The 72,089-nt window shown below is 36.9% G+C and overlaps 1 protein-coding gene across 12 annotated transcripts; it reads right to left on the bottom strand.

Moving 5' to 3' along the window:
* Window positions 1–33,168: 33,168 nt before the first annotated feature.
* Window positions 33,169–54,276, bottom strand: LOC122051930 (protein STRUBBELIG-RECEPTOR FAMILY 3-like). Of its 12 annotated transcripts, none has more exons than XM_042613272.1 (18): window positions 54,124–54,276; window positions 53,777–53,867; window positions 53,503–53,622; window positions 53,245–53,374; window positions 53,098–53,169; window positions 52,882–52,947; window positions 52,737–52,808; window positions 52,578–52,649; window positions 52,434–52,505; window positions 52,288–52,353; window positions 50,832–50,897; window positions 50,239–50,603; window positions 49,876–50,150; window positions 48,030–48,298; window positions 47,807–47,945; window positions 45,708–45,847; window positions 45,472–45,628; window positions 33,169–33,451 (listed from the first exon to the last, which is right to left on the bottom strand). In XM_042613272.1, the coding sequence occupies exons 3-18, from the start codon at window positions 53,597–53,599 to the stop codon at window positions 33,389–33,391; spliced, it is 2,121 nt and encodes a 706-aa protein (XP_042469206.1). In that variant the 5' UTR covers window positions 53,600–53,622; window positions 53,777–53,867; window positions 54,124–54,276; the 3' UTR covers window positions 33,169–33,388. The 12 variants fall into 12 exon arrangements, with proteins under 12 accessions (XP_042469206.1, XP_042469213.1, XP_042469208.1 ...); XM_042613279.1 differs by having other exon boundaries at window positions 53,503–53,617; window positions 53,782–53,867; XM_042613274.1 differs by having other exon boundaries at window positions 53,777–53,863.
* Between the last annotated feature and the right edge of the window lie 17,813 nt (window positions 54,277–72,089).

The raw sequence follows: 72,089 nt of genomic DNA, 5'->3' as shown, positions 1-72,089 counted from the left end.
TTGAAGTCAAAAGAAGGTTTTTGAGAATTATTTTAAGTCAAAAGAAAGTTTTCAAAAACTATTTTTGTTTTCAAAAGATATTTAAACATTTAAGTCTATAGAAAACGAAAAAAATCAAGAAATTACAGGAATTAACTTTTTAAAAGAATATAATATAGTGTGAAATTTTAAAAAGATAAAAAAAATTAATGCTTGTAATAATTTGATAGAAATAATGGGAAATCTATTTAGCCTCATTGATTAATTTTGGGAGTGATCAATTTAGTTCTATAAAAATTTTCTATCAGTTATCAAGGTAAATCGAGAAACGCATATGGTGAGCAGCCCAGAAATACAGTATCTTTTGGTTACATTCCTCATTTGGAGAATTTTTTTTATAAATACATCATTACTAGAGATTAAATTATAAATATCTATATAATAATTTAGATATCCTATTGTGTCATCATTACTAGAGAATTTTCCTCCTCTCTTTACAACATAGTAATTGTAATTTATATATTATGTTTTCTTTCCTTTATTTGAGTTTTATATATGGAGTCTATATAAATATGTATTTAGCAAGATGATCCTCGAATATTAAATAAATTTTCATTGTTTCAGAAAAGTATGGAGGATATATAGTAGTTATCTCTTCTTACCTTCTCCTCAAATCCTTTTTTCGTCAACTCACAAAATAATCGTTATCCTGTTCGTGTGGATTGACCCGTGATGGGCCGATCATTTGGTGGGACGGGTCGGGTTGACCCGTCAATTTGACGGGTTGAGAAATTTCTAACCCAATCCAATATAAGGCGAGTTACGGGTTTGGCGGGCCAACTCGGGGGCCTATCATTTTTTTAAAAAAAAATTAAAAAAATATTTTATATTTTCAATATTTTACTTTGAAAATATTTCATCAACCAAATGTATCCATAAACATGTATTTTACATATAAATGAATACAAATGAGTAATTATGTGGGATAAAAAGTATTATTTTTATTTCAAAATTATAAAAAGAAAGATAATAAATGGGTAAAAAAAACTTAATTTACATGTATTTCTCAATCCGAAGGTCAATCCAAGCCCATCGCGGCCCGACCCGCGCGGGTCGCGAGCCTAAGCGGATCGGCCCGTAACGGACTTGGGTTAATAAAATTCTAACGCAACCCATTTAAATTATTTGAAGGGACAAGTCAATCCGACGAACCAAATCCAAATTGACGGCTCTACTTCCCGGACATTCCCCCCTGAAGAGGATGCCCCTTGGGGAGTACCTCCGTTATGGCATCCTCAACCTGGACATGGCCTCCAACCCCTTCTCTCACGAGGTCGTTGATTGTGTCAAGCGCGGGCTCCGCATCAGGACTATCTACGGTAGCTCGAAGTATGATCTCGAGCGCCACCTTGTCGACTTCTGGATCTCATCTCAGGCTGGCACCTACATCCGTACCTTCTGCGTCCATCTTGGGTTGATTCTTGGCGTCCGAGAGCATATGCAAGAGCTGCGGCGTGCCCGCTCAGGGATCCTCCACGAGAAGGACAACATGGTGACCATGCATAATAGTGGTAATGCAGCAACTGTCTCTAGGACTGCAAAAAGCTGAATTACATTACATTTCTGATTGTTGTCAGAGTAATGAGCTTTCAGATTCAGATAAAGATGGTAAATGCTCGATTATGAAGTCCAATAGTGGTAAACAATTGGTCGACATCATGGGTTTACCTTGTGATGTGGATTCTGAAGAGACATGCCACCATTCCAACTATAATCTTGATTCCAAGAAGATTGATGATCAGGAAAGAGAGGGGGAAAGTTGTTCAGAAAAGGTAATTTTTGATGTTTCATCGACTAATGAGAATTACCCTGATTGCACTGATCAATCTGATAGTGCAGTGACTTTTGGTGTCAAAGAACCTTCTGTTGAAAATTTGGATGGGTCAAGTCCTGAAAATTTTAATATTAGGCGGATTGCATCTTGGATTAGTCAACTTAATGTTCAGAATTGTAACTATTTCAAAGAATTAGACCAAAAGAAAACCTCATCCAATTCCTGACAACAAGCTGAGTAAGAAAGCTAGCAAAGTGGGAAGCAAAAAGCTTGATGCTAAAAGTAGTCTCGAAATAGCAGCTTACAATTACATTTCATGCCTTGATCCTGCTTCATCGAGTGTGATATATGATTGTTGATCATGTTTAGAATTTGAGTCATACGAAGGTTGGCTGAGATGGTACTGGTAATAGCGGAGATACGACTTTGACCCAACTAGTGTTGGATATTGGGGCCTTAAATGGACCAAAAACGATTTTGAGAAAGGAAACCATCAATTGTTGAAAGTCGTAATTGACTTCAAAATTGAAATATACGATTCGCGTAGGTAGATTTAGACTATTAATTTGCTCAAAACCGATTAAGGGTGAATGAGAAATTAATGTTTAAAGTCGGCCCAAAATAACATTTATTATTCATTAATAAAGTGCATGGGAGAATAGTCTCACATCGAAAATTCTCGATGTGTATTCTCTACTTATTAATGAAGATGTGTTAATGGAGTTAACACAAAAATAAAAGGACAGGTACTCCCTTAGCCCAGGGCGAGCAGGTGCTCGCACCTGTGAGCCCGCCACCCGCAATGGGCGCTTTGTAGGCGCACTTTGCACGTACGCATCGTCGCGAGGAGCTTAAATTTATGCTCCAGGTGACATTGCAGTGCCTACATGGCACTCGGGTGACGTGTCAGGCTCGTACCTGACGTGGCAGTACCTATGCGGCATCCTCGTGGGCAAAGGGAGATGACTGGACAGTTGACTTAGGGAATGGATGGCTACCATTGATCAACGTTGATCAAATAGGTATGATGGATCGCTTGTGATGCGATCTAGAGCGTTGGATTGCAAAGAGTAATGATCTGACGGCTTGGGATGAGACTTGATCTGAAGCATCGAATCAATGAATCCAGATCCGATGGCCGATGACAATAGGCGGGATCTGAGGGTCACAACTCCTCAGATCTGATGGATGAGATTGAAGTAGGCTTGGTGAAGGGTTACAACCCTTCAGAATGGATAATCTAGATCGATCCAGCCCAAGGAACACATCCACTCACCCAAAGGACATTCAACCTCTTCTTTCAGTATAAATAGAACCCTCCAGATGATGGAATATTCACTCAATCCTCTCTTCTCTTCCTCAAGCATTCATCTCATCTTGTGCATTCAAGAGTCCAAGAAGTCTACTAGAAGGTTCGATGGTCTCGGAAGTCGGAGTGCTACGATTCCGAGACGTTTGTCGTCGTTGTATCTTGGGAACGAATTGCAACAATCCGTTAAGCACCGTAGCGGAGCAATATCGTTTACGGAGATAGTGTCGAACACTAGCCTCGACGATCAGTTTGCATACTCCAGAAGCTACCCGGGAATAACAACTAGCATATGTGCACCGGAAAAATGAACCCCCATGTGGTACTCGGGGACGATGGTAACGAGACCGGTGGTACTTAGGCTCTGCGCACACTCAGACAAGCACACAGAGCGTTAAACACCAGAAATAAAGGGAAAAGTCCCCGACGCAGACCCTTCGATACTCAAGTCAGGTATTTTTTTTCCCAGAAGAACGGTGTACGAAGGAAAAAAAATTGTAGAAGACGAGTGTGAATGTGCGTGGGTGTACCTAGATAAGGGAGAGAACCTCCCTTTTTATATGACGCTGCGTACCTTCAGAGCATGTATGTTGTCAGAGAATGTCGGGTGTCAGGGCATGTCGGGTGAGAGAAGATGTACGGTGGCCTTCTATTGGTGGAAGGAATGCTCCATTCGCAGGTGATAGCAGACCACTGGAATATTCTCTAATGCATGGTAGTTATTCTCTAACAGGATGTTACGATTCCTTGACATTGTTTGTCGCTTAGCGCTTTCCATCCCACCCGGGTTTAGCTACAGACAACTCGAGATGATCGTTCAGAGGTACTACCTAACTTGAGTCTTGCTGAGGAGGTTGAGCCGTGGTGATTTGCCTAGGCTTTATCTATTATCTATATCTGAGACTATGGCGAGGAACCCATCCTTCACACCTTAATGGTTGCAGGGCTAGCCGAAAGTTGTTTTAGTGAAAGTACTCGACCTACTCACACGGCCCGAGTTGGAAAAGTTCGATCAGTCGAGGGGCGGTCAAGAACTAATCCAGGGTGCCTCTTACGTCTCAGATCTAAGGACTTGCCCTGCTTGTGCCAGACCAGAAATTATGCGACTGATGACATGAGGCGGTCTAACTCCCTCGTTTTCCTAACCGTTGACTGTCATATACTCTTGACTTTTGGCTGCCCTTGATTGTCACTTCTCCTGGACTTTTAAATGTCTAGCCTTATCGGGCCCCACCTTTATGCACCGTATCATAAGCTTCCCCTCCAAGTCTAGTCAAAGGAGGCTCAAGTCTGACTGACTAGACCCAAACTCGAGTTTTATTTACTTCACCTTTATGACTATAAATGTTGATTCTTTTCCCAAACTGTCAGTATAGTAACCTGTTTAATTGCTCAATCAACCTCGGGTGAAGGGCCACTTTAATCTCTACAAAAGTCAACTTTTCCCATCCTCCTCTTTAAAAGAGGTTGACCCCACCCACAGATACATACTTTCCTTTAACAGACGTTCACTAATCATGGTGTTGAACTCCGAGTTTGATGAACTGCAGCACCTTCACCAGCAACTGGCTCATATGACCCAACTACTTACCCAGAAAGACACGTCTTTAGCCGAGATGACGCAGGAGATGAATCTTCAGTCTTCTCTTCACAGGGAAATTGAAGAACTCTGGCTAGTCGCTAAATCGTGGGCACGTGATGAGGTAGCACTGAAACAAAAATCCTATTCAGATTTGGAGGGTTAAGCTCAATTCATGATCTATTTGAAAGAGAAACATGTCTCTTCCGTGTCTCTTATGCATGAAGAAGCAAAGATTAAATATGAAACAATCGTTCAACAACGGTGCACTCTTCAGTCGACTCAAGCTGAGCTAGAACATGCTCGAATCCGTCTCAAAAAAGCAGGTCAAGCAACATGCTTTTGCCTGGAGGCCAACTCACAGCTGCCACCGAAAGAGAATCTTAAGCACTTAGATGACCTTTATGTTTTTACTGATTTAAGAATGAGATTTTGAGGGGTGCTCCCCTATAATTTATCAATTAAATGCAAAGCTGATCATGTTTCAGTCTTTATTCCACCCTTTTACCTTTTTCCCACTAAAACTCTCTTGCATCATGCAGACACCTTTAACAAAAAGGCATTTTAGAATAGAAGATACTCCACGAATTACGTGACGGTAGTGACATTAATCACCCTCGGTTTAAAAACGAACACATGATGTGTTGACAAAAGAGGTGGGTGCTGAGCAAGACCATGATTGAGGAAGCTATCTCATCAGAGAAACTACTTTTCTAAGCCATAGCGAGGGCCCTTCTCATCTATCACCCATGCTATGGTGAGTTTAAAACACTGACCGAGAGATAGTTGGTCATGAAGGCCTTGCTCGTTTATAATTCGCATTGGGGTGAGAGTGTGGAATACCGACCAAGAGATCATTGGTTGTGAGAGCATGCTCACTTATAACTCGCACTGGGGCGAGAGTCTGGAATGCCGACCGAGAGGTCATTGGTCGTGAGAGCATACTCACTTATAACTCGTGCTAGGGTGAGAGTTTGGAACACCGATAGAGAGATCATTGGTTGTGAGAGCATACTCACTTATAACTCGCGCTGGGGCGAGAGTCTGGAACACCGACCAAGAGGTCGTTGGTCATGAGAGCATGCTCACTTATAACTCGCGCTGGGACGAGAGTCTGGAATGCCGACCGAGAGGTCGTTGGTCATGAAAGCCTGCTCACTTATAACTCGTGCTGGGGCGAGAGTCTGAAACGTCGACCAAGAGGTCGTTGGTCGTGAGAGCATGCTCACTTATAACTCGGGATGGGGCGAGAGTCTGGAATGTCGAGCGAGAGTCATTGGTCATGAGAGCATGCTCACTTATAACTCGAGCTGGGGTGAGAGTTTGAAGCGCCGACCGAGAGATCGTTTGTCATGAGAGCATGATCACTCGCGCTAGGGCGAGAGTCTGGAACGCCGACCGAGAGGTCGTTGGTCGTGAGAACATGCTTACTTATAACTCGCACTGGGGCAAGAGTCTGGAACGCCGATCGAGAGGTCGTTGGTCGTGAGAACATGCTCACTTATAACTCACGCTAGGGTGAGAGTCAATAATGCCGACCGAGAGGTCGTTGGTCGTGAGAGCATCCTCACTTATAAGTCGTGCTAGGGCTAGAGTCTGGAATGCCGACCGAGAGGACGTTGGTCACGAGAGCATGCTCACTTATAACTCGCGCTGGGGCGAGAGTCTAGAATGCCGACCGAGAGGTCGTTGGTCATGAAAGCACGCACACTTATAAATCGCGCTAGGGCAACATCTGGAATGCCGACAGAGAGGTCGTTGGTCGTGAGAGCATGCTCATTATAATTCGTGCTAGGGCGAGAGTATGGAATGTCGACCGAGAGGTCGTTGGTCACGAGAGAATGCTCACTTATAACTCGCACTGGGGCGAGAGTCTGGAATGTCGACCGAGAGGTCGTTGGTCATGAGAACATGCTCACTTATAACTCACATTGGGGCGAGAGTCTGGAACACCGACCGAGAGATCCTTGGTCGTGAGAGCATGCTCATTTATAACTCGCGCTGGGGTGAGAGTCTGGAATGTCGATCGAAAGGTCGTTGGTCATGAAGGTCTTGCTCATTTATAACCCGCATAGGAGCGAGAGTGTGGAATACCGACCGAGAAGTCGTTGATTGTGAAAGCATGCTCACTTATAACTCACACTGGGGCGAGAGTCTGGAATGTCGACCGAGAGGTCGTTTGTTGTGAGATCATACTCATTTATAACTCGCACTGGGGCGAGAGTTTGGAACACCGATAGAGAGATCGTTGGACGTGAGAGTATAATCACTTATAACTCACTTTAGGGCGAGAGTCTGGAACACCGACCGAGAGGTCGTTGGTCATGAGAGCATGCTCACTTATAACTCACGCTGGGAAGAGAGTTTGAAATGTCAACCGAGAGGTCGTTGGTCGTGAGAGCATGCTCACTTATAACTCGCGCTGAGGTAAGAGTCTGAAACGCTAACCAAGAGGTCGTTGGTCATGAGAGCATGCTCACTTATAACTCGCGCTGGGGCGAGAGTCTAGAATGTCAAGCGAGAGTCATTGGTCATGAGAGCATGCTCACTTATAACTCGCGATGGGGTGAGAGTCTGAAATGTCGACAGAGAGGTCATTAGTCGTGAGAGCATGCTCACTCGTGCTAGGGCGAGAGTCTGGAACACTGACTGAGAGGTCGTTGGTCGTGAGAACATGCTCACTTATAACTCGCGCTGGGGCGAGAGTCAGGAACGCCGACTGAGAGGTCGTTGGTCATGAGAGCATGCTCACTTATAACTCACGCTGGGGCGAGAGTCTAGAATGTTGACCGAGAGGTCGTTGGTCGTGAAAACATGCTCACTTATAACTCACGCTGGGGCAAGAGTTTGGAACACCGACCGAGAGATCGTTGGTCATGAGAGTATGCTACCTTATAATTCGCGCTGGGGCGAGAGTCTGGAACACCGATCGAGAGGTCATTGGTCATGAGAACATGCTCACTTATAACTCGCGCTTGGGAAAGAGTCTGGAATGCCGACCAAGAGGTCGTTGGTCGTGAGAGTCTGCTCACTTATAACTCACGCTGGGGCGAGAGTCTGAAACGCCGACGGACAGGTCGTTGGTCGTGAGAGCATGCTCACTTATAACTCAGGCTGGGGTGAGAGTCTGGAATTCCGAGTGAGAGTCATTGGTCATGAGAGCATGCTCACTTATAACTCGTGCTGGGGTGAGAATCTGAAATGCCGACCGAGAGATCGTTGGTCGTGAGAGCATGCTCACTCGCGCTAGGGCAAGAGTCTGGAACGCCGACCGAGAGGTCGTTGGTCGTGAGAACTTGCTCACTTATAACTCGCGCTGGGACGAGAATCTAGAATGCCGACTGAGAGGTCGTTGGTCGTGAGAGCATGCTCACTTATAACTCACGCTAGGACGAGAGTCAATAACGTCGACCGAGAGGTTGTTAGCCGTGAGATCATGCTCACTTATAACTCGCATTGGGGCTAGAGTTTAGAATGCCGACCGAGAGGTCGTTGGTCGTGAGAGCATGCTCACTTATAACTCACGCTGGGGCGAGAGTCTAGAATATCGACCGAGAGGTCGTTGGTCATGAAAGCATGCTCACTTATAACTCGCGCTGGAGTGAGATCTGGAATGCCGACAGTGTTGGTTGCTACACCTGGATTTTGTTTTGTTCCCCTGTATAAAAATTTTGTACAAACAAAAACTTTTCCTAGCTACCCATGTGCTCTACTGAAGTTAAACTTGGATTGCAAACGATGTTTAACATTATTAATCCAAGTTGCTCTTCGAAGTTAAACTTGGATTAGAAATGAAGCTTAACATTTTTTACTCCAAGTTTAACCGATGTGTTCTTCATAAGTTAAACCATATTACAGAAGATAATTAAACATTTATTTCAAAGATTGACTTCCAGGTTAAACATGGCGAGACACTAGGCCTTCTTGGGTATAGGACCATCCACCAATTCCTAGACAAAGTCTTTCAAAGAAATTCAATGTTTAAACTTCTTACAATAACCCTCGGTTTAACTAAAGAGACCCCAATTGAAGCACAAGATCGAAACATGAAATCGAAACACAAAATCAATAACACAAAACCGATAGCTTAAAATCTATAGCCTCTTGTGTTAGTATTTCAGGATTCATTCAAAGAATATGAACTAATTATGAAGCAGAAACTAACAATTAGTTATACCTTTCTTTGAAGATTTAATAACCTCTTGATCTTCTATTGTATTCCTCTCCTCCTCTTGGACGTCGTGTGGGCGGCAATCTATTAAGATGAAATCCACCCAAACCTTCTTCTTCCTTCCAAGCTTTTTGCCACCAAAGGTATATCACAACTAGAGAACCTCCTTTCTCTTCTTCTTCACCTCCAAGTATTCGGCCACCAATGGAACTCCAAGCTTGATGTCGATGGCTACAAAGAAGAAGAAGAAAAGAAGAAGATGAAGGGTCGGCCACCAAGCAAAGGAAGAGGAAATAGAAGATGTGTTAAACCATGAGGCACCACCTCCTCTTTTTTTATAATCCTTGATGAATGCAAAAAAGGAAAGTTTTAAAACAAAATTAAAACTTTCTTTTAATCCTCTATCATGGCCGGCCACACCCTTTTCATCAAACAAGAAAATATTTTAAACAAAAATTAAAATATCTCTTTTTAAATCCCTTTTGTGGATAGCTATAAAAGGAATATTTTATAAAATTAAAATATCTCTTTTAAATCCTTTTGTGGATGTCTATAAAAGGAAATATTTCAATAAATAAAATCTCTCTTTTAAATCTCTTTTATGGATCTCTATAAAAGGAAAGATTTTAACAAGATAAAAACTCCTTTTATTTCCTTTTGTGACCGATCTAAAAAAAGAAAGTTTTATAATTAAAATTATTCTTTTAAATCCTTTTTTATAGATCTCTATAAAGGAAAGATTTAACAAAAAATAAAACTTCCTTTTCTAATTTATGTGTGGCCGACCCTTTGCTTGGACACCAAGCAAGGCTTGGCCAACCCTAGCTTGGACTCTAAGTTTGGCTTGGTCGGCCCCTTGCTTGGACACCAAGCAAGGCTTGGTCGGCCCTAACTTAGGCTAAGAAGCTGGGCTTTGGGTTGATATAAGGTTTTATATAAGAGGCTACAATAGGGATCTAGAGGAGAAATTGGCTTTGGTCTCCCGATGAGCTTGAGCTTCCCGTGTTCGCCCCGAACATCCAACTCAAGTTCATCAATAATAACTCATACCACTAAAGAGTTATTATTGAACTACCGCACCAATCCCAAATTATATTATGGCTCCTTCTTATCATGAATGTGTTAATCTCCCTGTATTTAAGATATCGAATGTCCATTAATTAACTGAGTTACTGACACTCACTTAATTAACAACTTGCTCCAAGAGTAGTACCACTCAACTTTATTGTCATGTCGGACTAAGTCCACCTGCAAGGTTTACATGATAATCCTTATGAGCTCCTCAAGGGAACATCATCAACCTAGATAACTAGGACACAGTTTCCTTCTATAATCAACAACACATCATATAAATAATATTATTTCTCAACTTATCGCGCATATTGATTTAATGAACTAAATCTCACCCATTGATAAATTAAAGAAATAAATATTAAATATATATATTTATCATTATATCAGGATTAAGAGTACGCACTTCCATAATAACAGAGGTCCTAGTCTTTTATGCAATCAGTATAAAAAGAACAACCTTAAATGGTCCTGCTTAATACACTCAGAGTGTACTAGTATAATTTTATAGTCAAGATAAACTAATACTAAATCACACTACGACCCTTCCAATGGTTTGTCTCTATCCATTTTGGTTATGAGCTACTATTTATAATTTATAAGGAACTGATAATATGATCTTCTGTGTAATACCACACACTATATTATCAACAATATAAATTAAATGAACAACTACATTTAACATAAATGAAGATATTTAACCAACGTGATTCTTATTTCAAAGTAAATGTTTATACAAAAAACTAGGCTTTTAGTATACATTCTAATAGACAGAGAGGTCGTTCGTCATGAGAGCATGCTCATTATAATTCGTGCTAGGGCGAGAGCCTGGAACGTCGACCGAGAGGTCGTTGGTCATGTGAGAATGCTCACTTATAACTCGTGTCGGGGCGAGAGTCTGGAATGTCGACCGAGAGGTCGTTGGTCGTGAGAGCATGCTCACTTATAACTCACGTTGGGGCGAGAGTCTGGAACACCGACCAAGAGGTCCTTGGTCGTGAGAGCATGCTCACTTATAACTTGCGCTGGGGCAAGAGTCTAGAATTCCGACCGAGAGGTCGTTGGTCATGAGAGCATGCCCACTTATAACTCGCGCTGGGGCGAGAGCCTGGAGTACCGACCGAGAGGTCGTTGGTCGTGAGAGCATGCCCACTTGTAACTCGCGCTGGGGCGAGAGTCTAGAATGTCTACCGAGAGGTCGTTGGTCGTGAGAGCATGCTCACTTATAACTCGTGATGGGGAGAGAGTCTGGAACATCAACCGAGAGGTCGTTGGTCGTGAGAGTATGCTCACTTATATCTCGCTCTAGGGAAATAGTCTGGAATGCCGACCAAGAGGTCGTTGGTCATGAGAGCATGCTCCCTTATAACTCGCACTAAGGCTAGAGTCTGGAATACCAACCGAGATGTCATTGGTCGTGAGAGCATGCTCACTTATAACTCGCGCTGGAGCAAGAGTCTGGAATGTCGATCGAGAGGTCATTTGTCGTGAGAGCATGCTCATTTATAACTCGCGCTGAGGCGAGAGTTTAGAATGCTGACCGAGTGGTCGTTAGTCGTGAGAGCATGCTCATTATAACTCGTGCTAGGGAGAGAGTCTGGAATGCCGACCGAGAGGTCGTTGGTCATGAGAGAATGCTCACTTATAACTCGCGCTGGGGCGAGAGGGTGGAATGCCGACCGAGAGGTCGTTGGTCGTAAGAACATGCTCACTTATAACTCGCGCTAGGGCGAGAGTCTGGAACACCGACCGAGAGATCGTTGGTCATGAGAGCATGCTCACTTATAACTTGTAACTCGTGCTGGTGCGAGAGTCTGGAACACCGACCGAGAGGTCGTTGGTTGTGAGAGCATTATCACTTATAACTCGCGCTGGGGTGAGAGTTTGGAACGCTGACCGATAGATCGTTGGTTGTGAGAGCATGTTCACTTATAACTCGAGTTAGGGCGAGAGTCTGGAACGCCGACCGGGAGGTCATTGGTCGTGAGAGCATGCTCACTTATAACTCATGCTGGAGCAAGAGTCTGGAATGCCGACCTAGAGGTCGTTGGTCATGAGAGCATACTCACTTATAACTCGTGTTGGAGCAAGAATCTGCAACGCTGACTGAGAGGTCATTTGTCGTGAGAGCTTGCTCACTTATAACTCGCGCTGGGACAAGAGTCTGGAATGTCGACTGAGATGTCATTGGTCGTGAGAGCATGCTCACTTATTGTTGGTGCGGGTAGCACTAACGGTCTAACCTAGGTTTTGATGAATGACAAATAGGTTAAGTTAGTTTTGTTGTTGTCTGACACTTTGATCGAGTGTGCAGGAGAAGTCCAGACAGGTCGACGGGCTGACCGGATGTCTGGCACGAAGTCCAGCTAGGTCGACGGGCTGACCGGATAGCTGGCGAGAAGTCCAAGCGGGTCGACGGGCTGACCGGACGCTTGGCGAGAAGTCCAGCTAGGTCGACGGGCTGACCGGATAGCTGGCGAGAAGTCCAGACGGGTCGAAGGGCTGACCGGACGTCTGGCAGGTAAGTAAGGTAAGTCACTGGAGGGGAGTGACTGCGAGGACGCGTTCCCGGGAAGGGAACATTAGGCGTCGATCCGGCTTAGATCCATTTCAGATATCTAAGTCGAGATCGTGACTAGATTCCGGTCTCGGAAAGACGGAATCTAACTCATACTCCTTTTTGCTAATTCATACTCACTTTGCTTTTGCTAACAATCTGTGTTGCAGGGTAAATTTGCCTCCGGACTAACGTTTGTCTTGCAGGACGGATTCTGCGGGAAAACAGGGTCCGGGCGCCCGGAAGGGATCCGGGCGCCCGGGAGGGAAATTTCATCCTGATCGCGCGTCGCCACGTGGAGCTCGCTGGTTGGACTTGCCACGTCTCACCAGGGCGCCCGGAAGGCATCCAGGGCGCCCCGAGCCTCATATAAAAGAAGGGTCAGAGGAGAGCTTCAGAACAACAACGAAAAGAAAAGTCTTCCACTGCTCTGCACTTCTGCGACGCTAACAAAGCTCCGACACTACGCTCCTTTCTTGTCTTTATTGTCGGTATTTGCTTTTCATTTTCATTAGCATTCATTGTACTGTTTTTTGTAATCATTATTTCGAACTGCTAGTGAATTGCCCAACGAAAGTACTCACGGAGTACGGGCCTTCGAGTAGGAGTCGTCACAGGCTCCGAACGAAGTAAAAAATACTGTGTCTACTTTACTTTTCCGCTGTGCTTATACTCGATATTTTCGAATCGATATTCACCCCCCCCCCCTCTATCGAATCTAACGGTCCTATAAGTGGTATCAGAGCAGGTACCGCTCTGATTTGGTGCAACCACCAATCAGGCAAAGGGGGGACTTTTTGAAAGAAAAATTAGATATCGTTTGTCTTTAAAATAAAACCTTACGTCTTTCATTTTTTTCCCTCCAAAACTATTTTTGAAAAATACATCGCCATCTCTTCACCATTGCTTAGTATTGACAAGATATTACATTTTCAAAAATTTGAAATAATATTTTTTTATTAATATTTTAATAATATTTTATTATTTTTTTCGAAAATAGTGAAATATTATTTTTTTGGCACTGCTAATTCAAGACCAAGTCTTGGGATCTTTTTGTTTGTTTCTCTGTGTGCAAGAAATTATGACTCTTCTAGAAGGACGGAACCCCTGCGAACCACCACCATACGATCATGAAGACTTCAACTACTGGAAGCGATTAATGGAATGCTTCTTAGGAAGCGTAGACATCGATTATATGCTAATTTTGAGGAAACCTTCTCAAAACTCGGAACTGAACAAAAAGGTAAGTAACATTATTTGTAATGTTTTACCTAACAATATTTTATGCAGATTAGAAAAGTACAAGAATGCATATGAGCTGTGGACCCAGTTGATCAAGCTTCACGAGATGCCGATGGAGCTAGAAGATCAAGTTAAAGTCGAATCCGGACTCGAGTCAGATCCAACGGAGAAGCCTGCTGAATTAGGGGTTGCGCTCAAGGTTAGTAATATTTACCAAAACACCCTTGCTAGTAGTAGTTTAAAATATGCGACTGTTAATTTGGATATGTCTGAAAGTATATGTGAAAATAGTGTACATGACAATACTTGCAAAAATACCTCTAGGATATTTTCTGATAAAACAAATATAATTACTTTAGAAAATATAGAAAATCTGAAAATAATTAATAAATCTAAAAATTTGAATTTAAACCTAAACAAATTTGAAAATTCAAACAAAAAAGATGACAAGGTCAATATTGATCTAGATAAAATTAATAAATTATTTAATCTAGACAATATTAATCTAGAAAATGCTATCCAAAACCAAGATAATTTAATTAATAAGAAATTAAATTTTAAAGATAAAACTAATCTAATAAATTCAATTAATCATATCAATTTAAAAGGCAAAGAAAATATAAGGATAAAATCAAACACTTTGATAAAATCAAAACGGAATTTAACAAACTTAAAATTAAATGTTAAAGATAACATATTAAACAAAAATAATCTAGAAATTTCAAAATTAACAATTAATAAAAAGCTAAAAGATAAACCGTTAAGAAAATATAATTCAAACAGTTTAGTTAATTCAAATTTAAAAATAAATAAAAACTTAAACTTTAAAAATAAGCTATTAAAGAAAGATAATTCAATTAACCCAATAAAATTGAAATTGAAAGAACATTCAAATATTAAATACACTCTCTTAAAGAAAGATAATTTGACCAATTTAATTAATTCAAAATTAAAAACTTAAATTTAAATTACAAATTAAACATTACAACTTAACTAAAATCAACTCTAATTATACAAAAATCTTAAATTAAAGACCAATGATTTAGGGGGAGGCTCCAGAATAGCTGGCACCTCCAAAACTAACTTACCCGACAGGGTAACCCAAACAAACTAACCCGGCAGGGTAATTAGGATTAGTTAAAAAGAGACCAAGTTTAACTTGAATCATGGTACTGGTGAAGTTTTTGGATGATAGTACGTTAGGGAAGCATGGGCATCGCATGTTTAGAAAGATATGACTTCGATCTGGTGCATTTGGCCAAGTGGAACTGACCGAAGCTACCCTTAAATGGATCCTAACTAGTTAGACCAAGGTTTAATACTAAGCTCCGTGGATAGGACTATTCGGAAAACCTCGAAAGGTTGGCTACTTCTAATGACGTCCAAGCGACTCACCAAACTTAGAAGTTTATCCGAAGAATACCTATTTGTTGAGACCAAAGCTAAACCTGAATCTAACAAAAGTTAAACCAAACTCTGTAATTAAATCTAATTCATCTCACAAAATTATAGGATTCCCTGATTGATAATCTAGATCGGGTGAGATGAATAAGGATCAAATTAATTTTCAAATTAAATTAAAATTAAATAAAATTAAATTTTGAATTTCAAATTAAAATTAAATTTTGAATTAATTAAAAATTAAATTTCGAATTAAAACTAAATTAATTTTAAAAAATAATAATATTAAATTAACTTTAAAAATTATTTTAAAAATTAAATTAACTTTAAAAAATTATTTTAAAACAAAAATTAACTTTAAATTTTTTTTTTAAATTTAACTTTAAAAATTTTATATTTAACTTAAAAATTTTATTCTAAACTTAAAAATTATTTTAAAATTATTTCCAAATTTTTTAAAAATTATTTTAAAAACTATTTTAAAAATCATTTTAAAAACTTTAAAAAATTCTTTTAAAAATTATTTTAAAACATTTTAAAAATTATTTAAAAAACTCTTTTAAAAATCATCTTAAAAACTTTAAAAAATTCTTTTAAAAATTCTTTTAAAAAAACTCTTTTAAAAATCATTTTAAAAACTTTAAAAAATTCTTTTAAAAATTATTTTAAAACATTTTAAATATTATTTTAAAAAAACTCTTTTAAAAATCATTTTAAAAAACTTTAAAAAATTCTTTTAAAAATTATTTTAAAAAACTATTTTAAAAATCATTTAAAAAACTTTAAAAAATTCTTTTAAAAATTATTTTAAAACATTTTAAAAATTATTTTAAAAAACTCTTTTAAAAATCATTTTAAAAACTTTAAAAAAAAATCTTTTAAAAATTCTTTTAAAACATTTTAAAAATTATTTTTAAAAACTCTTTTAAAAATCATTTAAAAACTATTTTAAAAATTATGTATCATTTTGAAAAATTCTTCTTATTTTTTCACTATAATAAAATTCTTTTAACTTAAAAAAAAATAGTAATAATAATAAATTATTTCTATAGACTATTTTCACTTTAAAAATTATTATTTTGACTTTAAACTCATTTTTAATCTTAAACATCATTTTAACCTTAAAATTATTTTTTAATTTAACTTAACTGAAAATTAGATCTTAAATTAAAACTCATTAAAACTTAATTTAAACATTACTTTTCAACTTAATTTAACCTAACTGAAAATTAAAACTTAAAAATTTAACTTAAACTTAAAACTTAAAGCTAAATTAATCACTGATATTAATTTTAATCTAAAATCAAAACTGAATTGAACGTATATTAATTGTCATTAAATAATTATAAAAATCATTTTAAAATCCTGTTAGAAATCTCTTAAAAATAATAATTATTATAATTCTTTTAAATTCATTTAAAACTTAGACACCTAACTTAAAAACTTAAATTCCGTTAACTTTAACTTTAAACTTAATTATGTAATTAATAAGTAGAACTTAACTATTTAAGTTTAACTTTATTTGAGAACTAAGCTTGATTTGATCAGAACCTAGGTTTAACCTTAGTAAAAATATTAAAATTACTCTAAGTCATTTTTCTTAATCAACCTTTAAAATATTAATTATTTTTATTAAAACATAATTAAAGTTTGACTTAAATTGAACCTTACTTAACCTTGTTGAATAACGAGTTTAACTTCAAATTACCACCAACTTTAAACTAAGTCAATCCAACTTAAAAGGAAGTAAATGAAAAGTTAAATTATAACTAACACCTTCATCAATTAATACAAAATTTAGATTATAGCAAAATTTAATCAATAAATTATTAATATTGATCAATTATTGAATTAATAACAACTTATCTTACTTAACATTACACTAAAGGTTAATTTATTTCAACTTAATCTAACATTAATTACGGTTAGTCAAATTTAAATGAACAATTTTATAAAGATAATTATACAATCGTCTAAAACACTTAGGTACAAAAATATGTTACGGTTGTAAAATTTTATATTAAGGGGAAGTAATAAATAAGGAGGATTAATAAATTAAAAGAGTATCAAATTAAGGGGGAGGTTTATTTTTTAATTATCTCCTTAAGTGTTATTTTTTAATCTTCTCTTTAAAATCTCTCTAGAAAATTCTACCTCAATTTAAAATATATATATATCTACTTTGAATATTTTTAACAAATATTTTCAAATTTTAAGTGTCAAGTTCAGGGGGAGAAATTAATTAAAAAAATTTTAATCTATTTTAAAACTAATTTATTCTTTGAACACTATTTTTCAAAAAAAAAAAGTTAAATTTATCTGAGTGTTTGCAAAATTGGAAGTTTAATCCCACCTAATTTTTAAACCTGATTTAAAAAGTTGACTATTGCAAATTTAAACTTATCCAGTAAAGTAACATATGCTTGAAAATTAAACTTAAACATTTATTTTGGCAAATTTAATCTTACTTGTTTAATTTTTGCTTTGTTTTGAAAAATTGAAGTTAAAAATTTACCATTTGAAAAGTAAATGTTACTTAAACTTGAAAAGAAAATTTGAAAAACCTGATTTAAAAATTTTACACGCTTGAAAAGTTAAACTTGATTAACTTTAAATTTATACTTTTCAAAATTCAACTTATCTCCCCCAAGTCAACTTGATCATTTTTTCCTTGGATTTAAAAATTGTACTTAAATTTTGAACCAAACTCAGATATTCTTTTCAAGATTAACTGTGATTATTTTTTACAGTAACTCTACACTATGATTGTTACCCTTGCTTATTTTTTTGATGAATGCCAAAGGGGGAGGGTTAGGTGGTTAAGTTAGATAAACCAAATTGAAAGCACTAAAACTAACTTTAAAACCGATGTACCTGTTTTTTTGCATTCTTTCACTAACTTAACCAGGTTGTCATTCCATCAAAAAGGGGGAGATTGTTGGTGCGGGTAGCACTAACGGTCTAACCTAGGTTTTGATGAATGACAAATAGGTTAAGTTAGTTTTGTTGTTGTCTGACACTTTGATCGAGTGTGCAGGAGAAGTCCAGACAGGTCGACGGGCTGACCGGATGTCTGGCACGAAGCCCAGCTAGGTCGACGGGCTGACTGGATAGCTGGCGAGAAGTCCAAGCGGGTCGACGGGCTGACCGGACACTTGGCAAGAAGTCCGGATAGCTGGCGAGAAGTCCAGACGGGTCGAAGGGCTGACCGGACGTCTGGCAGGTAAGTAAGGTAAGTCACTGGAGGGGAGTGACTGCGAGGACGCGTTCCCGGGAAGGGAACATTAGGCGTCGATCCGGCTTAGATCCATTTCGGATATCTAAGTCGAGATCGTGACTAGATTCCGGTCTCGGAAAGACGGAATCTAAGTCATACTATTTTTGCTAATTCATACTCACTTTGCTTTTGCTAACAATCTGTGTTGCAGGGTAAATTTGCCTCCGGACTAACGTTTGTCTTGCAGGACGGATTCTGCGGGAAAACAGGGTCCGGGCGCCCGGAAGGAATCAGGGCGCCCGGAAGGGATCCGGGCGCCCGGGAGGGAAATTTCATCCTGATCGCACGTCGCCACATGGAGCTCGCTGGTTGGACTTGCCACGTCTCACCAGGGCGCCCGGAAGGCATCCAGGGCGCCCCGAGCCTCATATAAAAGAAGGGTCAGAGGAGAGCTTCAGTACAACAACGAAAAAGAAAAGTCTTCCACTGCTATGCACTTCTGCGACGCTAACAAAGCTCCGACACTACGCTCCTTTCTTGTCTTTATTGTCGGTATTTGCTTTTCATTTTCATTAGCATTCATTGTACTGTTTTTTGTAATCATTATTTCGAACTGCTAGTGAATTGCCCAACGAAAGTACTCACAGAGTACGGGCCTTCGAGTAGGAGTCGTCACAGGCTCCGAACGAAGTAAAAAACGCTGTGTCTACTTTACTTTTCTGCTGCGCTTATACTCGATATTTTCAAATCGATATTCACCCCCCCCCCTCTATCGAATCTAACGGTCCTACACTAATAACTTGTGCTAGGTTAGAGTCTAGAACACTAACCGAGAGGTCATGGATGATCAAGGGAAATGAGCCCATGGACTTAGCCTCCGCGGCCCTTGAAGCAATATGCAATCATGACTTCTACCTCACTCCCTCGCAATTAAACTTTGACCAAATTTGAATCTTCCTTTGATTTCGAGGTTGGGGTGATGCGCCAAATTTTGATCAATGACTCCTGCCACCTTCTATTCCTTTTCTCGTGCATGGAATTTTCTGTCCTCGAGACTTGGTTTCCCCGAGACATGGTGTTAATGCTCTCATATGAGCACTATGATTTGCCTGTCATTTCCATCATAAATGTCATTTCATAGAAAATCGCCACATGTCCCACTTACTCCTTTCAATAAAACATCTGATGCACGTTTTCTGCACGTGACCCGATGGCGCTTCTCTTCCCTTGATCTGACAACTACCATGTGTCACACTATTTTGATTGCCAGGCTCGAATCCCTATGTCTATTAAGGGTTTTAATTTGAAAACCCTAAAGGCCTCAAGCGGATGTTCATCAATGCTTCATCTTCCTTCGACCTTTCTTTCTCTGCTTGTCCTTTGTGCATCTCCTTTGTAAGTGTTTCTTCTCCCTCGTCTTCTACTCCTGCGTTTTTCAATTTGGTAATGGCTTGAGAAATGGTAGTCCCCTGGTATGTGTACTTCCGTTCTGATTTTGATACGAGTGACCTTAAGTCGACACACTCTAGCTTGCATCTTTCGGAAGCATACAAGCTTTGCCTTCCTGGGCCTGACGACCATCCTTGTCCTCTCCCCCTGACTTTGTGACTTTCTTTAAGGACCAGTTTCTTGGTGGTCTGCGCTTTCCTATCCCTTCATTCTTTTCATCGTTGAGTCAGTATTTTGGTATCCCTTTATCTCAATTCACCCCCAATGCCTTTCGTTCCATGTGCGAAATGGTAATGTTGTGTCATCTGTACAAGATTCCCTTAACTCCTCAACTCTTTTATCATTTATATTCTCTCAAACGATCAGAGCCGAGTGTTTTTATGGTGCAATCTAGGACTAGGTATAAGTTCTTCGATGGGATGTCTTCTTCTAATAAAGGCTGAAAGCCCCGTTTCTTCTATGTACAGTTGCCTGAGTCTGTGACTTGGCTTGTTGAATGGCGTCCTAATCTTCCCTGTCCTTTTGAGTTAAGTGACCATCAGCACCAACCAAATTGTTTCACTGCTTCTGGAAAATTAGATGGGGTGCAACTTCGACTCTCATTCTTACTATGGGAAAGTGTGTTATACACCTTCGGGCTGAGCCCCATCCAGATGCCTCTGACTGCACCTTTTGGTAAGATCAAATGACTCTCCTTTCATGTTTTCACTAACTGAAGTATTTTCCTTTACTTGCAAAAGTCATAATGTTCTAAGCTTTTGCCCTTTGCTCATCCGCAATGCCCAACGACATCCTGAGGAAGAGAGGAAGAGAAATTATGTTCGGCCAGGAGGTCTATTATGTCACCGCAAGTGCACGATTACGTCGTCAGTAATACAAAAGATATCGAACCCACAGGGAATATTGATTAAATACTAGTTAACTTTGCACGGTGAATTATCTAGACAAACGTAAGATTGGTTGGAAAAGAGAGTAAGAGAAAGAGAAAAGAGAAGAGAGAGAATAAGGGAAAGGAGTGAGAGAAGGGTAAGAGGATGAATGATAGATGCTAGGATTTGGGTTTTGTTGCGATGCTAGTTAATGTCTCTATGCATTATTCATCTACCTAACTCCATGCTTACACTCATGTAGGAGCTCTAACTAAAGTCTGGTACTATCCCGCGAAGATCGTATCAAAGAGTTTACCCAAGTTCTACCGCCATTAAGTAAAAGAGGTAATTTAGGAAATCCGATTATAGGGAACATCCTTCTGTCACCAAAACCCACAGTCCATGTTCCTAGATTACGCAGATCACTTCCTAATGGTAGATTAATGCAATTAAGTAGAAGAAGTTATTTAGGAAGTCCGATTATAGGAAACATCCTGTAGGAGGATTGGTGGCCGGTTTGAAGGGGGGTTGGATAGCTAGGCCACCCCTAAATTGATTTCTTCTCTACAAAAGGTTAGTGTGTAGCGGAAATACAAAAACTATGACAATGAAAAATCAAACAAGAATACAAATGCTAACACGCTCGATGTAACGTGGTTCGGAGATTGCTTGCTCCTACTCCACGACGTGTCCTTGAGGTGGACGAGCCCTTGATCCTTCAGTGGATCAGTCCCCGACAATCTCCGGCTAGAGCGTCTTCTTCTCGGTGGAGCAAACCTCTCACAAGAATCTCTTCCTCTTTACAAGATGAAACTTAAGATTGGAGGAAGAGAAGATTTGGAAGCTTTTGGGCAAGACTAAGAGAGTTTACAATCAGCACTAGTAACCTTCTCTAATGCCCCAAGCTTCCTATAAATAAGAGGAGAGAGTTGATCAAGATATCAACTCAAACCCCGACTAGTCTACTGGTCCAAGCACCAGTCAATTGGTGTGCCATTGAACCTAGCCAACGGCTCTTTACAGAAAGTCAATTTCTGCCAATGGCTATGTACCAGTCGACTAGTCCCATGACCAGTCGACTGGTCCCCGTAGTCGACACGCACAAAATCATTCTGTGCATTCTGTGAAATAGGATCAGTCGACTGGTCCAATGACCAGTCGACTGGTCCCAGTACATTCTCACACACTCATCCTTGGAGTCGCCTTTGAAGTCCTCTTCCTCGACCATCGTCCCTCAGATGCACCCGAGCCCGCGGCTCCTCTCCATGTCATCCTTCACGTTGTCTTAAAGTCCACTTCCCTCGGCTTCACTCCATTGCTTCTCGTCCGGCGGTCCCTCAGATGTCTTTCACACCATCCCTCACCGACTCAAGGATCCGAGCCCTTGGATGAGTTTCCCACACTTGGCCACACCAAGTTCTCATGTGTTTCACCAAGTCCTGCAAGACTCAAACACATATCAAATACATATGAAAGTCTAACTTAAACCCTTTGATACACACATCAAAACCTAGGTTGATTGCACCAACAATATCCCCTTTTTTGATGTGTGACAATATGTTTAAGTTAGGCACAAATAACAACTTTGAAAATTAGAAGTAATATGTAAACATGAAGCATAAAACCAAGCTCCCCCTTAATATATGCTCTCAATCCTTAATTTTCAAAATTTTATACACAAGTATGGGAATAAAGGTTTCTAACTTAAATCTACCTATTTCTCCCCCTTTGACACCATCAAAATATTGTACCGAACACGTACACGTTCTATGGTATCAAACCTAACAAAATTTGGACCACAAAATTAATTTCAGAAACCATCAGAATGCTGAAAAGCTGGTACCAGTTGACTGGTACCTGTCACAGTCGACTGGTACATTCTGAAATCAACTTTCAGCCTTCTTAAGCCACATTCAAAAATTCATAGAAAAACTAAGAAAATTCGAAAAATCATGAAATTTGGATAACAAATTTCTTGAAATGTCCTTTAACTAGGAAAAATATATTTTCATAAAAAGTCAAAGTATTTTTAAAATTTTGACCAAATCTCAAAAGTATCAAAAATATGCAAGTTTTGTATCAAATTAACACCAAGCTTTGCAATCTTATATTTCAATATAGCTATACCATAGTAAATAAAACATAGAAATATTTTCAAAACATTTAAAATATCCAATTGTGATATATGGGCAAGATGTCTATTAATTAAACATTTACTTTCCCCATAGTTGGCCTATGATCACTAACAATTTGATACATATCATAACTCATCAAAATGCCATAAGCATAAGTGAATTATTTGTATCATCCTAATATCTCACATTTATGGTTAGAAAATAATGTAAATCATTGTGAGATAAAGGTAGCCTCTACTTAGCCCTCTTGATCATGAATCTCTATCAAGGCTAAGTGCTCCCTCTTAAGGTTTCAAGTCAACCATTTTCAAAGATTTGAATTATGATTTCCATGATTGACTTGACCTAAAATCCCCTAACCCTTGAGGATTGATTTTGGTACCCAATAGAAATTATTTCTAATTGGGTTAACCAAATATTCATTGGGGATCCATTTTCTATCTATGGTCTTGGTCTTTGATTGTCCCCTAGCAAGTAGACAAAGATAAGTCTTTTCATTGTTGGGTTCATTGTATCCTAACCTATTTTTCCTAAAACTCGCCCTTTGGCTCCCAATAATCATGTTTAGGGTTTTAGAGCCAATTTCAAATTTCCTAAAGGCATTGGTAAGGTATTATACCTTTTTCCTTAATTTCCTATTTTCCTCTTCTAAACATGAATCATTTGAACTAAAAGAGGAAGAAGCATGCAAATCATTTTTCTTAATAGACATGGATTCTAATTTCTCCTTAAGCGTGCAAATATCACTTTTCAAAGATTTGTTTTTCCGTTTGACCTTAAACAAATCATCATTTCTACTTTGAATAATTTTAATTAAAACACGAGGAGGAAGATTGTATATCTCACTTACCGAGACGTCTGAATCCGATGTTTGACCTCCCCCTTCACTTGAGCTCCCTTCGTCATCTTCACTTGAGCTCTTTCCCTCTTCATTTTCGAATGAGGTGGAGGCTATATCATCAATTCCCATTAGAGCAAAATTGACTACATGGTGCTCTTCTTCCTCCGATGAAGATGGATCATCCCATGTCGCCTTTAGATTTTTTTACCTTCTTCCCCTTTTCTTTTGTCTTCTTCTCTTCCTTCTTCTTTCCTTCTTTCTTCTTCAAGAGAGGACAATTATCTCTTATATATCCTTCTCCTTGACAATTGTAGCAAATGATCTTCCTTGTCCTACTTTTGCTTCTTGAACTTTTCCTAGCACGAGATTTGTTAGATGAAAAATTCTTAAATGCTCATCTGATTTTTCTTACCATATATGCCTCCTAATCGCTATCTATTGAGGCACTTGACTCCTCGGAATCGGAAGATGATGGAGATGGAGATTTCTTCTTCTTCCCCTTTCCCTTGTTTGCCACAAGAGCTACTCCTCTTGATCTATTTGCTTCTTCTTCTAATCCTTCAACTCTTGTTTCGTGAAGCTCCATTGTTGAGAAGAATTCATCTAAAGAGCTCTTCTCTAGATCCTTTGAAATGTAGAATGAATCTACAATGGAGCTCCATGTCGAGGTTCTTGGAAAAGCATTGATAGCTTTCATTATGATGTCTCGATTGGAGAGTTTCTCACCTACACTTGTTAGTGCATTTAAAATTTCTTTAATTTTAACATGAAGTGTAGATACCTTATCTCCCTTCTCAAGCTTTACATCGTTGAGTTGAGTTCAGAGGAGGTCTCTTCTTGCCAATTTAGCCTCCGATGTGCCTTCATGAAGCTCCACTAGCTTTTCCCATAACTCCTTGGCGCTTGAGTAGGTTCCAACCCTTGTTACTTCTTGTTGGGGAAGGACATTTAGTAGATGATGTATGGCTTTAGAATTCGCTAAATGTTCTTCCCTTTACTTCTTGCTCCACCTTGTTTTCTCAAGTATCTTATTGTCTTGATCCCTAGGCACTTCGAAACCATTTTCCATGATTAGCATTATGTCAAAATCGGTTTCGAAAAATACCTCCATCCTCTTCTTCCACCAAAAGAAGTCCCCTTCGAATTTGGGTGGATGAATGTTTGAGCTGGCCATTTTGATGAAGTGCTCTTCTTGGCGATTAGTCCATTGAAGGGCGTCCTCGCTCTGATACCAATTGTAGAAGGATCAGTGGCTGACTTGAAGGGGGTTAGATAGCTAGGCTACCCCCAAATTGATTTCTTCTCTACAAAAGGTTAGTGCGTAGCGGAAATACAAAAACTAAGACAATGAAAAATCAAACAAGAATACAAACACTAACACGCTCGATGTAATGTGGTTCGGAGATTGCTTGCTCCTACTCCATGACGTGTCCTTGAGGTGGACGAGCCCTTGATCCTTTGGTGGATCAATCACCGACAATCTCTGGCTAGAGCGTCTTCTTCTCGGTGGAGCAAACCTCTCACAAGAATCTCTTTCTCTTTACAAGATGAAACTTAAGATTGGAGGAAGAGAAGATTTGGAAGCTTTTGGGCAAGACTAAGAGAGTTTACAATCAGCACTAGTAACCTTCTCTAATGCCCCAAGCTTCCTATAAATAAGAAGAGAGAGTTGATCAAGATATCAACTCAAACCCCGACACCAGTCGACTAGTGTGTCGTTGGACCCAGCCAACGGCTCTTTGCAGAAAGCCAATTTCTGCCAACGGCTATGTACCAGTTGACTGGTCCCATGACCAGTCGACTGGTCCCCGTAGTCGACACGCACAGAATCATTCTGTTCATTCTGTGAAATAGGATCAGTCGACTGGTCCTAGTACATTCTGACACACTCATCCTCGGAGTCACCTTTGAAGTCCTCTTCCTCGGCCTTCGTCCCTCAGATGCACCCGATCCCGCGGCTCCTCTCCGTGCCATCCTTCACGTTGCCTTGAAGTCCACTTCCCTCGGCTCCACTCCATTGCTTCTCATCCGGCGGTCCCTCGGATGTCTTCCACACCATCCCTCACCGACTTAAGGATCCGAGCCCTTGGATGAGTTTCCCACACTTGGTCGCACCAAGTTCTCATGTGTTTCACCAAGTCCTGCAAGACTCAAACACATATCAAATACATATGAAAGTCTAACTTAAACCCTTTGACACACACATCAAAACCTAGGTCGATTGCACCAACACATCCTTCTCACACAAGGGCCCATGGTCCACGTTCCTAGATTACACAAGTCACTTCCTAACATTAATTTGGGAGAACCCTTTAACATCTAATTAGTTTTCCTAGTATACAGTCGATCCCCGTTTCAAGGAACTACCGTAGAAAGTAAGGGATACCTTCTGTTACAAGGTCCCATGATCTTACATTCCAAAGCCCTTCCTCTACATGGTGATCTAACCCTACATCTACATGGATTTACCTCACACACATTTCGTCAAATGCATACAAGGCACAACACACATAGATGATAATATAAATACTTCATTGCATAGAAAAATGTCCAAATACATAGTTCACACATCACAACTACTTCCTACATCCTAAATCTAGAGATATACTCCATTACAAGGGAATTACAACCAACGACGATAAGTAAAGCAAACCACGACTCACACGGAGATAGAGAAAAGAGAATGCTTATCTTTGAAGCATAGCGTCCTTGGAAGTGCTCCCTTGCTTCGGAGAAGGATGGATCAACGAAGATGAAGGAGATCTAGGGCATCCCCAAAGGGGAGAACCCTTCCCCAAGGAATGGGGATTAGCCCCAAGCCAAAGATTAGTGAAAAGGAGAGAAAAACCTCTTTTATAGAGCAGGGCATGGGCACCACACGACCCGTGACATGACTGTGTAGATCCATATTGCCTCATACATCTTGCTTTCGGCCAAGGTGACATAGCCGTGTGGCTCACACGACCATGTTCTGCTTTAGTTCTGGATAGGCTACACGGCCATGTGGCTCACATGGCAATGCGGCTCACATGGCAATGCGGCTCACACGGTCATGCGGCTCACACGACCTAGCTCTTTTTGACCTCTGGAAATGCTGCACGGTCATGTGGCTCACACGGCCCACCACTGCTTACTCTATGAAAATATTGCGTGACTGTGGCTTACACAGCAATGCTCTGGTTGTGCTGGTGGAGTGACACAACCTTGCGGCTCACACGACCTAGCTATTTTCGGCCGTGTGTTAAGGATGTGTACACTTGTAGGCCATTTTAGCACCTCTTATCTTGGTATTCTTGAGTTTCGATCTAGTAAAGTTGTAGATCTTGAAGTTAGTTACAATTCAGTATAAAGAACAACCCGAAACTTCAACCGAGCACAAAGTTATGCCCATTTTACTCTTGGTGTACAGTGCAGGATTTGACATGACTGTGTGATAAGGCCGTGTCTCATAGAAATGTATTTTAGACCTTCATGACGTGGTTTTCTCTAGTTTAAGTCTTCATAAGCGTTGTATATCTTGAAGTTATCTACATTTTGATATCTAGAATGGCTCATAACTCCAACCAAACAGAAAGTTATGGTCATTTTACTTTTGATCTGCAGAGTTGAAAATGCCAGGTCGTGTAGAATTGACACGGCCAGGCCATGTGGACCTTCTTTTGTGCCATATTTTCACACATCCATGCCTCATAAGCATGGGCCAAGTATTTTGGAAGCTCTAGACTCCATTTAAGCTCCGTTTTTGCTCCAAATCACGTCTTGTCAATCAAAATATGCAAAGAGTAGATCTCCGAACAAAATATAATGGAAGTATGACATTATAATGAAATAGGGTGCAATAAGCATATATTATATGCATGAAATACAAGTAGATGTGCGTCAAAGTATGCATAAAAGTATATATAATCTACGCATATCACACCCCCAGACTTAAATCTTTGTTTATCCTCAAGCAAAACCTGCAATCTAGATTTATGTGCGTAGATGACATGTAATAATCCCTAATGAATCATCATTGATGAGCATGATACAAAAATTATTTAAGTGTGGCCTAAGTAGAAGTTCTTCGTGCTCTGTGTAAAAGTGGCTTAACTTTCTCAAGTGTCAATCTCTAAGCCTAGTCAATTTTTCATTTAACTGTGTTCCTCATACTTCTAGCGATAGGTACTTACCTGCCACACGTAAGGTTCATCCCCCACAAAAAATGATATGCATCGTCTACACAAGGTCTCAAAGGAATACTCAATATCAAGAGAAACATAGCATTCATTTTCCCGGTAACCTAACTCGGTCTCAAAGGAGTGAATTGCTAATTTCCACTCACGATAACTATTTTTTATCCCTTATTAATTTTCTTCTTCTTTCTTTGAATATTTGCAAAGTATCAAACTTGAACAAACCTTCATTTTTTTTTTTAGGGAGGGGGGGGGGGGGGGGTACATGATCTGAATTTATCCAGTAACCAAAATGTAGTTGAGAGGTCATCATAGCAGCAAGAGTACTAGTCCGGTTCTATGAATAATGACTATTTTCAAAAATATCTACCATCAAAGTTAAGTATAATGTGAAGAGATCCTAAAACTATGCCAACATTCAAATTCTTTTAGTAATTACAATGCTCACTTCATGCTACTTTGGATAGAAAAACATAGATCAATAGACATACTAGCATACCAAATCACATAACATAAATATCTAGATAAAACGTGCTAGAATTTTGCATTAAGAAACAAACAACAATGACATGATGAGTGATGCAACTGAGAAAAAATTATTATGCAAAAAGAAATAAGCAAAAACTAAACTAAACCAAATGCATCCCCCCAGACTTAAACTTTTCATTGTCCCAATAAAAACTAGAAATAAAATATGGAGGAGGTATTTGAAGTTAGATAAGTTATCAAGTGATGAGCTCCAAATGGTTGACATTCATGTACTTGAAGATACTCCTCTATCTAGTGCTCACATTTCTCCACAACTTTGAATTCTACAAAAATAAATAGACAAGAAAAATTAAGTAATGAGACTAGTGTTATTATAAATGAAGTAATAAAACTAGAAAGAAACTAAAACTAAAATAAAAGTAAGATTGAACTTGGGTTGCCTCCCAACAAGCGCTTGTTTAAGGTCATTAGCTAGACCCCTTATTAGGCTCATCGGAATCGCGATCTTGTCGGAGTGAGAAACTTCCGGGCTTTTCTTCCAATGGCCCAATTTATTATGAAGAGAGTTGTCATTATAAGAACAATGTAGTGTATCACCGCTCTCTTCATCTTCGTCTCCTTAAAAGTCCTTTTCGACGGTCAAAGACGGTTCAGATTGAGCTTCCAATTATCGGCCCCATGAAAACCTGCACACCCAAAAGAAAAACATACCTCCCACATACATGTTAATTAAGTAAGAACTAGAATCATATCAAGTTTAGTTAAACAGTTATAAGAAATGGAATCGCATCTAACAAAATCAATCATAGGTACCTCCATAAAATTTTCTAAAAGATCACTAAGAATACTAACCTTGTAGTGTTGAGAAGTACCTGAAAGTTCTAAACAAATGGATGTGACATCTTCAGAATTTTGTAGTGGTTCTAACTCTGATTCGAGTGGTAGTGCCTCTAAAAGTAGTGATTCTTGGGCCTTTGCTTTCATTACACAAGTCCTTACACATTTTGTTAGTTAGAGCCCTAGAGCCAATCATTTGATGATTGTATGGACTCATGTATATCATATTCTAGTATATATATTAAGGCATTTGGTTTTTGGTTATTATGCTTATTTGTATTAGTGCCAGATAAAATAAGTATAGTAACGTCCTTGAGTAGAAGGTTCTTACCTATATCAATCAATTGGTTGAATCGATAGTGAGATGATATAGGGAACACTACTCTAAATCATTCCTAGTCAAGTATTAACATTCAGGGATAATGTTAATACAATAAGACTAGCATGTAGGTCAGCTCGATGACTTGATCTCACAAGTCATGGATATAGAGATATCAAGCTGACACATGGGTATGCATTAGAGAATGTATACTGAATGACCCGCCATGAGAAAGTATCATGGATCGTTATATGAGTGTCATATACTTTCTCATGTGGCTATTAATATGACTATTAGTCCTTTGACCTGAAGTCACCATGGATCCCTACATAAGGAGTTATGTACTTTGGTTTCGTCAAACGTCACCAGGGTGGACTATAAAGGCGATTACTGGGTATGTAACAAATTATGCAGAGGGATGTGAGTGATGTAGATGGGATCTATCCCTCCCATATGACGGGAGCGACATCAATATTCTTGATAGAGTTAGACCACGAAGTGCATGGCCATGCCCAAGTGAGTCAACATGAGATGTTGAGCTCATTTGATTGAGTGAGTCTACTTGGAGTTCAAGATTTAGATTGATTAGAGGATGACACGGTCTATGCCTCATATTGATCAATCTAGATGTCTAGGATAGAAGGACAATGTCATATATTGTGAGGAGTCACAATTAGTAGTCACAAGGTGATGTCGGATCTCGACATTCTTGTAACTTGGGTAGTAATGATGTGTTGCTAGATACCGCTCATTACTTATGCTCCTAAATGGGTTTAGGGCATTGCCAACGTTACAAGAACCTATAGGGTCACACACTTAGGACAATTAGATGGAGATTAGGTTCATATGATGAACCAAGAGGATTAGATTCATTTGATGAATCAAATTGGATTAAGAGTAATCCTAATTGGGCTAACTTGAGTTCGACTCAAGTTGATTTATGTGTTCAATGAGTCTAATTTAGATTTTGACTCATTGAATCAATTTAATTAAATGAATTAGATTCATTATATTAAGTTGGCTTGAATCAAATGGTTAGATTAGATCAACCATGAGAGAGATTGAGTCAAGTTTGACTTGACTAGAGAGGAAGAGGAAGAGTCAAGTTTGACTTAACTCTTTACCACATCATGAGTGAGGTGGCAAGATGTGGACCAATAGTGTTGTTCCACATCATCTTGCTTTGCCACCTCATGGAGGTTACAAGCCTCCATTGCATTTAATGTGGGTTGGCCACATTAAATGAGTGGAGGTTACTTATTTGTCACATCATTGTGAGGTGGCAAGATGTGGACCAATGGTATTAATGGTCCACATCTTCATGATGTGCCACATCATAGGAGTTACACAACACCTCTTAATGGCTTCACATTAATTGTGATTAATGTGGAATGAGAGTTACACTCCATGGAGTGGCCGGCCACACAAAAGTGGTGAATGAAATTTGATTTTCATTCAAGGCATTACTTCTTCTTCTTCTTCCTCAAGAGAGCTCTCTCCCTCTCCTCCTCTTGCCGTGACCACACAAGGTGCTAGCACACTTTTTGTGTGTTTTTCCATCTACGTGTTCGTGTGGATACTTCTAGAGGAGTATCTATTTTGATACTCTAGAGATCCGGCAATTCCTTGGACGAGCGGGAACACGAAAGGGCACACTTCGAAGGTATAACTCTCATCTAGTGTAGATCTAGAGTCTTTGAAACTCGTACTCGTATTTTCGTTCGTTTTTCCCTTTGCACGAATCTACGGCTTTGGGTGATTCGGGGTTTCCGCGACGCGAAAAGCGGTTTTCGCGGCCCGAAAAATCCAACACATTTATCATCAACCAATTCCATTCTTACAAATTTCATAGTATCTATGATCAAAGGAGGTGATTCTTGGGACGTTTCCTCCATAGTACATGTCCCTACACTTTTATCCACTACATCATCATAAAAAGTAGTCAGGAGTCCACTAATATCAATATTATCGATAGAAGGATCAACAACATTATCAGAAATTTATTTTAATATCCGTGATTCTTGGGATGATTCATAAATTTTATCTGTAAATTAACCTTATATATATTGAACAAAAAAAAATAAACTTATCAAACTAAATATCAAACTTAAATGATTCATTTATTGTCCCGCCTAGGCCTTTCTCTCTTGCAAGTCAAAGTTGAGGCAAGAACACTCCTCCGGGATGCTCCTCCTAGCGATGCCATCATTCCAAAGGGAAAGACTTGCTAAAACACCTTGCGATAGTTGTGAATTTGAAATACATTTTCTTAAGATTTATAAAGTGAAATTGGTGAGCATATATTCTCATAGAAAAAAAAATTATCCCTAATTAATTTGACAGTCAACCGTAAATTGATCACAAAATTTACTTCTCGTCCTATAATTTGGGGATGAATTACAAAGGACATCTGAAATAAACAAAATTACTTTTTTTCTTGTAATAAACTGAAATCAGTCATCATCAACTATCCTCATATCTCTGTCATCATATCCCTATCAATAACAATTATTATTCGACCGTTACTTCATCAAGTCAACTCAACCCCTCAATCCTATTGGCAGTGGAATGTTGGATCTTCAATCGACTCAATTGCCTTCCAACTGACTCCTTTCGGTTAACCTTCGACATGGTTTATTGACTCGAGATCATTTCCTTTAAATAATGATTGATTCATCTAGATCTCAATTGGTTTTATATCATCAATTAACTCAGTTAACTAAATCTAAATGTGTTCGTGAATAAATCTTCTAATAATTATTTTATCAATCAATTGTTCAATCCTCATCAATTGACTTCTTATGTAATATATTATTTAATGATATAACAATTCAAATTTAAAATGAATAGATGACTAACTAATTGACTAACTATGCTTCAATTGACTGTTTGACTCAACTCGAATACAAACTTTCTATTGTGAGTTTTCTGCCTTAAATAAATTCCCTATTGACAAACATCCGACTATATCATGATTTTGATCTTGAAGTAATTGTATATCAATCAAATCTTCGCTTATGAGAAAGAACTACCCAACATCCAAAATTACAGGTAGCTCATAATCTCTCTCAACTTACATTCTAAATTATAAACTTGGTATTTTGATACTAATAAGAATATAAACCTAACTTTAAACCTTTGTCTTTATAATGTTCATTCAAAAAAGGAACAACTAATTATTAGCATATTACATACTTCCCTAGCACGTTGATCATTGCTCTAAAATTGTACCCCCAAAAAAATTTTATAATGCTTGTTTCTTCCTACCTTGGAATTCATTGTAGTTATTCAATATGAGTAGCCCATTATGGCAGAGAAAAGATAAATAAATCTCTTAAGTATTCCTAGAAATAGGCACTGTTATTGTTTTAATATTGAAAAACAAAACATATTTTAAGATTTAAAAACATTGTTTTTTTCTAAGTTTTGACTCTTACTATTTTACCTCCCTAATTATTAGGGCATTAATTCATTTAAAAATTAACAATGTAATTAATTTAACTGTATCATATCACTTCCCAATTAAATAAATGTTAAATTGTATAGAGAAAAAGGTAAGATAATAAAGGTTTTAAATTTTACATTTTGAAAAAGAAAATAAATGGTGACAAAACAGAGACCGGTCAAATAATTAATAAGGAAAATTTCTTATCAAAGGATTCTGGGCGTTTATAGACCAGTCGAACACTTGCACTTTCAGACTTGAGGCATAAACTATATGCAAGGCAACAAGATACATAATTGACAATTTCATGGACGCAACAAATAAAAATTTTGCAACAACAATAAAATAATTATCTTCCATTTACAGGTTTGCAGATAACTAATTAATTTCTTTAAATTAAAATGTTTCCAAGAGAAACAGCACTTTTGCAAATAGTTTTTGATACCAAGCCACCTCTAAAATTTGCACATCAAATAACAGAAGCAAGGTCTTGGACAACCTCTGACATTGGAGGCCTGAACTCCGGCACTTCCTGCAAACAAGAATCATGAATAAGGAACTCACCAATTAGTATATATATATAGATTAAGTACAATGAAGTACCCCCACAGGATTTCAATAATGTCAAAATAGCCCTTCCTATGTAGTTAATCCTATCCACTTCACCCTATTGTTTAATATTATCAAAATAGACCCTCAAGTACAAACTTCTACTTTCCCCTGAGAGAACCAAATCCATGTTAGGGCTAAAATGGCAAATTGAACAGGATTCATAAACTGTATACATTCTGACGATATTTAACTGTATACATTCTGTTTACTTTACTATTGGATGTTAAGTATTGTCAAAATAACCATTATATTATAGGATCATTTTGAAAACTAAGGAAAACACAAAAACAAACAAAAATAAATATATAAATTCTTTCCTTTTGGAAGCAGAGATAATAAGAGTCATGGGCTACATGGCTTCATCTGTCTAACAATATCACTAATAATATTTAAATTAGATTTTCTTTTGCATTGACTAAATTTTTTTTCTTTGATTCTTTGTGCCCCTTCCACCTTTCACTTTACTGTGATAGATTGACTCTTCTTACTAAAATAGAATCTAAAAGTCATATTTTAACATGTTTGTACAATCTCAATATATTTTAACTAATCTCATCATCTACTAAAGCTAAACTAACTACTCTCCAATATTAGTATTTTTATTTTATCCTACTAGAACTCTATAAATTCATTTTAGCATTTTCATGTTTGCTATATCAATTATTTCCAATGTTATTCCCTAATAGTCCAACACAATTTTCCTTTTAGCCTAACTCCATAACTTCTACTCCATTAGAGTTGCTTATTTTTATCCTATTAACTATGCACGATCTTGAAGCTGCTCCCACACAACACCCATGACATTCAAACACAATTAGAGACATCTCACAATCTTCCCTGATGCCTACTTGGTGTTCTAGAGTATCAGACACCCCTCAACCAAACTGTATTTATGAGAGTGCCTATGCCATTGGATTTCTTCCAATGCAATCTCGAGTAATTGGTCGATGTAGCACAAACTAAAGTAGTTCAACAACCTCAATTATTAGCATCTTCCAATGGCAATGACCTTTTTACAACGGATTTATATCTCTCCATAGCCACTAAGAGTGTTTTTCCATTATACCCTGTTTGGTGAACCCTCTATAGAGCCACTCGATTCAAATGGAATGCTCATCAAGCACTTCACAATTGCCTTGTACCACTACTATTGTCCTCTCCAGATCCATAACAATTACTAGGAAAAGTTGAACTGGAAGAATTAAGTTTCATGGGTCATGGCAATTCGAGTTTGATTCATTGGTCAAAGTTAGTTGGAAAACATCACCACCTAGGCTACCAAGATTTCTAACTCTGAAGAGATTCATGGGATATTGATGCACACTAAGTTTCCCATGTGATAGGGTGTGGTAATGAAATTGGACTAATGAAGAAGCAACCAAATTGTCCAATTTCATTACCACAGGTCCAGATTTTGAGTTTGTGTTCAATGATTTATCCAATTTGGTTGCTTCTTCAATTGCCACAAGATTTGAACACAAAATCAAAATCTGTAAAGTGATATCTCTACAACCAATAATGTGATTCACATTTGAACTCTTCCAACTGCAACAATCCAGCACAAAGATGATCACCCATTAGCTAATTCTGAGTCTTTGCTACTGATCTTTGAGATATCTTCACAATCAAATCAGATGTTATTTTTACGCAAAACCACTTCGACAAGCTCCTCTTCATTATATATATATATTTTTTGCACACAATTTACCTGAGTTGGAGCGTATGAAAACTCAGATTTTAGAAGACACCTTCATTTCACATTCCATGCCTTATCAAATGTTTAACATGAAAATGTTCAAAGCACCTACTACATTCATACTAGCATCTAATCCCGGTATCCTACAATAAATAGGTTCAAGGTTTCAATCTCGAGTCATGTCAGAGTTTGGGTGTTTGACCAGAATGATACAATTTTAGGATCATATTATGTTGTGTCAATACGATATAGGTATTAAAAAATTGACTGTGTTTATACCAATAAAAGAAATTATTTCCATTAACATCTGAGAACACTGCAATGAGTTATTATAAAATTCACAACCATCTTATTAATATCAAAAGAAGTGTCATGCATCTTATGAGAGCATTGATTCTTGTAGCATCCTTGTGGGATCAACTTCATAATTCTTAAATACCCAAATTAAATAATTCTTCTAGAACCTGTGGTACTAATATTGGTTTCTCAATATGTTCTTTAAACTCTTGATTCACCATCAGGCATTAGGATTTAGAATGGCAGCCTTAAAATTGGAACTAGTACAAGAACAAGATAAGGATACACAAATGTCTCCAAGTTCTCACATGATGAATCATTATATGGTGCATTAGAGGTACAATAAAAACGTTGAGAGTACTATGAACCTTGATCAGAATGAATTTTGACTAAACTCTCCTATATATCTTGATATTCATTAACTTCATTTTGGCTATCACCCCTATATCAAGTCCATTACCATATTGTCTTGGTAGTTCTAGTGTCATGATAACAATCCTAGGTGCATATATATAACTTTTCTCACATGTCTGGGAGTTAGGAGTATTGGAATCAAGGAAACATAAGTTTAACATCTGCATGGTGTATCTCCATTATCATTTCCTACATCAGTAGGTGTATTGTAATCATCATTTCAAACTTCTCGACAAAGTATAGTATTAAAGATGATGATGTTTCATCACTCTCATTGAAGTTCTTACTCATCGACTATATAGAGTGGATTGTGATCAATCATCAATTTTTCCTCTCTTGTCAGCTAATTTCTATAAAATATATTTAGCAGATTTTTCTTTCATTTACTAGAGACTACAAGAGCTTTTTCTTTCCTTTTGTTACTTTTGGTTGTGTTTAAGGTTGAAATATTTGAAAATGTTTGAGATGAGATCCAAACAATAAAATTTCCCAATCGAAAACTACATCGTCATCATCTTCCCCATTAGCATCCCATCTACCTTACACTTCTTCAATCTGTTGGATAAGGAATTGAGATGGTTGTGGTGGATCTTCTATTTCATTAAATAATGGATTCTCAACCTCGATAGTGCTCCACCAATCTTTCATTAGATTGTCCTCATTCTCAATAAAGCCAATATGAAATGAGTCTACATCACTCAACTCCTATTTTTCTTTCTCTTCTATTATGACCTTAATTGAAAACACATATTATAGTATACATAAATCATCTTCTACAAACAATGATAAGGTAATTTTTCACTTTAGTATGATATGAAAGTGAACCAATTTCTTCCGCAAACACTTGAAACTGTCATCTATATAATAGAATCCATATTGCAATCATTTTTCAAATTTAGAGTCAATCCTCTATATTATAGCCATCACTCATTTGTAAGATAAATGAGAAAAATTAAGTCTTATATATGAGTAGATAATGTCTATTAATAAATTATTCTTATTTACTAGCATCTAAATATCATCTTAAATTTTTTTATTATTAAAAAATATTTTACAAATAAATTCTTTTTCTCATTTGGTTATCCCATCTTCAAGTGGTTATATCAATATAATGTTAAATATAATGTTGATGCTTATAAGGAATCTCTTATAAGCATTCATCTACTCAAATCCCGATCACTCCGACTCTATTATCAGAATAGCTATTGAGGAGTATTATCATCTTCTTTGCATCTAAGTATTATTTAGTATTATTTTCCTAAGCTATTTTGAATCTATTCCTTCTTTTCCAAATTCATCCAACTTTCAAGTATATGGATATGGTGGTGTTTGTAATCTTTGCGCCAATATCATCTCATCTTATACTTTTGCAGAATCACTAGCATGAGAGCCTTCACCATTAAGGACCTCATGACGCAGCATAGCGAAGGATAAAGATACGTCCTCAACTATAGGAAAGTTGTTTATTCTTACCTAAAGAAAAGGAAATTGTAAATTGTATTAACTCCAAAAACTTGTCTATTACATGGCATCCTAAGCCCTTTTATAATTTGATAGCACAACCTATTCTTTATAAAACAATAAACTTTTTAAATAAAATCTTAATTATCCTAATAAAAACCTAACAAACTTTTCTAGAAAAACTAAGGGTGCGTTTGGTTTGTGCGTTTTTCATTTTCATTTTCTGAAAAAACGTGCGTTTCTGAAAAATGGTGTTTGGTTTGCATTTTTTTTGTTTGTTTTCTAAAAAAATAAATAGCGTTTTCTAGAAAAATAGAGAATGACAAAAAGTCATTTTCTGTTTTCTAGAAAACACGCGTTTTCCAGAAAATGAAAATGGAAAACGTGCAAACCAAACACATCCTAAACTTTTTAAAAGTTCCAATTAATTATAAAAAATAACGACTTAGATAACTTTTAATAAAATTAAACTCTTGACTACATTATTCTCTTCAAATGTAAACGACCAATAGATGCCCCTAGTTAGGCGATGTGAAATTATGAGAAGTGTGCACATCAAACAAGGAAGAGAAAGACCAAAGAAGATTTGGCAGCAACAGTAAAATACCATAAAATTTATTTAAATATAAATGATAATATAGTAGGGGATAAAGCTTAATAGCATAAAAGGATTCATATAGCCAACCCCACCTAATGGGATAAAGTTTGGTTGTTGTTGTTGTTGACTACGTTATTCTCCTCAAACGAAGAGAACTTGACTCCAAGTGGGAAGGTGGAGTTGTTACGAAGCAGAGGAGCCTTTTAGCCAAACCAAACGGTTGCTGGTTTATTTCTTCAAACATTACCTTTTAATGTCGATGTGTTTGCTTATTTTGTCGAGTGGAAAGGTAGAATAGTTGTGAAATGGAGGTGTCTTTTTAGCCAAATCAAGCAATTGATGATTGTATCCTTTAATCATTATCATTTTTATGCCAATATGTTTCCTTGTTTGCATTACCTCACCACAACTAGGTCTCCACCGTTAACAGCCTATAATTGACGGCCATAAAACTCTATAACTCACACAACTCAATCTCTTGTTTTAGTTACAACATATACTTTTGAGTCTTTTCATTGCACTTCCAAAAGGTATTTACAATTGCTTTACTTCTCATTCAACTTTACCTATCTTCCATTATCACTAGTTATTTTGTCTTCATTTCCTCTTAGACCTCACAAGACTCTACAGCTCACGCAACACAATCTCTTATTTGGATGCAACACCTATTTTTGGATTTTTCTATTATTCTTCAAAAAGGTATTCACAATTGTTCTACTTCTCATTCCATTTTTTGTTATCTATCTTACATTATCACAAACTATTTTGTCTTTTTATTTCCTCTTAGATCTAACAAGACTCTGCAACTAAGCCAACATGGTCTGTTGTTGTGGATCTAGCATCTATTTTTGAATATTTCCATTGCTCTTTCAAAAGATAGTCACATTTTTTTTGTTTCTCATTCCATTTTTACGGGATAGCTATTTTGTATTTAATTCCCCTTAGACCTCACATTTTTTGTAACATTATTTTAAAGGCACTCTTGAATCCAAGGTGGAGACTAGTTATCATTGAAACAATAGAAGTCATACATTCTAATGATACTTGAGAGTTACTCTTATCTCTTGCCAAATCAATAGTGGGTTGTCAATGGGTATTCACAATAATGATATTCCCTATTGGCATTGTAAATTGGCTGAACATTCTAAGTTGACTTAGATGGTAAGTGATACACTCAAATTCTTTGAGTGAATTACCTAGGCACCTTCTCACCAATGACTAAAATTACTTATACTAGCTTTTCATCACCTTGGCAATGATGTTTCAGCGGTCACTAATCACTTGACTAGCTGGATATTAAACATTTTTCAAAAAAAGAATACAAGCTCTTTCTTAGGAGAGTGGTCTTATATGCAAGTTGAAGAAGTCTTTATAACCTGAAGCAACCACCTAGAGATTGGTTTGGTAAATGCAACTTTGGCCTTCTTCAACTCAAGATGATTAGAAGTGCATCAAAACTAAAAAAATGCAAGCTCCTTAATCCTTATCAGCTATATGGATGAAAGTATCATAATGAGCCATGACTTTTCAACTTGAAATTGAAAACATTCCTTCATCATCACTACCTAACCTTCTTTGGGTGCTTTCCTGTTGTGGTCTTATGGCAGAGGATCCGAGAGTGGCTACATATAGGGCAAGAGATGTCTACCTATCCACGGATGTTGCGAGTCTTCGGGTGTTTCTTCGGAGGAGGTCGTAGCGATGCCTACTTTGATACATTTTGTATAGAACTAGGAATAGTTGTACCTTTAATGAAGGATGGTTGAAAAGTGAGAGGATCTTTAGAAATGTATAAATCCATGTTTAGTCATTATGAGTGTTTTCTAATCGGATATTATATCAGAGCGCTGCAGATTACAAGGTATTGTATTCTAGACTTGCATTGATATAAACATTTTACTTATCAAAAAAAAAAGAATGGATATAGCTTTGTTTTTGTCCTTATCATCATAGTCCATATAACATCTATATCATCAAGCTCTTCCAAAGTTCTTGTTACAAACAATGAGAAGAGGTGGCTAAAGGTTAAAGAGGAGTGAATATCCAAGGTTTAAATTTCAAGTTGTGCCAGAGTTTCGGTTTATTACCGGAATGATACAGTTTTGATACTGTATCATGCTGTGTCAATACTATTTTGATACTTTTTTAAATAGAAAACATATTAATCAAAAATATTTTTATTAATATTTGATCGTTGTAGATGTTTATTATTGAGTTATACTTGAGATGTTGAATGTTGAGTATATGTTTTGATATTAGCTGGTGGAATACTTGATACTTATTCAGTAAAAGTTGAGTCCATCATGTAGGCTTAAGATATATTTAATTTAGATTTATTTTAATTAGTTTAAGATTAAATCCAATTTATATATATAATAATTTAGTTCATTAGTAGTACTATATTTTATAAAGTTATAAATTATATTATATTTTTTTTATCTTTCTGAATAATTTATTTCCTTAAAAAAATTCTCTATGTTTATCTCGTGAATCGATAAAGAAGGGAAAAGAATAATTATTTTTAAAGAGATTTTGATTTTCCTCTATTTACCTTAAGAGGTATATTTTTTTCTCTTTGCTTTATTTAACGGAGGAAAAAATAAATGAAAGATGAAAAAAATAATAAAAATAAAAAATTAATGCATAAAAGAGAAAAAAATCAAGTGGGAAAAAAGAAATATCCATCTAAAAAATAAAAATTTTAACCTCTAAAATTAAATAAATAATAAATAACAGTTGTTGTCGCGAGTATCGCGACCTCAAGGGGTCACCATAGGGGGCAACAACCTCCACGAGGTCGTGACAACCTCGCCATGTCGGTACGGTGTAGATCAGCGAACGGAATAGTAAATTCTGCCAGTCAATCAACACAGCACAAAATTTAAATCGTTGGTCATTTCTCCCCATGATGTTTGCCTACAAGTATGAATACACAATGTAATTAAAATAAAAATAATTCACCGATGCTAACACATGTATTTATGTAACTCGGCAATACCCAAGGGTCCTACTCCATGGTCTATGATCCTTCGATAGATTACTCTTAAAATGCCCTTTATAATTTCTCCTTAAAATGCTTCTAAAGGTGGAGACACCTCTTACAAGCTTTTAATGGTTAAAGAAGACTTTATAAAAGAGAGGAAGAAGAGTTATTGATTACAAGAATATAGCATTGGACATTAGCTCAAAAGCATCCATCTTCACATATCATTTAACTAAATACCACCATCAATCAACTATTGCACTATAGCCATTCGAACCATTGTAGTGCAGTTTTTCTCATTAATTATTGTCTCTAGCTTTTCTGGTTCAGCTTCAATTAATTGGTAACTTCTATTAATTAACTTATCCCTAATCAGTCGACTTCACAGTCAATTTAGCCACAAATAGAAATATTCAATTCATTAGTTGATGAGTTCCTACACCTACATTTAAGAGATGATACTAGGCATTTCCATAGTCGTTTACTCTTCTTTTTTACTTCTTTGTTCACTAATTCTCCTCCAATTCTTTTCTGGCAAAATCTCTAGGCATCTCAAAATCATTTTTCATAATAAGCTTTATATGAAAATTGATTTTAAAGAACACCTCTATTCATCGCTTTCACATGGAGAATTCACTTTCGAATTTTGGTGGATGGATGTTTGAGTAAACTATCATTTTATGCTTTTCCCAATGGTTAGTATGTAGAAGATATTATTGCAACTAATGTGATGAGATGAGAGCGAGTAGAGTGAGAAGGGGACAATATCGTTTCTACCTGTGATGTTAGGTCACAAGTACGAATACAACAATAACAACCAAGTTTTATCCCACTAGGTGGAGTCGGCTCACAAGTACAAATACGCAATAAAATTAAAATAAAGACAATTACCCAATGCTAGCACATGCATTTACCTAGTTCAACAGTACCCACACTCCTCTAAGACCTATGATCCTTTACTTTCTCCTTCTCCAAATTCTTCCGAAGATGGATAAACTTCTTACAAGTTTTCAATGGTTACAAGGAACCTTTACAAAAGAGAGGAAGAGATTATAATAAGTTCAGTTGGTTACAAAAATATTACGGAATATTAGCTCAAAATTGTCCATCTTCGCCCATTCTAAAGTTGTTAATCAGTTGATTAAAAGACCACCGTCAATCAAATGATGCATTATAGCCATTACCCAATATGACCATTATAGCGCAACTTTTTTCTCTCCAGCTTTTCTAGTTCAACTTTAGTTGACAGATTGCTTCCATCAATTGATTGATCCCTTAACTTCCGAGTCAACTTAGCTATGAACAGTATGTTATTTACTAACTACTGAGTTTGATTCAAATGCCTAGTCAACTCAATCACCAATAGACTCAAAACTATCAACAACAACGTGAGTCATCCTACTTGCAAAGTTTTTACCTAAATTGACTAGACTTCATTGGATTGTCAATTACAACCATCCTAATGGTTAAGTCCGGATGCGTTAGAATCAACCCTCTCCCATGAGTATTGGTCTCTTGACTATCAACGCACCATCAGTTATACCTTTACAACTCCACCACAAGGCCATCTTGGACCATGTTTCTCATCACTTGGATGCACTTGAGCCCTCGACTTACTCCGCATGCCATCCTTCATGCCCTACCTACATAATTTACCTCCATAGGCATAACTAGACTCTGATGCTCCTCGTTCTACCTTTAAAAGTTCCACACCATCCTTCTTCGATCTCCACAAACCTCGAGTTATCTGGTATCCATCAACCTTAATCATGCCAAGTCGTCATCATGTGTATTTCACCACATCCTACATGACTCAAATACACATATCAAATACAAGATCAATCCTACCTTAAACTCTTTATTGAAACATCAAAACCTATAACCAATCGTGATCACTTAGGGGTCAATTGCACTAATAATGTCTCCTCCTTTTTAATGTTTAGCAATGTTTACGTTAGGTAAATAATGTAATAGAAATAGGGACCTGAGCTAGACTCCCCCTATACCTACACTTAAGAGATGATACTATGTCTTTCCATTAGTCTTGTACTCTTCTTTTTTGCTTCTTCATCCACTAATTATCCTCCAATTCTTTTCCTTCAACATCCCTAGGCATCTCAAATCTGTCTTTCAAAATAAGCATTATATCAAAATTGCTTTTAAAAAATACCATCATTCGTCGCTTCTACACGTAGAATTCACCTTCAAATTTTGGTGGATGGATGTTTGAATCGGTCATCATTTTTGTACTTTCCCCGACGATTAGTCTAAAGAAGAGCTTCTTAATTCTAATACCACTAGTTGCAACCAATGCAATGAGATGGACAATAGGTATAGGGGAGGGGGTGAATAATATTTGTACCTGTGATGATAGATTAAAAGTATGAGTATGCAGCAAAATTAAAATAAAAAAAAATTTACCAATGCTAACACATGCATTTATATGATTCAATAGCCCCTAAGGCTCCTACTCCACAAACTATGATCCTTCGGTGAGTCACTTCCGAAATCCCCTCTATACTTTCTCCTTATCAAAAAAAATTCTTCCAGAGGAGGTAAAACCTCTTTAAAGCTTCCAATGGTTACAAAGAGGCTTTACAAAATAGAGGAAGAAATTACTATAAGCTCGATTGGTAATAAAGATGTAGTTATAATCAATAGCCAAACTCGTCTATCTTTGCCACGTCAAATAGCCCCCTAATGTCTTCAACTATTGCTATCATCCTATTGTGCTAACATCAATCAGTCAACAAATGCATTGTCACCATTACCAGATCCAACCATTGTCATGCATATTTTTCTCATCAACAACATTCTTTAGCTATTCCGATTGAGCTTCAATTGATTTGACTAGGTGCTTCCATCAGTTAACTTCCTAATAGTCTCAATCACAAATAGAAACATTCAATTTGTGGGTGATAAGATTGAGTTAACTACCTAACTAGATCAACCTAACAGTTGACACTTGAGTTCCAGCCCGGAACCAAATGTCTGTTTGTTAGCTAAAGTAAATAAGTCCACTATTCAATTGATTTAACCACCAATGGTCAATTAGATCAACCCAACAGTTGACGCTTGAGTTCCAGCCCTAAACAGAATGTCAATTTGTTAGCTAGAGTAAATAAGTCCACTACTCGATTTAACCACCAATCAACTAGAGATGCCCTTTAACCTACTAGATCGTCCATTACGGCCATCCCAATGGTTGAGTCAGCCTATGTTGAGATCAACTCTCTCCCATGAGTATAGGTCTCAACTCTTAACTCGCCAGGTGTTATACCTTTGCAACTCCTTCGCTACAAGGTCATCTTCGATCAAGCATGTTGTCCCTCGAATGCACTTGATCCCTCAACTCTCTCCACTTGTCATCCTTCACACTGCCTACATAATTTGCCTACACAAGCAAAACTGTACTCCAATGCTCCTCATCCTATAGTACCTTAAATGTCACACATCATGCCCCCAGGGCGTAGCGCAGACGGTGGGCGCATGGCATCTCTGGCGTAATGGCCAAGGGTCGATTCTCAAGAAATGACGACATGGGGGGTTACCCCACCATGCGCCTATGGCCTGTGTACCTGCATGTACCTCCCTCCATATCTGTGGGGTCGGCACTAAGGGGCCACTAAGGTAGCAGATCTACCTTTAAACGTCACACATCATCCTTCTCTGATCTCCATGGACCTCAAGCCATCGGGTATCCATTGACTTGTGCCAAGTTGTCTCATGTGCATTTCACTAAATCACGCATCACTAAAATACACATATCAAATACATAGGCAATCCTAACTTAAACTCTTTGCCTAAATATCAAAATTTATGGGTGATCTCAATTACTTAGAAGTCGGTTGCACTAATACTTCCTTCTGCCATTGGATATTTGAAAAATGCACTGCTCATACATATGAAAAAAATGCATTGCATATAACACACACATGTCTAAGACACTTAATACTTAGTATCCATATGTGTCACAAGCATTCATTTCTACGGTTGTACTCATCCTATTATCCTAATATAAACAATCAAATGGGTCATCTAACCTCGAGTATTTGTCAAAACTTAACCAAATAATGAAACATTAAGGACCTTAAGTATCTACTTATATATTTATTATAAAATCAAATAGATTTATTCAAACTCTTGCTACCTGAGTTTTTAAACCCAAATTCATCTCACACCCTTCATGAGATCTACTATTTTAGTGAAATTAATTAAATACCAATTTAACATACTCAAACCTATGTAAGGTTGTCACGAGTACCCATTAATGCTTATCACTTTGCCATTCCTACCTGAATGTGATGCAAATTAATTTCCAATCAGGAAGCTTGATTTAATCAGATTGGTCTTATTTCCGCTTTCCTCATTAATGCATAAAATATCTATAGCATGTCAGGCAGCCTGTGAGACTAAAATAATTGGATGACATGATCCAACAGTCCATATGCATATTGTTAAGCTAGTATATAAGTTCATGAAAAATTCTACCTGTATGCAACGACTAATGATGTCCGCAAATCTTGAGATTGATTTTACAACAAACTGCCCACCAACTGAAGGATCCACCATTTTTGTCAATGCATTCATATCATAAAGTTGTGAACTAGCCCACCTCACCAAATGTTGCTCACCCCAAGGACGTGAGCTGCAACCAACAGAAAATTCAAATGTTTAATATAAGTAAACTCCCTATAAGGAAATGACCGAAAGATAACCAAGCATACCTATCAAATGACTTGTGCCCTGTGAGGAGTTCTAACATGACAATTCCAAAACTGTAAACATCACTTTGCACACTATATGACCCAGATTCACTGACTTCAGGAGCATCATAACTGAAAAAGGCAGGTTCCATTCCTGATAACTAAGAGAAAACCAAACAATTATTTTTCATAAGACCATAACCAACTCAAACTCTAATCTTCAGATATTTTACTGAACTATTTGAGTTCCAATACTTGACATAATTGCTGAACTAATCAAATTTCTTTCGTTTTTGTCGGGATAAATCAAATGGTGAGATGTGAAATACGCATATTTGAAAACCATAAAAATCTATATATAATTAAACTTCAGTCTTTCAGATTTTAAAGATCATCTCAAAGTTATCCTCATATTCTGGGTTCAAAGAAGTGTTTGGATTCACTTTGTTTGTCTTTTGAAGATTGAATACATAGGGTATTTGTTGTGCCTTGTGTGCAGATATTTTACTGAATAATTTCCATCAATAATGTTTGAATTTAGTCACTGACATAACCAAGGTTTAAAATTTCGACCCGTACCGAGGTTTCGGTCTCAGACCGGAACGATACGGTTTCGGTATCGTATCGTGTCGTGTCGATACAGTTTCAATATTTTTTATTTATCTATAGTAATTATAAGATAAATATGTTTATTGTATATATAAAAATAAGTTGTATATTGATTTATTATAAGTTCTCAATTATTGAATAATTTAATATTATTAAAAAAATAATTAAAAATTTATTTAAATAGAATTGATATATTAATAATTCAAATTAAAATAGAAATATTTATAATAATAATAATAATAATAATAATAAGTATATAAATTAATACAAGATATTACTTTATATTAATAATAATTATATAAATTAACTATTTATTCATTTAATTATTTATTAATTAAATAATATATATTTTAAATAGTAAAAAATATCAAGTAAAAATTTTTTTAAAAAATATCAGAATATAAATATAATTTATTAGAATTTTTTAAAATTTTTTAGAATTTTTTTGAAAATTTAAATGAAATTTAAAATAATAAAAAATATATTAGAATATAAATAAAAATTATTATATATTTTTTAAAATTTTTAAATGAAATTTAAAATATTATTTTTTCAGAATATTAATTAATAAAATTTATTTAATTTATTTTAATTTTAAATATATTTTTTATATATTTAATTAGGATTTATAAAAAACTCCTAGAAATATCACACATCCTCCGCACATCCTCCTTGGGAATTCTTTAAATTAATTAAATAAAATAAATAATTATTAAAGAAAAAAAAACTCGCGGCAGTACGCGAGATCGCGCCGCAATGATCACGGCGTGATCCCGCGAGGGGCGTCCAGCGACCCTACCGGACGCTTCCGGCGCCGCAAAAGCCATCGTGCGCGACGCCTTCGGCTCTTTAGAAGGCGTCACGGGATGCCGCCGGAGGCGTCCCGCGTCTCCTCCGGCGCCGCCGAGACGGGGACGCCTCCCGTGCCGGTTTCGGTTGTCCAGCGGAACAGTAAAAACCGTTCATGCCGGGCGGCACGAAACGGCATTTCAAACGTTGGACATAACTGCTAAACTTAGCAAATTTCTCTCATTTCATCAGGTGCATTCAAATGACAAGCTGTGAAACAAGCACAAGATGCATTTGAAATCACATAGCTCTGTAGATAATAAACTTCATTCTTCAATCTTAAAAACATTTTAAAACAATCTTAATGTTATCACTCTATTGTGAAGCTTGATGGCATTTAGCTAATTGAAAATAAAGTGGGAAGAAGTGTTTCAAGATCTGATATGCATATTATGTACATCAAATGTAGATTATATGAAAGATATTCTCTTTGCAAGATTCCACCTGGAAATAGCTCCCAAAATTAACGAGGTAGAAATGATAATATAAATGTCACTTAACCTACACATTACCTATTAGGGGAACATCTATCAAAGTATTAGGGAATTTTTACCAACCGGCCAACAATAAGAAAGCTTGATAATCCTTAATTTTCAGTTATATAATGATGTCATGTTAAAACAATGATAGCTGAGCTTTCTAGTTTCAACAACTTCACTTACCTGAGTAGCTGGGAATAATGATAGCAATGATGCAAGACCACATTCAGACACACGTACTTCTAGATCATCATTGATGAGAATGTTTCCAGAATCAAATCTTTGATGCACTAAAGGTGGTTGACAACCATCATGGAGATACCTTCAGCATTGAACCAAATACATTATATTTTTATGTTGAGATGCATACTTAGATCCAGCTAAATATAAACAAGAATGCACATACTCTAGAGCTTTAGCAGCTCCAATTGCAATCTTGATGCGAGCATTCCATGATAATTTCTTCTTGATAGAGTCGTTACTGTGTAGCATTTCATATAGAGTTGTACAGTTGAAGTAATTGTAAACAAGTAACCGTTGACCATAGCCATCACTATAACCAACAAGATTGACAATGTTTGGATGTTGAACCCTTGAGATGCGCTCGACAATCTTCAAAAAGTTATCTTCCGAGGGGTTTGAATCTCTATTCTCAAGCTTCAAAACAGCCAACATCTGTACATTTGAAGGCTAATTATATATTCAGTTTCAAAATGACAATTTTTATCTACATATTGCATGTGCATATACTGATACAAAAGAATAGGAAGATAAAGCACTGGTTATGATGTTTTAAGTAGGAGAAACTTGTCCCAGCAGAAGTATGGAGAGGGACACAATATATATGAAGATCCATATTAAAAACAGGAAAAACTACCATAATTAACACAGAAGGAAGTGAATCAAAACATTGCATGAACAACACTTGCTACATTAACCAAATTCACAGCATATTTCTCATTTCTTTTATATTAGTTATTATAACACTACACCATTCAAAAACTTTGTTTACTTTTTGTTATAAGTTTTCAAAACAATGAAGACAACAGAAAAACAAGTTTTCCATAATAATTTTTTAACAAGAAACTATTTCACATTGTAAAGGACATGTACAGGAAGATTTATTAATAGAACTTAAAGATACATGTGTGAAACATATTATCTTCAAGATATAAAATAAGTGGAGAAACTCAAAACGTTATGGTATAATCCAATTACCATTAAGGAGAAGGAATTTTGAAAAGAAACCTTTGCCTCGTTTCCTATATAGCCGAAGAATAATAAGGGTCAATTTATGCTGAGGAAAGAAGCTTGCTCTGTAGAAGCTTAGCTTCCAAAGCAATGTGTTTCGGCTCCACTATTTAACAGAGCACAAGGCATGAAAGAAGAGACTTGTGGGTCGTTCCAAGGAAGACAAATTGCACAAAAATGCTTCATCCCAAACCTGAGCAAAAATGATGGAACGATCTGAGTAAAACCCAAAAAAAACTTCTTGGTTCCAATGAGGCATTGATGTAAGAGCAAAACTAGTAATAAGGTTGATTTTAGGATGGGAATGGTATTGAGATCAAGGCAAAGACGAGATGACAACTCGATTGACTTGGTCATAGGAGTCCTTCGCACAGACTAGGATCTTGATTGTGTAATCTGAATCCACATTTTTTGTAGCTTCTTGTAGTGAACTCAATGGAGAATGATCTTGACGGAGGTCACGCTCAAAGGATTCAAGCTCGACTCAAGCATCTCAACTTCTTTGAGCATGCACAAGATGTCAGCACCCACAACCGACCTCCCCATTACAAGGAAGAAGTTAAGGGCTTATTTAGGCTTTTCCTTTCGATTCACCTCCTTTCTTTCTACCCCCCTCAAATTACATATAAATAGGTCTGTGTGACCGCTGTGAGGTCATAGCAGCCAGGCAACCTAGCGAAGGCCATGCACCATTGCAACAGCCTCATGACCTCATGGAGGCCTCCACGGCCAGTGCCAATGCCAGATGAGTATTAGTAAAAAATCACATGTTTTGGGTGGTAATCAGCACCCCAATCTAAGAAAAAAGCTACACATTAAATTTGGAGGTAGTTGTCAAAACTATCATTTTCCAAGAAACATGATGAGGTATGAACAATTCATTCTTTTAGTTAAATATAACAAGACATACAAGTTTTTCTATCATTTTAATGATAAGAAAAGACCTACAATTATATTCTCTAGATTTGTCAATAACAAGAAAAAATCATGATATTTCAAACCTTTCCCTGAGGTAATTCTGCCAAATATAGTCGGCCAAATCTTCCATCTTGGATCAAATTATCTTCGCTGAAACTGTTTGTGTACTGTTGAAGTGTGGCAACATGAAACCATCTAGCAGAAATTGGAGTCGAAGTTTCAGTCCGATTTCTCAGACTCTTTTCACCTATAATACCAAGTTTCTCTGTGTCAAAACGAGTCACTGGTGGCATGGGAAGTGAAACATTAGATCGGCCATTTGAATTATACTCAGGCCTTCGAATTGGCTTTCCAACTGCTGTTAACAATGTCAGCAATTTAAATTATGTAAGAGGAACCAATTTACCTGATAAACAACAGTTTCAAAATGAAATTCAAGATTTTACCTCCCTCTTTATGTGATCTGATAAATTCAGAACTTATCTGAGGATCCTTCGGCTGTCCAATTCTACTAGCATCATGCCATTTGCAAGTTGCTCCATCTTTGGGTTTTCTTGTTTTGCATTTTGATATACACAGTTTTACTATTGCTATAATAATGACTAGTACAACCACTGCCATGCATGAATATCCAACCAATTCTGCTGTTGAAATTTTACTATGCCTTGAAAATTGACCACCACTCTGAATAGGAGCCTCAGAAGACGGGAAAGGGGCCATTGCGACATTTGGTGGTTGAGGAAAAGGTGATACCATTGGTGGGGCCATGACTGGTGGAATAACATTGGCATCAAATAGGTTACCATTCTTCCTGTAGCAAGGATCCAATTGTAGAGTTATAGTTAGTATTTTCAAACATTAGACACACATGTAATTTGATAAATTTTCCTTCAATCCCTCCAACAATAAAAGGGCATCCAAGCAATGCGATCATATCTAAGAATGTTGCGATAGAATTATATGCCTAAAACTTACATTTGAACATGAAATAATATTGAAATACCAAGTAAAAACAAGACAAAAAACATAGGTCACTCACTTGAAATTAGGAACATTAAGCAGCTTTGGTGGGATTGATCCTGAGAACAAATTGTTTTCTACATTTCTGTCACATATCAAGTCCAAGTCAAATAATCAGTAAAATTTCATAGCCAATGATGCCAACATTCAAATATGTTGCAGTGTATATGGCACATGAGAACTTAGGCATCGAAAAAAATTTAAGGATATTCAAATTGTAATTATGAACTATATTATAAAGATTTAAAGGAAATTGAGACCTTATCTTAAGAGTTTTAGCAATTTTTTAAACATAAATTTTTAATGCATCGTGGGTTAATAAACAAAAAAAAATTGTCAGAAACCTAGGTTTATTTCACAAATCAATTTAAAAAAAAACAATACTAAGGTTAAGAGTGGTCATTTCAGTGCTACAAATAGAATGGAAAATGTTAGAGGCTTGGAGTATTCATATATTTAGGAGTGTTAGATCCAAATCAACATATAATCTCACTGGTTAGTTCACTGTCTATTGACTATCAAATTTGTATAAAACTTTCATTATCATCCATGCCCTTTTTTAGAACCCTACAATACTATTTTGAGCGTGCAATGACTTTTAATCTAAAACCAAATTTTGAATTAGCTGCTCAGATCCTAGAATAAAATAAATCCTAGTAACAGAAGAAATTTGTCAAGAACATCAAAGGCTAAAAGAAGATTATTTTTCTCTAATAGCAAAGACTTCCAAAGTGCTCCGGCATTAATAATAAAGCTTTTACTTGAAGGGAAGGATAAATAAAGAAAAGAAATGAGGAGAAAGTGCAATGAGGAGGGGAAAATAAACATCTGAACTATGAGGAAAGAGAGGAAGGAAATACAGATAAGGAAAAAAATAAAGAATAAACAATTGCTGATCATTCATCAGTGATTGGTTGCAACCAGCAAATCCTCTTTTTCTTAAGTTTCTCATTTGCTCATTATGAGCAGAACAAAAGCTAACAAAAAGTGGTATTTCCTCTCTGTTTATATCAATTCTGCTTTCCTTGGAAATTAACAACTGAACTTATCCTTTTCCTCTTTTATTTCTCTCCTTCCCTTCACTCACTTTTCCGTCCTTCAAAGTAAAAACAATGTGAAAAGAAAAAAAAAAATACAAAAGTCTCATTTGAAATTGATGTTAATATTACAGCCGAAAAGCATTCAAGGAGAAAATTCCCACAATATGTCTTGTAGAACATATCCAAGAACATTGTATGGTAATAACTAGCATAATACTTCATTATGCAATTGACCATAGAAAAGCAAACCACAACAAATGGTGATTATATGAATGGATCACAACTAGATAAATGATATCGATTTCTTTCTTCCTAGTAATATCCACCTAGGTTCCTGTATAAATAAACAAGATATTTATTGTTATTTGTATGCTTTCTTCTTGCTCATTCTTAATTTTCTTATGGAAATAAAAGAGAGGTGTATGCAGAAATTACAAATCTTGGAGAGGAAGATCTTGCAAAACATCAAGAATCCCAGATATTCGATTATTTTGGATATGCCTGCACTATAAAGGAATCTTTTAAGTATTATGTTCATAAATAAATACGAAAGTAATCCTAACGAGAGTGAGAAAACTTACAATGTAGTGAGAGAAGACAAACCCTTCATAGAAGGTGGAAGTTGGCCACTCAAATTATTATGTGAGATGTCCCTATTTCAGCAAAAAAGAATAACAATGTGGACATGGCACACCTTAGTTTGCAGTGAAATGAGAGACACCTACAAGTTTATCAATCCACTGAGGGCCCGGAAAGCATCAGGCAACTCTGCAGACAACATATTGTTATTCAATGACCTGAAAGTGCAACGGGAAAGAATTAGTACCACACTAATAACAAACCTTGTTACACTTAAGTACGCATGCAAACACTGATGAACTCACATGTCTGATAAAAGAGTCAGATTGGATAGTGAACCTGGAATGCTTCCTGTGAACTGATTGTCTGAAAGAAAACTGACAAAAAGGGAAATGCCATTCATTTCATGCATTTATATGAAACAATTACAGAAGGTAAATAGCAACATACAATCTCCTTAATGTTACAGGTAAACTTCCTGGTATGCTGCCACTAATATGGTTATCACTCAGATCCCTAAGATAGATGTTAATAACAAGAAGTTATCAGCCATTGTTATGCAGAATATGGTGTCTCTTGTGAAATTCACTTGAAAACAGCAAAAAAAAGGAAAATAATGTATTTCCATGATTATAAAATATGTACACTTTTAGCATTCACACTCACAAGGTTATAAGTGAAGTAAAATATGAAAGCTCATCGCCCAATTGTCCGGCCAAATTTGCACCATTAAGCACTCTATCATAATAGAAATTAATTAGATGAAGCAAACAATGATAACAAAAAATATAGTTGGAGAGTTTGGAATTTTACATTGAAGTAATGCTTGAGTCAACACACTCAACTCCTTGCCAGCCCTCACCGCAGGGGTCTCCACCAAATGCTCCCCATCCAGGAAGAGGAGGGAAGTCCAATGTGAAATATAGGGAATTTATAGCAAAAACTGAATGAGATTGTAGCAGGAAAAGAAGGAAAACAATGTGTCAATTCAGTACATGCTTAGAATTAGTAGCAACCTCAACAGAATAACTCATTCAGATAAGCATAAGATATCGCAATAAAACGAATTACCATCTTGTCCGTTTGTGTAACCTCTGCAAGTTGGCATGTAAAGCAACAAAGACAGAGCCAGAAGTAAAGTCATACCGAAGAGCACCCTCAATCCCATAGTTCCAGTTACAATCTTCTGCCCTTGATCATTAAACAGAAAGGAACTGGATCAGATGAGCAACAAGAAGCCTTTACATCTTAATACTTGGACAACAATTCCTGAGCGTATGCAAGAAAGATTTTTGAACCAAAACTCATTCGTAATGCACTTAGGGTACAAGAAATCCACTATCACCTTACACAATTATTTTATTGGACCTCTCCAAAGATTGCAATTGTTCCGTGTCGTCAGCAAGATTGCTCACCTACCGAGGACCGTCGTCTCACTCCACAATAGATTAGTAGTAAGCAACACTTAAACCCTCATAGCAACAAAAGAAATCTTTGGAGAAAAAAAAACACAAACAAAAGGCGCACTGAAGAAGACTCATAAACTCCCAATATCGATCAAAACAAAAAAAAAAGATCGAATAAAAGATGGCGAACAGCAAATACAGAGCCGAACGAACAATGCGACATAAACCCCAACAACACTGCACGATAAAAGATTATCCTGCAAGAAAACGCGATGACAAGAAAAACCTGATAGAGAGAGATCACAAAGCCAGCAGCAATCTTTGGAATAGCAAAGTTTAGATTGTCTTTCGCTTTGTTTCCAATTCTTGAACTCGAGTGATCGCTCCGCTGGAAGAAGCCCGAATGGAATCCGTAAAAGGAGACGCAGCAAAGCAAAAGTTGTCCAAATGCTCAAGCGATTTTGAAAAGAAGAATTGGCCAAAGGAGGGCAGTATTGTAATTCGGTAAAATATATTTTTAAAATATAATATACAATTAAAAAGTTCGGGAGTATTGGAATTCGGCCCATGCTTTTTTCCTAAATTACCCCTCCTCGCGCGCTTTCTGTTTTCCTAAAATCTCTTTATCTTCTTCCACTTCCATAATCAATTAAAATTTGTAATTAATAAAAAAAAATGTGAAATAGATATCCATCAATTATAAAAAATTCAATATTGACCTAGTAATAACAATTTTTATTGAGCAGTTTGATAGAAATTTAATATGGCAAAAGTTAAGGACACTTTTTTTTTTCAAATTATTAAAGATGTATTTTACTTTGATTTTTTTTTCTTAAAAGGGCGTTCTATTTATAGTTCAATCGTGTATCGTTATTCGATTATCTTTTAGTAATGTTCACGTTATTAACTCTTGCTTTATTGATGTATTAATCTCTCTTTTTTTCAAATTAAATTACTAATTTAACCTTTCTCCCTTTGAAACCTAAAGTATTTATAGAAATTTCTCTAATTAATTAATAAGAAAAATTCTTAATAATATGTCGCAGTTTAGTCTTGAACTCTAGATCTCTGATTGATTAATAAGAAAAATTTAAATAATATACCGAATCTCGAACTCTAGATCACTGATTAATTAATGAGAAAATTCTCAATAATATGTCGCAGCTGAGTTTTGAACTCTAAATCCCTTATTGATGTGTTTATAGAAATTATTAATAAATCTTGAAATTATTTTCGATGTAAAAAAAAAATATTAACCTAATTTTATTTTAGATTTTATCAAAATTAATTAATCAAAATGCAGATTCTTCATAAAATAAATAGTAAGATTTAGTATAAAATAATTATATTTGTTTCATTAACTAATAAAATTAACAATATAGTAAAGAAATAATAAACACCTTATTCACTGTTTCTATTTTAGTTGATAGAATAGCAACTACCTTTTTTTAAAAAAAAAATGTTAAAATTTGAGAGGAAAAAACAACCAACTAGAATAAAAGAAAAACCTTTCTATTAAATTAAATAGTAAATTCATTTCCATTACCCAATTACTTGAAGATGTGAACAAATTGAGTCAAATGAATTGTTTATTCAATCAATTGATTATTATGCGTACAAATTGAGTTGATCGATAATAAGGCAGGGCCATTGAAAAAGAAGAGGAATGACATGAATCGACTAAAACCCTAAACTTCTTAATCTGACACCTTCAATCGATAGATTAAGCGACTTCAATCAACTGATGAGTGGACAATTCAAATTTTACTGGTGGGTCTCTTGATTAGTTGTGTCTCTTGATTGGTGATTGATAGATATTCCAATCGGATTAAAAAACCATAAATGAATTAACAAAAATAATAGAAAATTATCATTAATCTGATTGAACGTGTATCTTATTTTAATAAATAAAAAAAAAACCATACAATATTTTTCTAGTATTATTTTTAGCATGACAATCAAAGTAGCTGAAGCGATATATTTTTCTAAAACAATATATTTTTCTAACATCTTACTTATTTTCTAATTATACAGAGAAGTTCAATCTTGTATTCTAATGAGATGTAATGCAAGTAAAACATATATATAATGCAATTTGAAATATAAAATTCTAGATGTGCAAAAATGTTAAGGATAAACTAACCACTTTTTTATTGTCACACCCCCAAACTTTTCAATAATTTTGTTCTTTGAGACTGAGAGTTTATTGGTTTATACTGGATCTATAATAGTGACAAAAGGTGAATACGTTCGCTTCTAATGTCCCTATCAATTCGTCCTAGGGTCAACATGAAGAAAGTAAATTACGAGTGACTATTAACCTTTAGAATAGTGACTAGTGCATAAGAGAGATATTTACCTCGACTTTACCGAGATTTGAATCTCATATCTCATGGTGACAACACCTCATGCGCTAGTCACTAGACCGTCCCGAGGAGACCCTACTGGATCTACAAGGCACTAGTTATTGTTGGAACCGGTAATTATTTTATTGATTGCATGCTCGCCTACAAAAGGTTAATGCATAGCGAAAAATAACAAAAACAAACATAAAAATAGAACACATATACAACACCTAATTTTTATATGGTTCAAATTCCCTCAGTTTTGTTAATGCTAGGTGCACAACATTTAATTTAGAGTTTTTGATGTATAACTAAGGTTAAAATTAGGTTAATTGTAATCTAACAAATTATATCAAATATGCAGGTGTAAGTTGCTTGAAACGTGATAAAGTACTAGTTAAGTACCAAGTAGTGACCAAGTCCTAGTAGAACTATACATCTAAAGTCCTAATTAAGAAACAGACATGAGCTAAGTCTTGATTAAAGGCTAGGTGAATGAAGTCCAAGTTAGACTTGATAGACAAATTTCTACCTAGATGCTTGGTGAATCAAGTCCAAGTGATTAAGGCTTGATAAACAAAAATCCTAACTAGATGATAAGTGAATCAAGTTCAGGTAGAGTCAGTTCGGAGCAAAAGGCTTGACAAATAAGTTCAAGTGGAGGGAGTTGTAGTTTGGCAACTTAGTTTAGATGAGTTAGATAGAGGCTAAGCATTGATAACCATGATTTTACTGTATTATTTTGATTTATATATGCATGGTTTGATGTTGATTTCATAGGTTTAAATCATGGTTATATCACATTTTATACATTGTATCGATTTTGGACCTAATTGTAAATTATTTTATTTTCGTGTTATTTGATGCTAATATTTGATTCTTATTTTGTAGGCATCAAAGGATCTTGGATTTGGATCTATTTGAACCAAATTTGTGCTCGAATCAGAGTTTAAACGAGAAGATCAAGCTACGGTGTATTATGGGTCATTCATCAAAGATTTGATAGATCTAAGTCATCCAGTGAAGATCTGGTCCATCCGACCTAAGGGAGAGTAGATCCAGACCCTAGATCAAGATCAGTACCTTCAGATTGGATTTTTGGTGAATTTTTACCGTTGATCAAGCTCCAAATCAATTTTAGTCATCCGATCAGATTTGAAAAGAATATAAAGGCTTTGAGAAGTTACAGTGTTCCTTGGGAGCTCGGCGATTCCATGACACCGCCACTGTTCACCCTTTTTCTTCATCCCCGCTACAACTTCCCATTCCATTTCTAGATCCGATTTTCATCCCTACTCATCTCCGGCGAACTTCTATTGATCCGGCCACCAACAAACGAAGCATAGAGGAGCGACTTGAGGGCGTTCCCCGGTCGTGATTTTGCTATCCGTGAGCTTCATCCAAGCCATATTTGAGGGTGTTCCCCGATATGAGCTTCTGTCATTCACTCTAGAGTTGTTGAGGGTGTTCCCCGGTTCTCTAGAGTACAATCCATCTTCATCTTCACCTCGTGTTTACGGATTGGCGAGAGTGCTCTATTTCTTCGTCGGCTGGAGCATTCGGATGAATCTGAGCTGGTTAGGGCGTTCTTAGTAGCTTGGATTTCTCCTGAATGAAGTTGTGAGTTTGATTCTTTGTCAGTGATGGCCCGAAGGGTGTTCCCGGAGGTAGATCTGCTTTACGGTAGAGAGGAAGGATTGAGGATACGGGTTTGGATTGTGGAATGCTTTTGTTTTGTTTAGTTTTCTTTTGATTTGTTTTTGAATTAGCTCAGATCTTCAGATCTGATTTTCTCTTTTGCAATTTCAATTTTATTTGAGCTTTACAATCCGAGTTTTGTGCAACTACTTGATTGTTTGCAATTCTTGTTCATTTTGAATCTACAATTCTGTTTACTGCTTGTTTATAGGTTAGATTGGATTCAGTAACCATAGTTCTTTTTAGATTAATTGTTGGAATTCAAGTGCATTGGGTAATTTAGTTTCAATTGCTTTTGAAGTAGTTGTTCATCTTGCTTTAGCTTAATACATGGTTGCTTAGATCAGGTTTCCTTATTGTCTTGCTATTTTATACCTTAGTTTAAGTGTGTTGATGATGAAATTCATTACGTAGTGTGACAATGCGTATTGGACTAATCATTGGCACCTAGTTAGATTTCATTTATGCATTAGATCAGTTTCTTATTTACTTGTTTGTCATTTGTTAGATTTAGATTCAAGGCTTAAACTCCCCCATTTTATATTAAAAACCCCAAAAATAGGAATAAAATATAATCCTAGATTACATCCTACCGTTGGTTCCTCGAGGTTCGATCCTGAGCTCGTTATTACAACATTATTGTGTAGTTAAGGATTCATGGAATATATATTTGTTAATTTGATAAGCCTATTCGTGACATTTAATATATTTTAGGCTATCAAATTTTGGCGTCGTTGCCGGGGACAACGGTGTTTGATAATTTAGGATTGTTCTTTATTTTGGAAAACTTTAAAAAATTTGTGTTGTTTGATTGCTTTCATGCTTATATATCCATGTGTTTGATTTTATTTGTTCCTGAGTCTTCTGATTTTATTTGCTAGTATTTCAGTGTAAGAACATGAAATTCTTTTTACCATGGATCCATATTATCAGCATTTTGGAGATTGGAGTCAAAGTTATTATTATCAGCCTCAGACTGAGATTTATGCGCCTGAATATCAGTATGAGGTTGTACAAGAACAATTTACAGAGTTAATTTGGAAATTCAATGGAATTATGCAACAAATGAGAGACTATCAGGAGCAATAATTTGCAAGGATACAAAATATTCAGAGTCAATTAGATCAAATTGTGTCATCCATCAATCAGTTACAAGCACAGAACTCCAGTGAGGAGATGGATAGTAGAGATTCTGTCAGGTCTGACCCTACTCCCATTTATTCATAAGAATTTTTTAGTTTAATTTGTGATGATGATGTAGTTATTAAAATTTATGATTCTACTAATAGAGTTGCTTTAGATGTTGTTAAAGATGCAGGAAATGAAGATTTAATTGATGAAGAAAAGTTAAATGTAAGGGAATACTTATTGGAAGCATTACCTCAAGAATCACCTGGATTTGATGATCATGAGGATGTAAATGTAAGGACTTGTGCTATGGAGCCAAGCACCCAAGAATCACTACATAAAGCTGAACATTCACCAGAACTGGAGTTTGAGCCATTAGTTGATGAGGAGGAGGTAATAAACACCACTCCAGGCACCTTTCAACATGACAAGGTGAGCATTTTTTGTGATTTTTCAGAAAACTTAATACAGATACCAAATGTTGACTTTATTAGATGTGATTCATTTCTTGAAATATCTTTAACCCACACTAATATTCTCCTATTTTCTTTGTATCTCACATGTGTGTGGGAGATGTTTTCTTTTATTGATGTTGTAGGAGAAATAAAACTTCTGGAGTGGGTACTTGAACTGAACCGCCTCAGACCTCCAAAAAGAATGGTGAAAGGGAAAAAGGATTAATAAGAAGAATTTGAGTAGAATCATGATTACTCCACTTCCGGGGTGGCTTCTTCTTTTGAATCTTTTTCAACCACCGAGAAATGAAAGGGGAGTTGGTTCTAATTTAGCTTTCTTTTGCTTTTTAATTCATGCTCGTGCTTAGTTTTTGCTTTAATAAATTCTTTGTGAGTGACTTTCTTTAGTTTTATATTTTCTTACATTTGCATTTTGCTTCTACACTTTGTATTTTGTTTAATATACATAGCACCTCATTTTAAATAAAATCCTTCATGAGAATTTTCTAAGTAATACTTTCAAGATGATAAAAGTTTCTTAAATTTGACCATCAATTTTAGGTCATGTGACATGATTGGATGCTTTTCTTACATGATGTTGGTTAATTTGGTGGTGGATTCCATTCTGATCAATTGAGCATGATTGCATGAAAATTATCTAGTGAGGACCACTACAAGCCTATACTCTATTATTCTCTTTTGTGTGACATGCACTCATAGGAATTGAAACTCTAGAACTTGCTTAGCTCCTTTTCAAAGTCACAATAGCATATGTATGCATGAAAAGGAAGGATATTTGTCATTCTTGTTTTTGTTCCCTCATAAATTCTAATTTCTTTCTCACAATTTTCTTTAAGCATTCTAACTTTTGATCATCTTTGCTTGTCATTCTTTTATTAAGAGTGTGGATAATATCCTTGATGAGTTAGGATGTCCAAATTTAAGTGTGGGGGAGAGATGATGAGATGATAATTTCTGGAAATATTGAAGAATGTTGCAAGGATTCACGAAATATTGGCACAATCACTTGATTATGAGTTGTTTAGTGAAATTTTGAAGCTAAAAATTGTGTACACTGATTTGTGTTAATTGTGTGCCAACTTTCTCTTATAACTCTCAAATCATTAAGAAATTCAAGCCAATGATGGAGTTTTTGAAGGATTAAATGGAGTTCTTACTTAAGTTGTTTTTCAACAGCAGCTTAAACTGTTTATTAAGCAGTGTTATTTTTGAATCTATTAGAATGGTGAAGTTTATATTTGAAATATTGATGTGATGCATTTAAGTACAAGTGCAGAATTCTTTGCCATTTTTGATCTGTTGTAATCCTTCTAAATTGAATGTTTGAATTTGTTCGGATACAGAAGTTCTGTGAAAAGAAGAGGAATTCTAAATTCAGGATATGAGTTTGTATATTCTGAATTCTGGAAATCAGAATATAAAGTTCATTTGTAGCTTTGAAACAAGATGGGAATCAAGCTATGATTTGATTAAAGGATTGTAAGTTCTATGTGAATAAATTGTTGAAGCTTGAAGTGAGAAAGCAGTAACATCAGATGAGGATATCAAGTGCACCAATCTAAAATTCAGTATTCTGTGAGATGCAAAACTGTGCAAGTCTAAAAAATTTTTGAAGCTGTGCAGATTGGAATGACTGAATTCTAGACATTGTATTGTGCAGGAATAGGTAAATGAAGAGCTTAGTATTAATGTTGTGTCGGAAATTTGAAGTAACCTTTAAAGAAGGGAGAAGTTCAAAAGAAGTGTTACAAGCTGTAGTAACAAATGCTGGAATTTGTGTACAACAGAATGATGTTCAATCTGCAGAAACATGCTCAAATCTGAATATTCCTGCTGTGCAGGAATGGAAAGATAATGAAGACCATCGAATTTGGAAACACCACTAAATGCTGCATGACTATTTTATGCTTTGTAACTTCTGCAATTTCATTGAAGTTGAATCCTTAAGTTGAGATCTGAAATGGCACATTTAAACTTGATACACTGTTGCTACCAAGTTCCAAATTCATGTAATCAGTGTCATTTCTGTCTGAATCTGTTTTTGAATTCAAGAATTACATACCAGTGAAACACATAAGTGGAGCATTTGATATCTCATTGTCATTTGGTAATCTGTAGACAGGCAGTTGAGATATCAAAATCACTGGAATTCTGATACAAGAAGAAGAAAAAAAAATCTCAGAATTCCATTTCTGCAATAAGAATATGATGTTGAACTCTATAATCAAAGAAGGAGTGATAATTCTGAGCTTATTCCTAGCCAGTGAGAAGCTCAATGCATTGCACAAAGAACCGTACCAGGAATGCAGCTGCAAAAATTATGTTCTGCAAGAAACAGTGAAGGAAATTTATGGAATCGAAACTGAAAGGTGAGTGAGCTATGTTATGAGCTGCACATTGTTATAGCATAGAATTTAGAAACTATTTCTTGGAAGCAATTTCTATCTATTCATGCGCTGTAATTCTATGAAGTGATTCTAGAATTGGAATAATTGTATAAGATATATTGAAGAATGTTAAAGAGAAGGAAGGAGCTGAATTTTGAGACTAAAGCTATTGAACAATTAAAATCCAGAATTTAGTTTCATTGAATCTGAAATTAGATAACTGTGGAACCTTTGGAAGTTCATTCAATGAAACCTAGCTAAGAAAGGAGAAGCTTAAGAAATTTAGTGACTTAGACGCTTGCTAATTTCTTATCAGACTGAAGTATGAATTTTTAGTTGTTAAGACCAAAAGTAGCTAGAGGGGGGGTGAATAGCTCGTCGCTCGCTCGTTGCTCGGCGTTGATTGTTTCTTCAAGAATATGCAGCGGAAAATACAGAAACAAATACACCCACGCTAACACTAGGATTTTACTTGGTATCCACCTCCAAAGGAGGTGACTAATCCAAGGATCCAAACCACGCACACACCCTCCACTATGAAACACTCCTTTTCGGTAACTACCGAGGGCGGAGAAGCCCTACAAGACTCTTGGTACAAGAAGAAGGAAAGGGAAACAAAATACAAGCACAAAGCTTACAATGAATGCAGAAAACCCTAACCCTAGCTTCTCTTCTTGCCTTTGATCCGCCTCTTGACTCGGAGAGCTTCCAAGAACCTTCAAGAACTGGCGATCACAAGCTTTGAGAGTGCTGTGGAGGAGCTGGCGAGAGAGATGAAGAATAGCCATCACACGCCTGCAGCTATAAACGACGCCAGCGGTCGGATCCGATCGATTCGAATGATCTCAATCGATCGGGAGGCTTTGGATCGATCCACGGATCGATCCAGCGCCTATCGCGCGAAAGCCGCGGATCGATCCGGCGCTTATCGCGCGAAGCAGCGATCTAGCTCCTGATCGATCCACGGATCGATCCGGAGGCTCTCTGTTCGCTGGATCAGAGCTGGATCGATCGATCGATCGATCCGGCTTGATTTTTGTCCAAAACCAAGTCCCAAACCTCCCAAACCAACATCCGGTCAACCTTGACCTGTTGGTATGTCATGCCTAGCATCTAGTCACTCCCTTGACCTGCTAGGACTCCCTTACCAAGTGTCCGGTCAATCCTTTGACCCACTTGGACTTTTCTCTGTGCAAGTATCCGGTCAATCCTTCGACCTACTTGGACTTTTCTTTCATGCCAAGTATCCAATCCTTTGACCTACTTGGACTTCCACCGGATGTCCGATCATCCTTGATCCATCCGGATTTTCCCTTGCCTTCACTCACGGGACTTTCACCTAGCTTCACTCACTAGGGTTTTCCATCCGCCTAGCTTCACTCACTAGGACTTTCACCGGCTTCACTCACCAGGATTTCCATCGCCTAGCTTCACTCACCGGACTTTCACCTAGCTTCACTCACGATTTCCATCCGCCTAGCTTCACTCACTAGGACTTTCACCGGCTTCACTCACCGGGATTTCCATCCGCCTAGCTTCACTCACTAGGACTTTCACCGGCTTCACTCACTAGGACTTCCTTTCACCAGACTTCACTCACCAGGGACTTCCTTCCGGCTTCACTCACCAGGGACTTTTCTGGCTTCACTCACGGGACTTTTCTTCTGGTTTCACTCACGGGACTTTCATCTTGCCTAGCTTCACTCACTAGGTCTTTCATTTTGCCTAACATCCCGATTAGGACTTCCCAGTCAACTATCCGGTCAACCTTGACCTACTTGACTCTTCTTCAATCAATATCTTATTGTCAAACATCTAAACCCAAACCAAGACTCAGCTTGGTCAACCTTGACCTGAGGGATATTGCACCAACAATCTCCCCCTTTTTGATGTTTGACAATACCACAATAACACTTACAATCCCATATGTAAGTTAGGCTAATCCCATAGCCTCCTTCTTCATGCCACTAGGTAATGAAAGCATAAATTAAGCTCTTCATTCTCCCCCTAAGAGGGCAAACTCCCTCTAGGTAATGAAAGCCTAACTTACTCCCTTTCATGAGTCCTTTCATTCTCCCCCTATGACCTTCCCATAGGTAATGAAGGACTAAGCTTAACCATACATTCTCCCCCTATTGGCACACATCAACCCATCGTTGGACACACATCAACCTATGCTCCAATTCTGGGCACACTTCAACAAATCCATTTGTTGAAGACTCTCCCCCTGAAGAGTTGCTCATCGTGATCCCAACTTCACTCATTGTGATCACACGATAATGAAGGTCCCATACCCGTCATTATCACCTTAACTTCTCCCTCAATGTTGACAAATACCCAACCTTGAGCATTTTCAACCACTTGAGTGTCCACTTGAAATAATGAGGATATCCACTCCCCATTTCTCCCCATTTCAAGTTTAAATGCTCAACCTTGAGCAAGTTCACAACAGAAGGTTAACCACCTCCCAAGGTTCATGAAAAATAATTTTCATGTCTTTAAAGAGTCCCTCCCCCTAAAGACATGGTGGTAACTTCTGTCATTGCACCAACAATGACTTGGAATCCCTAAAACATTAGGAAACCCAAATTTAGAAGTTTTGAGATTCAAATATTCAAAATTTGAAACATACCTCAACCTAAACTTCAACTTAGCCTTCCTTAACCAATCCATCCTTGTTTTCACATGAAAACACCCTTTTTATGGATACAAATATATTTTTAGGGGTTTGGAATGGTAACCTAGACTCAAGGAGGTTCAAAGATGCTGAAATCAAACCTTCCCAGCCAAAATCAGCAACTTGGATCGATTGGAGTTGGGTTCCAATCGATTGAACCTTTCTGAATCGATCCACTGATCGATTCAGACTCCCTGGATCGATCGGCTGATCGATCCAGCGAGCTACTGCTGAATCGATCCATGGATCGATTCAGGAACTCCAATCGATCCATGGATCGATCGGAGCTCTGATAGTTGCTAAAATTCCATTTCAGTCAACTTCAGAAACCCCTAGAAAATTCTACAAAAATCCAAAAATTATGAAATTTCGTGTAGACATTATTTAGGGCGTTTACTATCACGGAAAAATAGTTTTCTTTGAAAATACTTCATATTTTCAACGATTGACACAAACTTGAAAACTTGCAAAAACTTTAGTGTTTTCTTCAAGTTTGTGTCTAACTATTCAATGGTGATTACTATCAAAAGATAGCCTTCACCAAGGTTTTCCAAAATCATTTTGAAAACATTTTCAAAACCAATATCCCATCATGTTCCTTGGGCATAATGCACATGACTTGTACATTAGCTTTCCCAATGATGGGAAAACACATAACTATGTGTTTTGATGAATTTAAAACTCAAAGGAATGCACTAAATCAACATCTTGAGCTTTGTTCATCATCCTAACATCTCACTTGTATATAATGTGCACTAAAACACATACAAGTCACCTTATAGTCTTTGTGAGATGTAGATTTTGATTTTGCCCTAATCTAGGGATCATGCATATCTATCTAGGCATTTTAGAGATATTAGACATCCACCTAGGATGTCACTTGTTAATAAGTGTTGTTAAATGTCATTTGTCCTTAATTACAAGGAATTAAACTTAATGCATGATTATGTTATGGCATACATCAAAATAAAATAACTTTCAAAAGAAAGATTCCTATAACTACATGATGTATGAATGTCATGACATGGTATTTTTGAGTTTTTCATAGTAAAACATGAATGAACAAATAAAACATGATGTCATGGCATATAATGGGCAAACAATCATGGCAAGATTTAACATAAATAAAATATACCTAGATTAACTATCTAAGTATCCTTAAAGTCTTAGCTAAACTTACAACTTAAACCTAGATTGCCCTAAAGTGCTTCAAGAGAATGCCAAAACCTAAATTGGCATTTCTAATTTCCTTGATTTAATGTATGCCAATTGAAAATAAACATGTCCTCAAATGTTGGCATATTCCATTTTTCCTCAAGAGTGATTACATAAATCAAGGCCTGGATTGCCTTAAATTTCCAAGAGAATACCAATATCCCAACTTGGTATTTCTCAAGGTTTTCCAAATTTGTGCCATTTAAGATAAAATCAACTTTTCACCATTAGGCACATTTTACTCTTTCAAGGAGTAAATAATAATTCCATTTCATTTTCAAAGGTTAACAAAACCTTGAAAATGCTCCTTGAGTGTCAATTTCCTCAAAGTTGGGTTAACTACCCTTCTAATAGGAGTTGACACTCTCTAACCCATCTATGGGTAGAGAAGATGCTCCTAGGAACCCAACACCTATTGGTGCTCCTTGGATGCTCTAGGTACTCACTAGGGATAACTTCCCTAGATACCTTCCTAGTGACCTTGTTGGGCTTCTTAGAAGCCTTGGTCACATTTTCTAGGTCAACTCTAGGGATAGCCTCCCTTGTAACCTTGTTAGTGACTTTCTTAGACTTCTTAGAAGTCTTAGTCACATTTGTTGCAAAAATACTCTTAAGGATGACTTCCCTAGTATTTTTGGCTTGACCACTAGACCTAGGGTTTGTTCCATAACTATATGGAACTCTATGGTAAGAGGGCACATCCTTCTTAGCCTTTTGTTTGTATCCCAAACCTCTATGGCCATTGGATGGCTTTTGTACCCCTAAACCTAGGTTATGCTCATTTTGCCCTAATAGGATATTTTCCATCATTTTTAGGGTCTTCTCCATTTTATCAAGTCTTGACCTCAAGACTTGATTTTCTCTCACTAAGTCCTTAGTATTTGTTCCATGAGCATTTTTGTTTCTAGGCTTGTATCTTAAATCCTTAGAGTTATCGCCTAGGTTTTTACCTACATTCCTAGCCTTAGGGATAGTAGTTTTGGCATGTAGGGCCACATGCTTTTCCTTAAAGCCCTCATGCTTCCTATTCTTATGGTAAATCGCATTAAAATGATAAAAATTTGACCCAGCATGCTTTTTACCATTTTGCAAGGGAATAAGCTCAATGAAAGTTACCTTCCTTTTTACCTTGGAGGCTCCCCCTTGACTAGTGCCTCCTTGAGCCTTGACCATCTTCTTCCCCTTGGGGCATTGACTTCGGTAATGCCCTTTTTGTTGACACAAGAAGCACACAATGTGCTCCTTACTCTTCTTTGTCCCGGGGGTGATCTCCTTGGGCTTCGCCTTGCCCTTTTGTGCCATTTGGCCCTTCTTCTTGGCCAATTTAGGGCACTTGCTCTTGTAGTGCCCATGTTCCCTACATTCAAAACATATAATATGATTTTTATTATTAATTGAAATATTTATACCTTTGCTTGTAGGGGTGGCATCTTTTTCTTTGGATCCGGAGGTAGAAGCTTCCTCTTGATCGGACCTTGATTCTCCTCCATTTGATTTTTCTTGACTTGTGGAGGTAGAATCTACTTCCTCCTCTTCGTCTCTTGACCCGGATGTAGAAGCTTCTCCTTCTTCTTGATCCGGCGTTACCAAGGATTGCTCCCCCTCAATCCTAGAGGTGGAGGCTTCATCATCTTGAATATGAAACAAGGAGTATGCTCCCTCCTTGTTCCCTTCGTTGCATTCCCTTGAGGATGAAGCTTCTTAGATTTCCTCTTCTTCGGAGGTTGAGCATCTCTCAACCTCGGAGTCCTCCTCTTGGTCTTGCTCCAAAGAGTCACCCTCTCTGGATTCTTCATGATCTTGTAAAGTGGAGGGGATCTCTTCATGAAGCTTAGCCAATTTGCTCCATAACTCCTTTGCATCTTCAAACTCTCCAATTTTGCAAAGGATGGTGCTTGGCAATAAATTGACCAAAAGCTTGGTCACTTTGTCATGGGCCTCGCACCTTTGGACTTGCTCTTGGCTCCACTTGCTCCTTTTGGGTACTTTGCCCTTGGAATTTGTGGGAGCTTCAAAACCTTCCATGAGAGCAAACCATTGCTCTATCTCCATCATAAGAAAATTTTCGATTCTTGATTTCCAAGAATCGAAGCTTGTAGATGAATATGGTGGAGCCACCCTTGTGTCAAATCCAAGTCCATCTTGGAATTGCATCTTGAAGTTGAGCTTGATAAAATCTTGAACTTGAAGAGTTTGCTCCAACTTCTTCACCCTCTAGCTTTTCTTGTTATCCTTGACCCTTCCGGCGATGATTCCGGTGAAGAGCGACCTTGCTCTGATACCACTTGTTAGGACCAAAAGTAGCTAGAGGGGGGGTGAATAGCTCGTCGCTCGCTCGTTGCTCGGCGTTGATTGTTTCTTCAAGAATATGCAGCGGAAAATACAGAAACAAATACACCCACGCTAACACTAGGATTTTACTTGGTATCCACCTCCAAAGGAGGTGACTAATCCAAGGATCCACACCACGCACGCACCCTCCACTATGAAACACTCCTTTTCGGTAACTACCGAGGGTGGAGAAGCCCTACAAGACTCTCGGTACAAGAAGAAGGAAAGGGAAACAAAATACAAGCACAAAGCTTACAATGAATGCAGAAAACCCTAGCTTCTCTTCTTGCCTTTGATCCGCCTCTTGACTCGGAGAGCTTCCAAGAACCTTCAAGAACTGGCGATCACAAGCTTTGAGAGTGCTGTGGAGGAGCTGGCGAAGATCTGAGATGAAACAGTGAAGGGATACCGCAGTCATCACACGCCTGCAGCTATAAACGACGCCAACGGTCGGATCCCGATCGATTCGAATGATCCCAATCGATCGGGGAGGCTTTGGATCGATCCACGGATCGATCCAGAGCGCCTTCGCGCTCGAAAGCGCTGGATCGATCCACGGATCGATCCGGCGCTGATCGACAGCGTCCCAATCGATCCATCGATCGATTGGGACCTCTGATCGATCCACGGATCGATCCGGGGTGGATGATCAAGCGATCAGAAGCCTCGGATCGCTCCACTGCCCGATCCAGCACTTGATTTTTGTCCAAAACCAAGTCCCAAACCTCCCAAACCAACATCCGGTCAACCTTGACCTGTTGGTATGTCATGCCTAGCATCTAGTCACTCCCTTGACCTGCTAGGACTCCCTTACCAAGTGTCTGGTCAATCCCTTTGACCCACTTGGACTTTTCTCTGTGCCAAGTATCCGGTCAATCCCTTCGACCTACTTGGACTATCCAGTCAATCCTTTGACCTACTTGGACTTCCCAACACCGGATGTCCGATCATCCTTGATCCATCTGGATTTTCCCTTGCCTGGCTTCACTCACCAGGACTTTCACCTAGCTTCACTCACTAGGGTTTTCCATCTGCCTAGCTTCACTCACTAGGACTTTCACCTGGCTTCACTCACCAGGATTTCCATCTGCCTAGCTTCACTCACTAGGACTTTCACCTGGCTTCACTCACCAGGATTTCCATCTGCCTAGCTTCACTCACTAGGACTTCACTCACCAGGACTTTTCTTCTGCCTGGCTTCACTCACCAGGACTTTCATACTGCCTAGCTTCACTCACTAGGTCTTTCATTTTGCCTAACATCCCAGTTAGGACTTCCCGGTCAAGTATCCGGTCAACCTTGACCTACTTGACTCTTCTTCAATCAATATCTTATTGTCAAACATCTAAACCCAAACCAAGACTCAGCTTGGTTACCCAGGTCAACCTTGACCTGAGGGATATTGCACCAACATTAGTGACTTGTGTGTTAATTGGATAGGTTGGGTGATGAACTTTGTAAATGTGGAATTGCTGATTGTAGCAGCTTGAATTGAATAAGAATTTCTGTAAAATTAAAATTCAATTACAGCAAAAATCATTTCTGAAATTGATGTATCAGTTACCATTAATTATGTGTCAGGGTTCTATTACAAATCAGTAATGTTTGTATCTGCTTTAAGAAAACATCTGCATTGTGCCAACATTTAAGGATTGATGATGATCGACAATAATTAGAATTTAAATCCTACCATTGAAATTCCTGAAACTAGAATCAGATTTCTAAAACTGAAGTTCATATAACAAATTCTTTCCTGTTTATCACAGTTTCTGCATTCCTAACTCAACAATCAGCTTCCAAAAGATAGTTTCAAGACTCTTAATTCTGTCCTATTGTTTTTGCTCTAGAATTCTAGCAATGCTACCATTTTCCCTACTTGAATTTGAAGTTTTGGATGGTTCTTTTCATTGAATGCTAAATCTAATTGTTCTTTGATTCTATTCTTGGAAAGATCAACTTTCTATAATTTGGAATTTTGGAAGTTGATCTATGGAGATCATTCAATATCTTAAGAAGTTTTTGAATGCTCTTGTTGGTATTGTGTAGTAATTTCAGAAGCTTTTCAATCTGATTATTGCTATTGTGCAGTGATGGAATGCTAATGGAGACCACTGAAATTCAGAAATATCATTAAATCTGAACCTTTTAAGTGTGTGATAATGTTGGGCAGAAATGTAGAAGTTATAAAATTTGGAAAAATGAGCAGAAATGCATGTAAGTTAATGTGCAAGAATGTACTAGATGTATGTAATGAACTTTTCGATTGGAAGGAATTGAAGGGCAAGCTAATTGTGATTGAATGCTATGAAGATAGTCTTTTGGAGGTTAAAGCTTTAATGTTTGGCCGGAATTTCCAAGTAGATCAGAAAATAAGAAAATGAAGAAATTTCTGCAAATGAAGCATTTCTGTGCCATTTTAGAAATGAGTTATAACAAGTTAGAGTTTTTAAAACCTGGAAATTTTTGGAGGTTTTGAATTTTGAAGTGCAGAATTCAGAATCAGATTAGTGAGGTTTTGAATTTTGAAGTGCAGAAACTGCAACTCAATTACAGCATCTATCATTTCTGAAATTGAAATATCAATGGAGTTTTGATTTGGTAGTGCCCTTGCAGTCTTTTAAGATCTTCTTTACAGAATTTGTTGCAGTAGATGTTAGAATCCAGATTCCATTTACTGATACATCAGCACTTTTCCAATTGCTGAACTGAAGTCTGGAAAACCAGAATTCAGCATTTACTTTTGATTTATTTGGGTGCCAAAAGCTTCTGAGCAGAAGGGAGTCAATGAAAGGATTCAAGATTCAATCACTGAAATTCTGGGATGGATTTCTGATTTTAAAGCAGTGAGCACAGAATTTCCAGAAGCTAAATCTGCAGGATGCTAAATTTATGAGACTAAGTTGTTGAATTTTGTGATCAAAGCTGCAATTGATGGTTAATGGAATTTGATTTGGTCTTCTACCAATGCAATAGAGATGCACATCTTTATTGAATCTGCCAATGACAGAAATAGAGAACAAATTCTGTAGCAGAAAAGGAATATAACAGTTTAAAGTGTGTCAAATAATTTGATACATGTTGTGTTTTTATTGTCCGAGACGGCCAATATTTTAAGTGTGGGGGAGGGAATTATTCCTCATGATTTGAGATTTTTTTTTTTTTGAGTTTCAAAGTGCTGGAAGTGAAATGTGGAAAAACAGTGAAGAAAATTTTTTTTGGCAAATCAAAAGTATCAAGTATGGAGATAGAGTATCAAGATTTTGGATGGCCATCAAATTGAAGGGGAGGTTAGCTTGGCCTTTTGAATTGATAAACATAAATGGTATTCATCTCTTTACACATCAAAATGGTCAACTCATCAAGTATATTCCTCCAATACTCTAATTCTCTCAATTTTTCATTAAATTCTTTTCTTTTGCCTATTCTATTCACTTTCATTGTTCTTTTTTATTCCACTTCAATTCTTGATGATAAATTCCTTTCTATTCATGTATACTATGTTTATAGTGGTGGAGAATTAGAAAATAAGCAAGTTTATGGTAGTGAAATGTTATGAGTTGCATTGAGTGAGCTCCACTTATATGTATTTTTGAGTGTGAGAGATAGAATAGGTAAATACCTTGTGAGATTGCAACTTGCTTAATTTTTCAATTGGGTTGAAACTATCATACCTACTGATTATTGTTTGGATTGTATTCATGATTGTTTGTGATCTTTAGATGATCTTAGTTAAATTCTTTTTACTATCTTTTAGATATTGATAGGGAATTTGTGTGTAGATGATTTTTAGCTTTCTTTACTTGCACGGGACGTTCAAGACTAAGTGTGGGAGATTTGATAACCATGACTTTATTGTATTATTTTGATTTATATATGCATGGTTTGATGTTGATTTCATATGTTTAAATCATGGTTATATCACATTTTATGCATTATATTGATTTTGGACCTAATTATAAATTATTTTATTTTTGTGTTATTTGATGCTAATATTT

Source organism: Zingiber officinale, chromosome 3A, assembly GCF_018446385.1.
Source record: "Zingiber officinale cultivar Zhangliang chromosome 3A, Zo_v1.1, whole genome shotgun sequence".
Classification (NCBI taxonomy): domain Eukaryota; kingdom Viridiplantae; phylum Streptophyta; class Magnoliopsida; order Zingiberales; family Zingiberaceae; genus Zingiber; species Zingiber officinale.
This window is presented reverse-complemented; position numbering and strand designations above follow the sequence as displayed.

Coding starts and splice junctions, on each gene's coding strand:
- LOC122051930 (XM_042613272.1), bottom strand. CDS start 53,599: ATGGGATTGAGGGTGCTCTTCGGTATGACTTTACTTCTGGCTCTGTCT. Junction 45,629..45,707: donor GGGCACAAGTCATTTGATAG/GTATGCTTGGTT, acceptor TGTTGGTTGCAG/CTCACGTCCTTGGGGTGAGC. Junction 33,452..45,471: donor TCATTAGTCGTTGCATACAG/GTAGAATTTTTC, acceptor TCTTGTTTGCAG/GAAGTGCCGGAGTTCAGGCC.